Consider the following 72,089-nt stretch of genomic DNA (forward strand, 5'->3'; position numbering starts at 1 on the left):
CAGACACACACAGACGCACACACATACTCAGACACTCACACAGGGGTGTATTTTAATTTTGAGCTGCCCTAGGCATGACTATACCTGAGCACCCCCTAATCTATATTTACCACCCCTTCCTGTCAAGGGTGCACTGCTTCCTGATTAAGAACCCACCCCTTCCTCTTTAGACTCCAGCTTTTCCTGCTCCTTTTAAAGAAATACTATAGTGCCAGGCAAACAAAGCTGTTTTCCTGGTACTATAATTCCCTATAGTGCCCCCCTCCCTCATGTCCTCCCCTCCCCCACTCAACACTGATGGGGTTAAAATCCTATGGGTATTTAGCAGATGCTGGATGTCCTCATGCACAGGGTGAGGACGTCCAGCATCAGTTAGGCGACTTTTGGTCACCTAACCACCCGAAAGTCCCTCTAGTGGCTGTTTGGTAGACAGCCACTAGAGGTGGAGTTACCCCTCAAGGTAATTATTGCAGTTTCTGAGAAACAGCAATAATTACATTAGCAGGTTTAAGGGGACTGGGACACTGCACCCAGACCACTTCAATGAGCTGAAGTTGTCTGGGTGCCTATAGTGTCCCTTTAAGCACACTCTTTGACAGACACCCACACTGGCAGATACACACTGACAGTAACACACACACTCAGTGACAAACACACAGACGTCACTGATTTGACACACACACATTCACTGACACACACTCTTTCATTGAGAGACACACACAAACACACTGACAGACACACACTAATAGTCACACACACGTGCATACACTAACAGAAGCACATACACTCATACTCAGACACACGTGCATACACTAACAGAAGCACATACAAGCAAACATACACATGCATACACTAACAGAAGCACATGCACTTCTACACACACACATAAACTAACAGACATACACATACATAGACTAACAGACCTACACACACATACATACATAGACTAACAGACATACACACACACACACATACTAACAGACATACACACACATACATAGACTAACAGACATACACACACACACACACACACACACACACATACATACACATACACTAACAGACATACACACATACACTAACAGACATAAACTAACAGACATACACATACATAGACTAACAGACCTACACACACATACATACATAGACTAACAGACATACACACACACACATACTAACAGACATACACACACATACATAGACTAACAGACATACACACACACATACATACACATACACTAACAGACATACACACATACACTAACAGACATAAACTAACAGACATACACATACATAGACTAACAGACCTACACACACATACATACATAGACTAACAGACATACACACACACACACACACATACTAACAGACATACACACATACGTAGACTAACAGACATACACACACACACACACATCAATAAACATACACTAACAGACATACACACATACACTAACAGACATAAACTAACAGACATACACATACATAGACTAACAGACATACACACACACATACTAACAGACATACACACACATACATAGACTAACAGACATACACACACACACACACATACATACACTAACAAACATACACACATACACTAGCAGACATAAACACATACACTACAGACATACACATATACAAATTATTAATATTATTAAAATTAACATTGCCCACCCACCCAGCCTCCCTACCTTTTAGGAAAGCTGGCATGGATGGGTCCCTGGGGTCCAGTGGGGCTGCAGTGAGGCGGGCGGCTCTCTCTCCCTGTCACACGCGGCGAGGGAGCTGTGTCCTCTCTGCTCCCTCTCGTCGCGTGGGTTGTCTGCTGATGCAGGGAGCCGGAATATGACGTCATATTCCGGCTCCCTGCATCAGAAAACGGCGCGCGGCGAGAGGGAGCAGAGAGGACACAGCTCCCTCGCCGCGTGTGACAGGAAGAGAGAGACGCCCACCATGGCAGAGGGAACACAGGGCATTTGGGGGCAGCATTTTTTGCCGCCCCCTGAATGCCTGCAGGGGGAACGGCGTTCCTCCTGTGAAAAAAGTGCAGGAACGCCGTTCCCACGCGTTCCTGCAGGACTCGAGCCCTGGGTGATGGGGCAGGATGACTGTAGCAGATCAGAAACCTCTTTTGCCACAGTGGAACAGCAGAGGTTGGGGGAAAGATTGTAAGGGGAAGGAGAGAGATGAGAGATCTCTTCCCTGATTGTAGAGATCTTGTCAGTGAAGTAAGTTGCAAAGTTTGTGGCGGTTAAGTGGTAGGAGGAGGCGGAGCAACAGGGGGCGAAAAAGAGAGTTAAAAGTGTAAAATACTCATTTGGGTTGGCGGGAGAGTGTAGTTATGAGGGTATTGAAGTAATTTACTTTTGCAGAGGAAAGAGCCAAGCTGTAAGAGCGCAGCATACATTTATAGTGGAGAAAGTCAAATGCGGAGTGAGACTTTTTCCAGCAGCGTTCAGTAGTTCTGGAGCATTTTTGGATATTTTGTATATCTCTCTTTACTAACTCCTTGCATATCTCTCTTTACTAACTCCATACAGCAGTAAAGAAACACATAGAAAAAGAACCAATCACAGGAGAGCAGGATGTACACAAGGCAATGTGACCTTATCATTTCCTCTTTCTTTACTGCTCCATCAAGCAGACAGGTTTAGAGTATTACTCTTCTCCATTACTTTATGTTTCCATTGCCTCTTGGAGGTTGTTTCTGTATTATATTTTTTATATACTTTACTGTATGTTCTTGCTGTGCTTCTGTACTATGTGCAGCTGTGTTTTTTCTATGTTATTATGTAGATTTAACGTAATCCTTATTTCATAACCTTTAGTTGTGATTAATATCACTTGTAATTTATCAGTTTTATAGGCATTTCATCCTTTGTTTTGATAAGTATTATATGTACTTTATATGTATTTAATAGATGTTATATTTATTTTATAACATGGATTTATGTATAGTTATGGTAGATGTACTTTATACCATATGTATCATGACTTTTATGGCAATTTTCCTGGCCTTCTATACCTGGGGCATCTGGGGACCCTCTTTCCCCGCTTTCCTTCTTCCCCCCAGGGTCTCATGGGGATTCTGGGTCTGGCTGGGGCTTAACCCCTTCCCTCTCACGGCTCCCACCGGCTCCCGGGCATTAACCCCTTCTTCCGGCCTCTCCGTTCGGCCCCTTCCTCCTACAACCCTCAGGGGGACGGCCGGACTCACTGCCCTCGCTCTCTCAGGCTGCCCCATACCGTACACCCAGTAATGTGCTGGATGCTTTCCAACATCCACTATCTTGGTGCAGGGCAGTCTGTGGGGCAACCACGAGGTAGCCCGAGCATGACGCGGCTGGCCATCTTTGATCCCGCGTCTGCCGAGACTCCAGGGACCATGTTGCCCCATCCTTTACCCTCGGCGGCCATCTTTAATCTTGCGTCTCGTGAGATTATGGACGGCCGTTTTGCTACTCTCGCCCACCACAATTTCGGCACTCGAGAGTAACATATACCTGGGCTGTCAGTTAGCCTAGCTGCTCTTGGGCTCACGATTCTCTGACACAGACGTTGGACCCCAGGCTCCCAAGTTCGAATCCAGGCAAAGGTAAGTATTCTAACTGGCCTTTTATTTACAGATTTGAGTCGTACTCATGTATAGTGGTTCGAGGTACTGGAACCTTAAAGGGATATCACTCCCAAAATCCCTTAAAGGGATAGCACCCTCAAATTCCTTAAAGATACCATTCTTGGACCCTTAGAGGGAACTCCTTAATAGGATACCACTCTGGAACTACTTAAAAGGGATACCAAATCCTTAAAGGGATAGCACCCTTGGACACAGACTATCAAGATGGTATTGTATAAGTACATATCAGTGATGGGAGATTTGAAGGGATATCAACTGGATCAGGGTTCAGGAATCTACAGCAAGACTCTATGTCTGGTAATGGATGCTCAAAGAGATGACCCCTATCACAAAAGACTACCTGTCAGAACACGACAGACGACAGAGCTTAGAGCTAGTGCTATATCCTATTATCCCTCAGAGGTCAGTCATTTTTGTCTCATTCTGCCATATAAGGCACTAAAGGGCTTATTACCCTGTGCCTGCCTGGGGTGCTGCCCCTATTACTGTGCTGCTTTTTGGAGGTCGCCCTGTGGCCACCTCTGTGATCCTGGGTGAGGCCCAGTTATACAAATCCCAATATTGTAGTTTGCTCTGTTGGGACAACTTGACAACACTAAGTGACAGATACAGAATACTCTGCCGGGGTTATTACACATTACTGTCATTTATGCAGACCCTGCTGGGGTCCACTGGCATTATTTACACTACAACAGATACCCTGCTGGGGTACCCTATATCACACACCCTGCTTGGGTTATTTTGGTACTTTGAGACAATACATTGCACACAATAAGTGCACACTACTGCATTTCACACACCCTGCTGGGGTTGTTTTGATACTTTGAGACAATAAATTGCACACAATAAATGTCACACTACTACACCCTGCTGGGGTCTGCATGGTGCATTGCACACAATGAAATGGATTGTGCTCTCATCCAGTCTTTTTTATTTGGCCGCGACCCACACTTGACGGGTACATACCCTGCGCACCTGAGGTGATCTCTGACGAGGTATAAGCCAATCTATTCGGCAAAAAAGGGGACAGAGTCGCAAGCTTCAGTGCAGAATATCCCTCATGGCGGTGCATTAATTATTGATAGAGCTGTAGGACACTCTCTATCAGGCTGATGGTCAGCACTGATGGGTTCATACCCTGTGCAACTGGGGTGAGCCCCCTACAGCACTGCTGCTTCTACTCCTACCCCTCTCAACAGCGAGCTCGAGGATTAAAAATCCGAACTTCGAATCTGGGACCGGCACTTACAGGTTCAGACCCGGTGCTCTTGGGGTGAGACCCCTACGTTAGGCGAGTCACACTACCCGACCGAAGAAAGTCTTACAGCAACAGCCTCTACCTACAGCTAAAGGAATACCTCCATTGATAATGAATCATGATACGGTACGGGTTTATGCCCTGTACCTATTCTGCGGCCTGCAGTTAAAGGCCCACGCCCTATGCACCAGTCCCGGCTAGGCGTGCACTGCACTAAAATGCCGAACAGAGGCATGCGGTTACAACCGCTGAACAGGAGTTCCGAGCCGCCTACTTAACGATATATATTCCCCTTGAGGTGAATCTAATAATGGAAGAGGTGACTGACACTCTCTATCAGGGCGATGGCCAGCACTTAAGGGTTCATACACTGTGCACCCTGGGTGAGCCCCCACTATATTTATATATATATCACCAAAGGCAAAGACCATATTTTATGTAAGGCTGTAGAGGATATCCAAAATGTGAATAAAGAAAGTTTGTTGAAATATAGAGTCCAAAAAGAAAGTACTAAGCAAGAAGTGTGTATTCCATTCATTTGCCAATTCTCAGGGCCCCAAAATAATCAGGTCAGAAAGATAATTTCTGAACACTGGCACTGGTTATTAAAAGATCCAGTCTTGTCAAGATTCTTACCCTCTAATCCTAGAATAATACATAGAGGAGTTAAGAATATGAAAAGAATCCTAACAGATAACGTCCAAAACATGACCACAGTTAAACCTAATTTTCTAAATCAACCATGATATAATAATTCCATCATGCATCAAGGGGCTAATCTCCAATTGAATCATCAGCTGAAATGGACACATCAAACTCCCAAGGCACTTCAACTTTCTGAAATGCTTTATGTGTGAAGAGTCTGTCTGTCACGTATTTATCCGCACATAAAAATGTGGTTAATGGCATTTACCGTCCTGACAGGAAAAGTTGTGCCAATTAGCATTACCGTCCTGAAAGGAAAAGTTGTGCCGAGCAGCATTACCGTCCTAACAGGAAAATCATGCACATGGAAACCTGGTAATTGCTTTTGGGGTCAAAGGCCGGTTATGGCCCATCGGATTCACAGGAGGGGTATTTAAACCCAATTTTCCTTTTGCTCATTGCCCTGTGGTGGTTTCATCTTGACGGTAATCCAAGAGTGCATTCCTAATCTTGATTTTCTGGTATTTGACTTTGGCTTCGTTTTGACTTTCCTGAATTCTGGTATCCTTGACTTTTGGCTTTCCCTCATCGTTGTGTTTGATTCTGTGTTCCTGACCATGGCAAGTATTTTGACTATTCTTGGATACGTTAAGTCCGGTCATTCTAAGGTCCGGTTATACGTTATCCTTAGTCCTAGGTGTGACACAGTTCTGCGTGCTGGATTAACTGGTAATCCTGACACTGTCCTATGTTTTCATTTTACAAAAGGCACAGATTTCAATAGAAATTGGCACTATATTAAATTAACCTTGTTACAACCCCCTTCCTGTCAATCAGAAAACTGGTCTTGATACTTCCTGGTTTGGTTAGCTTATTGGAGCTAAACGTCTTGCAAAGACTTCTTATTGAGCTGCATTGGGTAGTCTGTGATTGGACAGCCACAAAAAGTCTGGGAGAGCTTGAAATCGCTTCAGACAAGGGACCTGTAGCTTTTGCAAACTTTTTTATATCTCTTCCCGAATAAAAAAAAAAGCATAATTATAGTTTTTAACTTGGGTAGTAAAATGTCCATTTTAAAATAACCAACACCCAATTCTGTAAGCAGAGGTTAGCAGCTAGGAATGCAGTTAGTTAAAAGGATTGGAACAGAAATAATAAATAAATAGCAGAATGAAGATTGTCAGTGAGAGGTGATGATGCAGAAAACAAGTTGACATTCCGCCTTATATGTACTCAAGATGAAAAAAGCTTGAGTACATATAGGGTGGAACACTCTCTCTCTCTCTCTCTCTCTCTCTCTCTCTCTCTCTCTCTCTCTCCATTGGATTCTAAATGCATAGACAGTAATTATATGTACTTGTCCCCCCTTTTGCAGCTATAACAATTCTTCCACTCTTCTGGGAAGGATTTCCACAAGATTGTTGAGAGTTTCAGGGGGACTTGTTGCCCAATCATCCAGTAGAGCATTTGTAAGGTCAGGCAATGTAGTTGGATGAGAAGGCCTGGCTTGCAATCTCCATTCCAGGTCATCCCAAAGATGTTCAATGGGGCACGGTCTCAGGGTAATATGTCAAACAGTTTTAGCACGGTTTGACAATGTATCTAGATCCTCAGGCACACTGCATTCGGACGTCTCTCCTGAACGAGAAGCAAGATGGCAATATTTATTCTAAGCACAGCTGATAGAGAACCTCTCTCAATGGTGAAGCTCTAAGCCAATGAGCAGAGTCCTTCATGGCTTTGCTTATGGAGGTCCAAATTCTCCTGCAAAGATAATTCACATACAGGGGCTGTAGCTGTGGCCACCCAGCAAGACCAGTTTTCAAAATGCAGACTGAAGCATTCAAGTTTGCACACAAGTCCCAGCAAGAAAGTTTTTTTAATAATATCTGTCTTTACGAATAAATAAAAAATTTGTTAGGAGCATGTTAACTACACTCTTCTGAGTATGTGTTCATACAATATTATGCATTCTGAACACTTATTCTATATGAGGAGAATTAGATTGAATACTGGGATGTAAGTGTTGGGCAAACAGGTGGGAGGGAGAGGGAGTTTGGGGGCTGCAAAAAGCTTGATCTACAGTAAAAATAAAAAGTAATTATGAAAGAAAAATGTAGAAACCTAAAAAATATGTATTTTTCCCAACTGCATAAAAACACACAGGAACAGAGAGGTTGAGGGCCCCTGCTTATATGCTAGAGGGAGTGGGGTAAAGTGACACAAAAGGTAAGGATAGTATTAGGCTTATGACAGTTGCAAGAGAGGAATCAGCCATGAGCTATTAACAGTTTAATTGATACGCTTTTATGAAGAAGTGCGTTCTTAATGATTTTTTGAAGGAGTGGAGACTGGGTCAGCATCTAACAGAGGAGGGAAGTGAGTTCCACTGGAACGGTGCAGCCCTGGAGAAATTTTGAAGGCGAGCATCAGAGGTGGGAGCATGGACAGGAGATAGAGGTAAGTCTTTAGCAGAGCATAAGGGCCTAGACAGGACATGTTTATTAGTGAGGATAGATAGGTGGGAGCAGCATTATGTAGAGATTTGAAAGCAAGAACCAGAATTTTAAATTGAGCCCTATATCTTTCAGGAAGCCAATGTAGGGACTGACAGAAAGGTGAGGCGTGGGAGATGCAGGCAGACAGGAAGATGAGCCTCACCGCCACATTCATTATGGACTGTAACGGCGCAAGTTGGGAGCACACAAGACCACTGAGAAGTGGATTACAGTAGTCAAGGCGAGAAAGGACAGTGGAATGGACCAGCACCTTAGTTGCATCTGGCGTTAAGTAGGGTCAGATGCGAGCAATGTTTTTGAGGTGGAAACAATAGGATTTGGCGATAGACTGAACATGACGTGTGAAGGAGAGGTCGGAGTCAAAGAGAACACCTAGGCAGCGAGCCTGCGTGGTGGAGCTGATGGTAGCACTGTTGACTTGGAGGGAGACGGACACAGGAGTAACAACACTTGAGGGAGGAAATACCAGAATTTTAGTTTTGGTCAAGTTTAGTATAAGGAAGTGGGCAGCCATCCAGTTAGAAATAGCAGAGAGGCAGTCAGAGACACTAGTCAAGAGGGATGGGTAGATATCAGGAGAGGACAGGTAGATTTGCATGTCATCCGCATAGAAATGATATTGGAAGCCAAAGGAGCTACATATATCGTTTTGTTTTTATGTTCCTACTAGAGTAGTAATTACATTGAAGAAGTAAAACAAAAAACACAAACAAAAAAAACAAAAAAAAAACAAACATCCAACCTATAAATTCTAAAATTTAAATACTTAGATTTTATGGTGACACTGAACACAGGAAATAACATTTTAATTGCTGAAATTGGATTTAACATTTTAGTTTGCTTAACATATAGTCAGAATCAAGATTCAGTGGATGCTTTTTGTGTCATTATTTTTAACATCATTGAAAAGGGACTTGACAACTGTTTTTTGGGGTTTTTTTTTGTAAGTATATTTTTATTGAAGTGTATCATTATGTTAGGTGGTTCAATCAGTATGAGACTCGCAGGTCTCTCAAATCTCTGGAAAATATATGGATGCGCAGATCCAACTGGTGATTTGTACATAAGCAGGTAAACAATAATAAATAAGCCGGGTGGCTCTAAACCAGTGTATAACATGGGATATATATACCCCCACCATAGTTATCAATAGGATGTTGAATAGAGGTTAGTCATATCCCGTCTGAGTCTACCAGGTGCGTTCCACGTTGTATCAATCACTCAGGTCGGGCTCGCAGGCCCACGATGTTGACGGACTCGCAGGTCCCCAGTAACTGGTGTCATATACTTTACACAATGCAAGTTTGTGTGTATGCTGTATGCGTGTTATGTCATATACACGGTACTTGGTTATGTTCTAGGCTAGTCTGTGTTTTATATGGTGCTGGTGGTTTTCGTTGTACTAGAGGTTCGTATCGTGTGTGTGTTGGAGTATGTAAGCCTCTCTTTCATCCTTGGTCGTCGGGCTTCTCGAATAGCCTTTTGTCCTGAGTTTGTGCAGTATTGCTCTCGTCGGGTTTATGTGTTCCCCGTTGTTGCTTTTAGTGTGATTGGTGCTTGCGTAGGGGTGCGTCCGAGTGGATGGTTGTGTCTCCAGTCGGGTTGCGCCCTAATTTGTCTGGGGAAGTTACGAATTGTCTGCTCGTGGGCCCTATGGGTGCGGTCCCTAATTGTTTGGGGACGTTTGCGTGGTTCTATGAATGTCTTCGTTCAGGGTTCGACTTGCCTACGTTAGGTGGGTGCGGTCGGGTGGGTTCAGGAGATTGTGTCCCGCGAGTAGTTAGGTAAGGAAAGGAAGGGGGTTGTCAGGTTGGTCGTCTGTCCGTCGTCCTCCGTTGTCTAAGGTGTCTAGTCTCTGTGTCTTGTCCATTTGTACATCCTCTGTACGTCAGTTTCGGTTCTGAGTTCTAGTTGGAACCTTTCCTTTGCTGTCTCTAGGATCCAGTGCATCCATATGTCTGTGTAGGTCGTAGGGGCAGTGTTGGCTGTCATGGTTAGCTCCTCTATTGTCCTTAGTTCTTCCATTTGGTTAAACCAGGACAATAGCGGTAGTGTCACAGGTTGTTTCCAGAATTGGGGGAGTACTCGTTTGGCCACATTAAGTATTCTAATAGTCATGGATTTTTTTGTACTTAGAGTGGGGAACTAGTGTGTGGTGCAGGAGCATCGCCGCCGGTTCCAGGGGGGGTGGCACATCCACGAACTTCTCTAGCATCTTATGTATCCCCTTCCAGTATGGTGTGATCAGCGCGCAGTCCCACCAAATATGTTTCAGTGTGCCTTCCTCTTGTTCGCATCTTCAGCACAGTCCGGAGAGGTCCGGGTTTACTTGGTGGAGGAGATGTGGTGTCCTATACCAATGCATTAGCAGCTTGTAGGCGGTTTCCTGTGTTTTACTATGTGTGGAGCAGTGGTGTGTAAGGTAACATATGGATTCCCATTCCGCTTCTGTGAACGAGTTGCCTAAGGCTGCCTCCCATTTTCCAATGAAACGGGGTGTCTCAGTTGGGATTTCTGATTGTAGCATGGAGTATAAGAAGGACACTCCATGCGGTAGTGGGTCTGGGTGTGTGCTGACCGTCTCTATTGTGGTGTGGTCTCTGGTGAGTGCTGGTCCCTGTGGTAGAGTGTGGACGAAGACAACTGTTTTTTAAACCAGCAAACACGTTTAAACAATTATACAGACCAAAATAAAGCAAGAAAAAACTTTGAAAAGTATGTAATACACATTTATAAAGTTACTATCAACTTTGTCAGACTGCATCACGGGGCACACCTCTCAAATAAGGTAGTTTCTTCAGCCTTCTCTCCCCTCTATTTTACTTACCCATCTCAGTTTCAGGCCAGTCAACTAATGACAGTTACAGGGAATCATTGTGCAGCAGCAGGAGATAGAACCCCAACACCATAGGCTGCCCTGCATCTTCATACAGATTAGACTCTCTTTCTTCTCCCCATATCAGGATGCTGCAAAAAGAAGAGATCTTCCAGCTACAATCTGTCAGATATGCACTTTCCAGCATTCCTGGGGATAGGACACCGATTGGTTCGATCAGTGTCCCTCCTGGAGTGGGGGTGGAAAGCATAAGAAAGAAGTAGTTAAATATGAAGAAAAAAAAACGTATCTACATGCTTTTTTCATCCTGGGCAGTAAGCAAACTGTCTCATTCAAAGCTGAAGCTTTTAAATAAGACAGTTTTCTCAAAGGGATGCATGTCCCTTTAACCCCTTAAGGACCAAACTTCTGGAATAAAATGGAATCATGACATGTCACACATGTCATGTGTCCTTAAGGGGTTAAGGCACTGTAATCCCAGCATTAACAATTTATCGCTACTGTATTGCATATCTAATATTCCATAGTCTATAAGAACACTTTTAGTATGGTCATGTGGTTTTATCATCATTAATAATCAAAATCTGTTTTAACTTAACAAGAACTGGTATCATGCAGGTTTTGCGCTCACTCAATGTGAAGACGAGCTCTGAAGTTTATGCTCTCGTGCTTTCACTTTAAAAATGAAAAGGAAGAAAGACTGGTGTGAGAAAGGGCAGATTTGCCTATTTCTCTGGTATTTTTTGTGTTTTTGTACGGTTTACAGGAAGGTATTGGAACAGAGAGAAGTCCTCTCTGTAAACATCTATGAGATCTTCAAAGACCTTTGGGGGTAAGCTATTGAAATACTTCATGCTTATCTCTTCATTAGTCCGGGACTCATTTGGATAATGTTTAATATTGGGGTATTGAAAGTGATTTGGGGCTTTTATAGTCTTTAGAACAAAATCTGAATCCTCTTTCATGGTTTCAAACTTGCCCACAATATCATATTGAATGTTACAAGGGTCACAGAGTGCATGCATTGGTTTCCAATGGATATCTCTGTACCGTTCATTTTCCTGAATGATGAAGCGAGCAAATTCTTCAAAAGTGACCTTTTGTGAGGAATTTTTATTTTTTCTGATTTTTGCCTTGATTCGATCTGCAAAGGTTTTACTGTAGTATATATTTTCTTCGTGGAGAAACTTGTCTCTGTAGGCTGAAACCAACCTGTGCAAAGGGTCTCGAACAAACATCACCTTAGTGTAATTCTGAAGCATCTCCATTTGTTGAGAATAGTTATAGGAACTAAGTCGGACCAACAAAGAATTTGTGTGAACTTCAAAGTGCTCGAGATCCTCATGTGAAACAGCAAAAGTCTTGTTTAAGAGAAGAATTATTCTCTTCCAATTAGTGCAACCCACTTTAGGTACTTCACAATAGATGAACTTATAACTGTGCTCCACATACAACTGCCTGGAAACAAAGGATGGAATTCTGTATGATGAGTTAAAGGTGCGGTTATTTTGTTGACAAACCAGTTTCATTATATTTTTTCGATGAGTCTGAGTGACTGAGTTTTGATTATGAACTACAAGAGAATGACAAATATTAACATTAGCATAATTATAATTAAACTTTTACAGATGCAAAAGAAATACATACGCCATGTTATAGCAACATATGTTGTCGGGAAAAAAGTTTAATTTTGTATAAATCACATTTCTAAGTATAAAAACATGCAGCACAAGAAAAAGCCATGACACAACATTTAGATATGTGGGTGGTAAAACATGCCACCCCTGCCTGGCACATACACACAATGACAATATTCATAGTGTCGTCTAGACTAGGGGTAAGCAACCCTCGTCACTCCAGATGTTGTGGACTACATGTCTTATTGTGTTTTTACAGCTACAATGATCAGGGCCGGTGCAAGGATTTTTGGCTACACAGGCGAAGATGAATTTTGCCGCTGCCCCCCCCCTCCCACACACGAATAAGATGTATCTTTAGCGGTGTCTCCTATCCAGCCTTTTGAAATCCCCATGTAGTGTATTGTACCCCCCTTTAGTGTGTCTAACACCCCCTTGTATGTCTCTTACAACCCCCATGTGTATCTCCTTTTCCCCCCAGCCCCTTTGTGTGTCTTTTTTTCCCACAGCCCTTTTCTGTGGGTCTCTCCCCTCAGCCTGTTTTTTTGTGTGTCCCTCTTCCCCTCAGGCTCCTTTGTGTAACTTTTCCCTCCCAAGCCATATAGACATAGATATATAGCTACACACACATACAGGCACATAGTCACAGAAATATGCAGGCACACAATCAAACAAACACAGCCATACAGGCACACAGTCATACAATAAACACATATAGGTACACAGACATACAGTCATACAGACACACACACAGAGACATGCAGACACTGGCATATAGATAAATAAAGACACAGTTATACAAACACAGACATACAGAGACATGAAGATGCAGGCATACAGAGACATACAGAACAAGGCATACAGATACATACAGGCATGCAGAGACATACTTACACAGGCATGCAGGGACATATATACACAGACAGTCACACAAAGATATACAGAACAAGGCATACAGAGACATATGGATACGGTCATACAGAGACATACAGACACAGGCATACAGTGACATTCAGAAACACACGGACACAGTCATATAGAGACATACAGACACAGACATACATACACTTTCATACACAGACATACATAGTCATCCAGAGACATGCAGACAGGTATACAGAGCAGGGGCAGATCCAGAACCTAATCTTGGGGGGGTGGGGTGGTAGTGAGTTTTAGTGGGGTAATAGGGGCACTAATTGAGGAGTTAGGGGCTGTAGTAGGGGGACAGGGGCTGTAATTGGGGGCTTAGGAAATGTAGTGGGGAATTGGGGCTGTAGTAGGGGGTTAGGGACTGAAGTAGGTTGATGGCTGCAAGTGGGAACAGGGGCTGTAGTGTGGGGGATATGGGCAGCAATTGGGGGAGAGGGGCTGTAGGGGGGGGGGAAGGACTGTAGTAAGGGAATAGGGGCTGTACTGGAGTTATGGGGTGTAAAAGGGAGTGGAAGGGATGTGAAGTAAGGGAGTTAGAGGCTGTAGAAGGGAGTATAGGGGCTGTGGTGGGAGCAAAGGGGCAATGTGGTTGGAAACGGGCAGTATGGTGGGGACAGGGGCTGTAGAGGGGGCGCATGGGCAGTATGGTGGGGCAGAGGCTTTAGAGGGAAAGAGGGGCTGTAGACAGGGCAGGGGCTGTAGAGGGAAATATAGGAGCTGTAGAGGGGCAGTATGGTGGGGCAGGGGTTATGGAGGTGCTGTAGAGGGGCACATGGGGCAGGATGGTGGGGCAGGGGCTATAGAGGGACGTAGAGGGGACATGGGCAGTATGGTGGGGGCAGGGTCTATAGAGGGAAATAGAAGTGCTGGAGAGGGGCACATGGGGCAGTAGAGTGGGGACAGAGGCTATAGAGGGGCTGTTAAGGGGCAGGGGTAGTATGGTGGGGCAGGGGCTATAGAGGGGCTGTTAAGGGGCAGGGGTAGTATGGTGGGGCAGTTTGGTGGGGCAGAGGCTGTAGAGGGGCTGTAGAGGGGGCAGGGGATATGGAGGGGGCAGGGGCAGTATAGTGGGGGCAGGGGCATAGAGGGGCTGTAGAGGGGGCAGGGGCAAGGGCTATAGAGGGACATAGAGGGGTGGGGGCTATAGATGGCTGTAAAGGGGGCAGTATGGTGGGGCAGGGGCTAAAGAGGGAAATAGAAGTGCTGTAGAGGGGCACATGGGGCAGTAGAGGGGGCAGGGGCTATTGAGGGGCTGTAAAGGGGGCAGGGGTAGTATGGTGGGGCAGTTTGGAGGGGCAGGGGCTGTAGAGGGGGCAGGGGCAGTATGGTGGGGGCAGGGGCTATAGAGGTGGCAGGGGCTATAGAGGTGGCAGGGGAGTATGGTGGGGCAGGGGCAGTATGGTGGGGGCTGGGGCAGTATGGTGGGGGCAGGGGCAGTATGGTGGGGGCAGGGGCAGTATGGTGGGGGCAGGGGGAGTATGGTGGGGGCAGGGGGAGTATGGTGGGGCAGGGGGAGTATAGTGGGGTCAGGGGTAGTATAGTGGAGGCAGGGGCAGTATAGTGGGGGCAGGGGCTGTAAAGGGGGCAGTATGGTGGGGGCAGGGGCTATAGAGGGAAATAGAAGTGCTGTAGAGGGGCACATGGGGCAGTAGAGGGGGCAGGGGCACTATGGTGGGGCAGGGGCTGTGAAGGGGGCAGGGTAGTATGGTGGGGCAGTTTTGAGGGGGCAGGGGCTATAGAGGTGGCAGGGGTAGTATGGTGGGGGCAGGGGCTATAGAGGTGGCAGGGGGAGTATAGTGGGGGCAGGGGGAGTATAGTGGGGGCAGGGGGAGTATGGTGGGGGCAGGGGGAGTATGGTGGGGGCAGGGGCTGTATAGTGGGGGCAGGGATAGTATAGTGGGGGCAGGGGGAGTATAGTGGGGGCAGGGGGAGTATGGTGGAGGCAGGGGGAGTATGGTGGGGCAGGGGCTGTAGAAAGGGGCTGGAACAAAAAAAAGTTTTGATTTAAAAAAAAAAAAAAAAAGCTGAAAGTTCTTCCCCCACCCCCTTCCCCTCCCAGAAGCTTACCTTGGGCCAGGGAGGGAGAACCTTACAACTGGTGGTCGGCTGGGAGGGGCTGCACTGGAGGCTGGAGCTGCAGTCAGGACCGCTGGGGAGTCTGGGAGCAGTAGAAGTCCCGCCCCCTTCTGACATCATCAGAGGAGGACGGCTGACTTCACTGCCCTGCTCCTGCTGTGTGCTGGCTGCAGGGAGAGAGGTGAGTTTACAAATCCGAGTCTCCAGCCAGAGGCAGGGGATTCTGATTTTTGCGCCCCCCCTCCTCTGGCGCCCTAAGGCGGCCGCCTGTGCCGCCTTATGGACGCGCCGGCCCTGACAATGATGGTAAAGCATCAGGGCACAATATCTGAAGTGCAGAAGGTTGCCTATCCCTGATCCAGATTTATTTAACCAATCATTGTTAACAGGAGTAGTCCCAGAAGATTGGAAGTTGGCGAATGTTGTGCCCATTCACAAGAAAGGTAATAGGGAGGAGTCTGGCAACTATAGGCTAGTAAGCCTTACTTCAGTAGTGGGGAAAGTGATGGAGACCATGTTAAAGAATAGGATTGTAGAACATCTAAAAACACATGGATTTCAAGATCAGAGACAACATGGGTTTACTTCAGGGAGATCATGCCAAACTAAGCTTATTGATTTTTTTTGATTGGGTAACTAAAATTATAGATCAGGGTGGTGCAGTAGACATTGCTTACCTAGATTTCAGTAAGGCTTTTGACACTGTTGCACATAGAAGGCTTATCAATAAACTGCAATCTTTAAGTTTGGATTCCAATATTGTTGAATGGGTAAGGCAGTGGCTGAGTGACAGGCAACAGAGGGTTGTAGTCAATGGAGTATATTCGAAGCTTGGGCTTGTCACCAGTAGGAAACCTCAGGGATCTGTACTTGGACCCATTCTTTAATAGTTTTATTAGTGATATTGCAGAAGGTCTTGATGGTGAGGTGTGTCTTTTTGCGGATGATACTAAGATATGTAACAGGGTTGATGTTTTAGGAGGGATAAGCCAAATGGCAAGTGATTTAGGTAAACTAGAAAAATGGTCAGAGTTGTGGCAACTGACATTTAATGTGGATAAGTGCAAGATAATGCATCTTGGACGTAAAAACCCAAGGGCAGAGTACAGAATATTTGATAGAGTCCTAACCTCAACATTTGAGGAAAGGGATTTAGGGGTGATTATTTCTGATGACTTAAAGGTAGGCAGACAATGAAATAGAGCAGCAGGAAATGCTAGCAGAATGCTTGGTTGTATAGGGAGAGGTATTAGCAGTAGAAATAGTGAAGTGCTCATGCCATTGTACAGAACACTGGTGAGACCTCACTTGGAGTATTGTACGCAGTACTGGAGACCGTATCTTCAGAAGGATATTGATACCTTAGAGAGAGTTCACAGAAGGGCTACTAAACTGGTTCATGGATTGCAGGATAAAACTTACCAGGAAAGGTTAAAGGATCTTAACATGTATAGCTTGGAGGAAAGACGAGACAGGGGGGATATGATAGAAACATTTAAATACATAAAGGGAATCAACACAGTAAAGGAGGAGACTATATTTCAAAGAAGAAAAACTACCACAACAAGAGGACATAGTCTTAAATTAGAGGGACAACGGTTTTAAAATAATATCAGGAAGTATTACTTTACTGAGAGGGTAGTGGATGCATGGAATAGCCTTCCAGTTGGAGTGGTAGAGGTTAACACAGTAAAGGAGTTTTAGCATGCGTGGGATAGGCATAAGGCTATCCTAACTATAAGATAAGGCCAGGGACTAATGAAAGTATTTAGAAAATTGGGCAGACTAGATAGGGCCGAATGGTTCTTATCTGCCGTCACATTCTATGTTTCTATGATCCAGACGAACATTAGTCTAAATTAAATGCCAGCCAAAAAGCAAACCATTTGTAAATGTTAACTTGCAATTCATTTAATCTTGGTAGCTACTATATCTATTTGATGCGCTACAAAAAACATACGAGGACGGCAAAATAAAATTGATATTGAAGGGGGGCGGAGACTAACTGCAGTGCTTAGCAGGAGCACCTCGAAAGAGCTCTGGCTGACCCAAGATAATTTTGGCGTTTTTACCATCCAGGCTCTGTTTGCACCCAACCGAACCACATACAATAGGTCTGGGAACTCCAGCCTACCAGAGACCACCTTGATCTGCAACTGAGGTACAGGTTTGGGCACCTACAGACGCAGTCAGAGCTGCGGCCTACTACACTCAGGCAGAAGGGAGGCGGCCAATCCCTTTGCTCATGGGATTACTATCCTTTCAAAGATTTATGTTTTCTAAGTGTGGAACTCGGGCACTTAATAATGATATGAATAGATTGTATTGGCAATAGCAGCTGAAAAAGGGAATGCTCACAATTAAACAGCCTATTTGACGTTATGGCTCTGAACGTGCTGGCTTTCTGTGCCTTTATAATTTCCCATTTTATATAATTACCCATTTTTTTTAGATTACATTGTATATGGAAATTACAACCATACTACATTTTTTTCCCCTTTTGCAATTTATATTTAATCAGCTATTTTTCAGCATTTTATTAGAATTTTTGTATTTACTATTTTTTAATCTCCACCTTTTTACCCATTCAAATATCTCTTAGTTTGATAACAAATCTCTCATTAGATTGGTGACACTATTCAGCATATCGAAAATATGCTGCCATATGTTAAAATTCTAATTGCATTATCTAAATGTTTATTTTTATTTTTGGGCACAGCCTCATTTTATAATTTGTTGTTTTACAAACCTTCTCTTTTTTAATACTTATTTCCCTTTGTCTCTCCCCGTCCTATATATTTATTATTAGGACTTTTGAAATACGGCGCTATTGAGCGCAAGGACTTATGGACATTGTAGTTTTCACTTTCACCAAATGAATGAACCAAAGGTGATGTACGGGATTAGCCAGATACGTCATTTCCGCCATTCGTATAGAGAACTGGCATACGAACAACGTACAAAGTTAGCCCGATAAATCAGTTCCGCCATTCGTATGGACGAACAAACAAAGGATTAGTGAAAGCACCTGGTTCAACTGACGCCCCCGACCGAACATACATCCAAGCGGACGAAAGAACCACCGAACACCTCTTTATATGGAGGGATGTTAATGGAAGAATGCACCGATTAAAAAAGCCTGAATATCAGACGAAAAGCGTCTCGGAGATCTGGAGGACAATATATTTTATTCTTCATTTACTTTGTTTTTATCTCCCATGTGAAGTTTACTTTTGTTTGTAATTTAATAAAGTTTAAACAATTTTTAATCTTCACAATCCTCTGGGACCAGATTCTTTCCATCTACATCTCAAGGGGGTCCTTGCCACTCCAAATTGGCAAGTGTGTGTTAAAACTTGGAGCCAGTAACATATGGGCTCCAAACAGTGGTGTATTTACCGCGAGCCTGACAAGGCATTTGGCAAAAAAAAAAAAACAACGCCCTGGCAATTGCCTTGCCAGCCTCTTGTCCTGGCGGGCTCAGGAGCTGGCCGAGGCCACCTCTGGGCCCGCCTGAGGCTGGCATAGGCGGATGTGGGAGGGGGGCAGCGAGGCAGTACTCTGAGCTCTTCACTGCTCAGCACAGCAGTGACGCCAGAACTGGAATATGACGGGTGTTGGTTAAACAGTGTGTGACAATGACTGTGTATCTGTCAGTGAGTGTATGTCAGTGTATGCATCAGTGAAGACATTTGTCTGTTAGGCAAAGAGCGTGTTGTTTTTTTTTTATTCTTTATTTTTGTAGTGCCAGGGGAGTACAGGATCAGATACTTCACATTGACATGAGAAAGCGTTTACAAGATCACGGTCTGTACAATATTTTAGCAGCACTGTAATTTTTTTTTTTTTTTTATTATAAAACAAGTTAACTGACACGTAACAAAAACCTGGAGCTTAGGGTGTGTAATTCGTATGACTAGTATTCTAGATCAGGTTTGGGATGTGTGTTGTGCATGTTTAGGGTGTATGCATGATTGTTCCATGTGGAACTTTGTATATTCCGGTGGGAGGATGATAGACTATCGTAGTGTGTTGTCAGGTGAGTTGGCGAGCTAGTTGCTTGGGGTAGCATAGAGGTGCTGTTCCTGGAGGTCCCTGGCCCCCTTATGATCAGGTCCCATTGCCCTTATGTGTCGGGTTGCATAAGGCGATTTTCCAGGAGTGTGTGGAGAGTGTGTGACAGAAGAAGCCTGTTAGAGCTAAGCATAAACTGTTACTATATGCATATTTACTCGACAGTGTCAGCAGTTTTAGTCAAGTGTTAAGGGAGTCTGAGAGGAGCGTGTTGGTTTTTAACAGGAAGTGACATTTAGAGGGGGGGGGGGGCATGCCTGAGTTTTGCCATGCCTAGGGCAGGACCACTGGCTCTAAATCAAGGTGAGCAGTAACCTGTGGACACTAATATAAATATTGATTGTTCAAACACTCTGCACTATTTTTCTTTCACTTTGTCTCCTGTTATATATATATATATATATATATAAATAAATTATTTAAAAAAAATAAATATATATATATATATATATATATATTTTTTTTAAATGTATTAGAGATTTTTCCATTGTATCAAGAGAATTAATAGACATAACAATACAAAAATGTATTTGATTAATATAATAAAGACAAACATTTGATACCAAACATTTGCTAAAGAATCTTCCTATTTGTACAAAATAAATCGAATACATAGACAAAGACTAGAACAAGACAAAAAAGATATGCCACCACCTATACAGAGCAGAAAGGATTTCCCAATAATATATCAAAACCTAGTAGATACAAAGCTTATTACCATATAACAGTACAAAAATCACCCAGTTGAAACCATTATTATTGTTATGTGTTTGGAAACTTGTCTCCTGTTATATATATATAGTGACAAAAGTACTCCTTTCCCTTGGTACCTTGTCCTGGGATTGGGGTGTTACACACAGTCTTTTTAGGCTGCATGAGGTAAAAGGACTTGCTCTTTTTATTGTGGTTCCAAAATAAATGCACAGTAAAAAAGGTTGTAATCAAATATATTAAACAAAATCCTTGCTCTTCTAAACACTAACTAAACAAAATAATCAGTTAACTGTGAACGAATCGCTTTATCCAGGCTGTAAGTCCACGAATGAAATCTCTGGGCACGGAAGGCTGTTGTCACCCCCAGCCATCCCTATGAGGAAATGAGCGACGCTGGAGGTCCTCACACAGCGTGAGGACGTCCAGCGACGCTCTAGCACAGGCTTCCTGTGCTATGAGTCAGGAAGTGACCTCTAGTGGCTGTCTAGTAGACAGCCACTAGAGGTGGAGTTAACCCTGCAAGGTAATTATTGCAGTTTATAAAAAACTGCAATAATTACACTTGCAGGGTTAAGAGTAGTGGGAGTAGGCACCCAGACCACTCCAATGAGCAGAAGTGGTCTGGGTGCCTGGAGTGTCCCTTTAATGTTTTAGCCCATGAACATGCTAAATATTCGTAGCAAGCACTCTGCTATTTTATTCTTGATACTATTTGGAGAAATGTGAATGTGAATGTTGAGGTTTATAAAGTAAAATATTACTATTTGACACACCAGTTTACGCACTACGTACCTTTGAAAAAATCTTTTATCCATTGAGTATTGAAGAATAATCCATAGAGACGACAAAGAATAAGGAAACAGAATAGGTTGCGGTACATCCTCCACTTCATTTCCAGAAACTAGCAGTTATCAAGTAAAAAATTGTCATCCAAAATGGAATTCTGTGTTTTGAAAGTACAAAATATGATCAGTTATTAATGCATAATGATAGGCTTTTAATATAATCTTTGTATAAAAGATGTAACATGACAGACTACACAGCAACAAACAACTAATGGTTTTCTGGGCTTTGTCATTTCACCATAAAGAAAATCCACAACAATATTTTACAAGTTTATTTTAATACACCTGTCCAGTTCTTCCAAATTAATTAATTATTCACATCTTTTTTATGTTGGGACTAAAATCTTAAAGTGAAATTGTCACATGGGAAATGTTTTGCATTCTATACAAACAAGCTTCATTAGAACAATATGTTCTCTCATATTTGCATCCAGTGGTGTATTTAGGATTTGTGCACCCCCCCTTAATTTACATTTTCCCACCCCTTCCTGTCAAGGCCGCACTTTGACTGACAGACGCACACACTCACTGATAGATGCATACACTCATTGACAGACACACTCTCATTTACACTGACAAACAATGACAAACACACACACACTCACTGATTTGACACACACTATTACTCGGACACACACTGACAGACGCACACTCTCACTGACAGACGCACGCACTGACAGACGCACAAACTCACTGACACATACACACACATTCACTCACAGACACCACCACCAGCACTCACAAATTATTATTTTTTTATTATTATTTTAAATCCACCCAGCCTCCCTTGGAGAGCTGGAGTGGATTACTTACCTGTCCAGTAGGGCTGTGGGCAGGCAGGCAGGGGGCAGACAGGCAGTATAGGCGGCTAGGGAGCTCTGATTTTCCTGCTCAGCTCCCTCGCGCGCCACTTAGTGATGCTGGGAGCCGGTCTGACGTCATATTCCGGCTCCATTAAGTGGCGCAGAGGGACCTGAGCAGGAGGAGCTCAGGTGAGTATGCTCCCTCGCTGCCCGCTGCCAACCTCCAGCCTCGGGGGGGCTCAAAGGTGGCCAGCTCTTGAGCCCCCCAGGACACAAGGCAAGCAAGGGATCTGCCTGGGTGTTTGGGGGCGGCTTTTTTTGCCGCCCCCTGCAAAGTGCCGCCCAAGGCAGATGCCTTGTTTGCCTCGTTGAAGATGCGTCCCTGTTTGCATCCACACAAGCAACTTCCTTTTGCACACAACACCACATGTAGCTTACCCCCCACAACCTCATAAGCAGTCTATAAATGTATAAAACACCCCAAAACCCCTGCACACAACACCCTCCCTTGATCATGTACCACTTTTTCCCTCTGGATGTCCATTTGGAAAATGGGGACACTAGAGACAAATCACAAGAAAACGCAGGACAAACATTTTATAACATTAGCTTGTGCTGTGCTAACAAACACAGGCATTTTTCCTAATGCAAGAGGTCTTCAGCAGGACTCGTGCCCTATATGGCTCCACCCATCCTATTGGGCTAGTATGCCTTCAAATGTCCAGGCAACATTTTTGTCCCAGTCCGACCCTGCTAGGGACAGAATAATATCCCTTACTAGGTGCCTTTGGCGGAGCTAATGTAGAGAGGGCCCTGGTGCAATAAAGCATTTTGGGTGTCCCTCTAGTGCTAGAGTGGTCAAAACGTAGATCCCCATCTGTCGTTCAACTCTCATCATGCTATGCCAGCATTATTGCAGGGTTGTATTTGTGAGCAATGTTTGTGCATTTGAATGTATGCATGTTTGTGTATTGAGTACATGTGTGCACGCAGGAGTGTATTTGTATGTGCCGTTGCCATTTATTGCAGTGGTGTACTTATCTTTAATGCTTGCGTTTGAACACAGGGGTGTGTTTGTATGTAATATTAGCTTTTAAATGCAGGTGTGCTTTTGTGGGTAGTGTTGGTGTCTGATTGAAGGGGTTCTTGTATAGCATTTTAATGTTGTTATACAGGGGTGTGTATTGTGTATTGGGTGTGTATGCACCCGGAAGGCTTCCTAAGCAATATCTTCCTGGTCAAGAAAAAGACAGGAGACTACAGACCAGTTATCAACCTATGTCAATTGAATTCCTACGTAGTATACAGACACTTCAAAATGGAAGGAATCCACCTTCTACAAGACCTCCTCATAGAGAACGACTGGTTTACACGTCAGGACCTCAAAGACGCATACCTGTCGGAACCCGTTGCCTTAGACTGCCGGCGTTTCCTCAGTTTCCGATGGAGAGGACAGACATGCCAGTTTACATGTCTGCCATTCAGCCTCAGTTCGACTCCGTAGTACTTCACAAAGCTGCTGAGACCAGTGATGGCACACATCCGAACCTTGGGCGTGCGATGTCTCGTATCCCTGGACAACTTGCTAATCTTTTGCGAATCCGCTTCCAGGCTACGATTGCAGACGAGATTTGTTGTCCACTTTTTGGAATCTTTGGGTTTCGTAGTGAACAGACAAAAATCGTCTCTCTCTCCCTCCCAGTCGGTCCAGTTCATCGGCTTTCTATTCAAAACACTGCTTTCTGCGTCTACCTGCTGCAAAGCTAGCCTCCATACGGAAGGAAATCAGACGCATCCTAAGGATGGATACTCCTCCATACAAGCGATATTCCCGGGTCCACTACACTACAGGGCCATGCAACGGCTGAAAGCGAGATACCTAAGCACCGGTCACTTATACGATCACTGGATTCCACTGTCAACAGAAGTGCGGACGGAACTTTGATGGTGGTTACTTCACATACAAGCTTGGAATGGCAAAGCGATCTTTGTCTCTTACTCGGATTTCATCGTGGAGTCGGACGCCAGCCTATGGGGCTGGGGCGCCCACTGCGCGGTCGCCTCCACAGGGGGTCCATGGCAGGGCGAGGAGACCGACCTACACATCAACTGCCTGGAACTGATCGCTGGATCCTTCGCCATCCGCAGCCTGGCCAAGAACATGTCAAACTACTGCATCCTGCTCCGCATGGACAATGTTTCGGCGGTACAGTATATCAACCGCCTGGGCGGAGTCAGGTCACGGGCTCTCACAGAAGCAACAAAAGACATTTACAAATTTTGCCTATTGCAGAACATCACGCTACGGGCGGAATACCTACTAGGGGTAGCTGTATGTCTCTCCTGCCTGCAGTCTCCAGCATCATGCCCATACCAACCACATTCCTACAAGCACTCCGATTGGCTACAAACTGCAAAGACATTCCCTGATGACATCAGAGGCCAAGTCCTAGTCTGAAGCTCATCCAGTGCTCATTCAGGAGGAGAGGGAGGAGCCAGCTGCATAATAGATAGGTTAGCCATTACTTTGGGCTTTATTTGCTGTGTGACTATGATGTCTGACAATGGGCACCGAATTGAGGACTGAATTATACAAAGAGTGGATAACAATTGGAGATAAAACAAAATGTGTAAAAAAAAAAAATAATATATATATATATATATATATATATATATATATATATATCAGATTTTTAAAATTTGTATTTTAGTCAGGTTTATTTTTATTAGAAATGTGGTGGAGGAACAATCTGTCTAAAGATAGTTTTCTATTTAAGACATTATAGCCTGAAGGTTATTCAGCAGGAAATAAGGTTTAGTTATGTTACATTAGAATTAGGCTATGTGTACAGTATTACTGCATACAATATTTACATTTTTGGGAAGACTAGAAGGGCTAACTTTCTGTTTTCAAACCCTGTTCGACCCAGGCCAAATCCAAAAAGCCCTGAAAAGTCCCCCAAAGCCACTCCATATCCAATGCCTAATTTACCACTCAGTCCACTATTACTCACAACCCCCACAAACCTTCATATCCACTGCCACATGTCCCCCACACACCTTCATATCCACTGCCACATGTCCCCCACACACCTTCATATCCACTGCCACATGTCCCCCACACACCTTTATATCCACTGCCACATGTCCCTCACACACCTTCATATCCACTGTCACATCACCTTCTTTATCCAGTACTATATGTCTCTAACGTCCCCCTATATCCAATGCCACATATCCCCCACTGCCCAATATACCCACTGCCACACATCCCCCACATCCCTCCGCTACTCATATCCCACCACAGCCCCCAATATCCAATACCACATATCCCCCACTGCCCCCTATATCGAATGCTACATATCCCCACATTCGCCAATATCTCATATTGTGTCTGCAGAGATAACATACACTTTTTCAAAGTAAGAATGTTATAAAATAAACAAAGTTCAGGGAAGATCCTAATCCTACTGTCATTCTGCAAGTCTATGTACACACACTGAACATCTCCAATTTAAAATATTCTCCGTATATAGGGGCTTAACCTATTTAACTGGAGCAATAACCTTGCAATAATCTCATCGTTATCTATGTGTTTAGAAATATATATATATATATATATATATATATATATATATATATATATATATACACACACGTTTAAGCTAAATTGGAAACGTTATAATTCTAAATATGAAATCTTTATCTCGTTATCAAAGATAACAACCAGCAAGAATGAGCCTTTAAGTTTAAATGTGAGCCTTTAAGTTTAAATGTTATGATTTAAATGATAACTGCCACTTCAAAACCATTTTTGATAACATAACCTTTTCAACAAGTATTGAAAAGAAATGGGATTCTTCGTTTAACCTCTTAAGGACACAGCTTCAGAAGCTTGTCTTACGCTTAATGACACAAGCAATTTTTGCATTTTCTTGCTGTATGCGTTCAACTTCAATTTGCATCTCTCTCGTTTATTGCACCGATGCATATTATATACTGTTTTTTAGAGGACAGAAAGGGCTTTAATTTGATGTAACATATATATATATATATATATATATATATATATATATATATATATATTTATTATACTTATTTATTATTAAAAAAATACAGAAAAATGCAAAAAAAATAAAAAAATTGTGTTTTTTGTACAGTTTTTGCAATAATAATGTGTGCCTAATTAGTGCAGGTTAAAGAAAGTAATTAAAAATAAATTCATTTAGTTTTTCTGATTTACAGAATATATAATGTGTCTGGGATTCAGGTTTTTTTTGGTAGTTACAGGTCACAAAGCACAAGGAGTAAAATAAACTTTTAATATGGAGCGATTTTAGAATTTGGTATGTCTTGTAAGCTTAATACCCATAAAAGAAAACAAAATTGCCACACAAAAGTATATATTTATATAACGTAGACATCACAGGCTATTGTCCTAAGGTTGTTTTGACACTTTCTAAGAAGCCATTTCACTGCCAATCTCTGCTAAATATTGGAGTAAAATTTAGTATTTTGGGGTTTTTGGCACACAAACTTATAACAAAGAACTTCTCATGTGTATTTTGTAAAGTTGGTGTGTGCTATTCCTGCACAAGGTTTTATTATGTGTTCAGTTACTTCTGCTAAGTACAATGGTACCCCCATTGTATGTCTTTGGCACTATTTCGTGAAGCTACAGTGCCATATAGGAGACCTAGAATTTTGAGAGGCGGATTTAATGGGCCTATGCTTCAATTTGGCGTATTATAGCAGTTTCACTGTTAAAAAAAACCTCACAAAGGCCTACCATTTGTAAAAGAAGACACCTCAGGGTATCTCATATGGTGCATATTGTGCTTTAACATGCCCCCATTTTTTCACCAATATATGCCAAAGTATGTGGTAAAATATAATTTTGGGCATTTTTTACATATGGATTACATTTTTGCTGGGCATTTTGTACATTTCATATGTGCCACTAAGTTCAAACCCCCCAAATTATGCTCAGCTAAGCCTTCTGAGTAAAACAATATGCCCAATGTATGACCTAGACACTATTTTGCGAAGTTACACTGCTGTAAAAGAGACATAACAAGTTATTTTTTATTTTTTTTAAATTCTTTATTTTTGCGTGCAGTTCTTAACAGTGCATCTTGCGTGGCCACAACAGCCAGGTCAAGTACATTGATTACAAAGGCATATAGCATGATAACATAAGCACATTTGTTATGGTTTAACAAGCTGTGTCAGGTGTACTATTGTACAGTGTTGTGTGGAGGCAGTCTGTCTAGGTACTAGGAGAGGGTGGTATTGGTGTGTTGATCTCTAGACAGGAGACTGATAATGAGTGCATTAATGCTTGGGTGTCTCACGAGGGTGGGATGGGCAGTTGGGGGCTGCGTGCCTGAGAGTTGCGTTTTATGATTTATTCCCCTGATCTGCCGACACTCGTGTGCGTGGGTTTGGTAAGATATAAATGGTTCTGAGTTATCTCAAGTTTGGTGAGCGTTTGCGTATTGTGCGAGATCTGGGCCTGTGAGCCCGGTACGTGTTTTGTGTGGTCTAGTGGATGCAAGCGGGTTTGAAGCCCCTGACCAGGGAGGCTACGGGGAATGTCCTATCTGAATGTCCTATCTGAGCTCTTCATTCGGGGTGTCAGTCTCTCGTTGGTTCGCTGCTCTGGGGACGAACAGTTGTATGGAGGCCGGGTCCCATCTTGCCGCTGTTGTTCCCTCAGTAGCGGGTGTATCCGTGGATGTTAGTCCCAGGGTTTCCAGGAGGGTTGCCGCCTCTGACATGGACGGTAACGTGTGTATCGTTCCGCCTCGTGACACTGATAGAGAGCCGTTCCATCCCCAACGATAGGTCAGGCCTGCGGTTTGCAGCAGTGTCGTGACCGGTTTAAACGATTTGCGGAGCATGAGCGTGGATCTTGTCAGGTCTTGGAAGAAGGCAAGGTTCGAGTTTTCGAAGGTGAATGGCGTTTTGCCTTTTAGCGCTGCCAGTATTTGGAGTTTGTCAGGTAGGGAGGTGCAGCGGAGGATAACGTCTCGCCCCGTGGTAGACCGTAGGTGGGGGGGATTCGGGAGGCGGTATACGCTGTCAATTGCTATTTTCTTGGCCGTTGCGTGTGGCAGAATCGTGGCCAGCAGTCTCCTAATGTAATGAGGCAGTTCCTCTGCCGTTATCGTTGCGGGAATGCCCCTTATCTTGATGTGAGTGCGTCTTTGGCGGTCCTCCAGGGTGGCAAGCTTAAGAGACGTAGATTGTTGCTGTTTTTGTAGTGTTTTTATGGAGTCTGCCATCTCCGTGAGCTGGGTCTGTACCTCCGTTAAGGTGGCTTAATTAGTTCGGACTCTTTCCGACACTGCTCTTACTTCTTTTTTGAGAATGGCCGAGTCGGCCGCCAGCATTTTGTGGATTTCAGCTAGCATTAATTTTAGATCCTTCTTGGTAGTCGGTGCAGAGTCGTCGGATGGTTCCGGAGGTCCAGCCGGAGGTGTTGGTGAGTGTCGCGGCCTGTGTTGTGGCGCCGGGCTCTGGTCTTTGTCGGGGTTTCCGTTTGCGACAGAGGGCCTAGGCTGCAACGGCCTCTGGAGCATAGCTCCAATGTCTCTGCCCTCCGCCGGGGTGTGCGACTTTTGGGAGCGCCGGCCCATGCCCGACATGTTGGTCGGTGAGGCAGACCAGGTTGAGGTGTGGGGTGTTTCAGCGCTGGTTGTTCTGATGCCGCCCAGGAGGCTCTCGAGGCCTAACAGCGTGGGGTAGGCCCCGGTTCTGTGCTTCCGTCGTGCCGACTTTGGTGGCTGAAAAAAAGGCATCGATCGATGCTCCTTGTCTTCCTGATTCCAATGGTGGTATTGTGGGGTTCAGTTTGGGCTTGGTTCCGCCGCTATCCTCAGGATTAGGTTTTTATGTTAGGGAGCTTTGGGAAATGGCGTCTGGTCAGGATGCCCCGCCCCAAGTTAAGTTTTTTAAGTGTGAATTTTCATGGAGGGTTTTGATGAGTCCGTGTCCCACTTTGGGGCACTTGAGCAGGCTACATATTACAACTACACTATAAAGGCATACCATTTCTTAAAGAAGACATCCCAGGGCAATTCAAAAGGCATTTTTTGAACCTTAGCGTGGGATCATTTTTCCGCTAGCTTGTACCGAGTGTAGTGGTAATACGCATTTTTTCTGCCTTTTTGACACACAAAGTGAGTTTGCGCAGTATATTTTTCAAACCTTATGTGTACTACGACTGTATAATACTTCATATGTTGCTCAACTATATCGGCTGAGTACAGCAATACCCCCGTATGTACCTTTGCCAGGTATATGGGGACATTGAAGGGGCACATTTGAGACACAGACATTCCAGTTTTTTTCAAACTTTGAATTTTTACGCTGTGTCCATGTCCCATTTTAGAGTATTTTACAAGGCTATATAATCCAATTACCCCATAAAGGCATACCATTTCTTAAAGAAGACATCCCAGGGCAATTCAAAAGGCATATTTTGAAACTTAGCGTGGGATAATGTTTCCGCTAGCTAGTACCAAGTGTAGTGGTAAAACGCATTTTTTCTGCCTTTTTGACACACAAAGTGAGTTTTGCGCAGTATATTTTTCAAACCTTATGTGTACTACGACTGTATAATACTTCATATGTTGCTCAACTATGTCGGCTGAGTACAGCAATACCCCCGTATGTACCTTTGCCAGGTATATGTGGACATTGAAGGGGCACATTTGAGACACAGCCATTCCAGTTTTTCTTCAAACTTTGAATTTTTACGCTGTGTCCATGTCCCATTTTAGAGTATTTGACAAGGCTATATAATCCAATTACCCCATAAAGGCATACCATTTATTAAAGAAGACATCCCAGGGCAATTCAAAAGGCATATTTTGAACCTTAGCGTGGGATATTTTTTCCGCTAGCTTGTACCAAGTGTAGTGGTAAAAAGCATTTTTTCTGCCTTTTTTATTTTTTTATTTTTTTATTTTTTTTTTATTCTTGATTTTTGATGTACTTTTGAAAGAATACAGGTATGCTCACAATGTCACAACAATATTAGGAAGCCTTCAGTGTGAAATACGGTAACAAGCATTGGTATGACATTTGCAGAAGACAGCACATTTTTTTTTTTGAGAGTTGAAAACACGCTAGGTTTAAGCTAGGCAGTCATGTCAAAGTTGGTACATATCAGCATTATTGTCTAGAAGAACATAGCAGGACATTACAACAAGTGCTGTTAGGAGTGCACATATGAGGTATGGGAGTCTACTAAATAGTAAGCTTGAGTGGCTTGGCAGGCTAGGCATGTTAAGATTAGAGTCGCCAAGGCTGGCAGCGTAAGGTGTTAGGTTGTGTATGCTGTGCTAGCTGATAAACGCTGACATGCTATACAATTTTATGCTAACTCTGTGCAGGTCTAAGTTGCAGTGTCGAGTAATGAGACATTTACAATATACAATGGTGAGTGCTGTATATGTTACTGTGTGAATTCAGCTGAGAGCACAGATTTTCTTTACCAAGACATGAAAGATGCCCATTGATATGCTGGGATGCCCGCTCTAACAACTACAAAACATACGGTAAACACAGGAATTTCAAATTGCAGGAAAATGTCGATTAGTAGGCTTGCTACATACTTTATGGTAGATTGTTAACTCAAACATGTGTAGAAGCCTAAGCCTGTTTTAAGTAGTAGAGTAATGTAGGAGTAGCAACTAGGTTAGATAGGTACTTAGTGAGTATGCCTCTGGGGACCCGCTACACAGGGAGACAAAGGTTAATGCTAAAGGCACATCTTCATATTAGCTTATCTGGGTCACCCCTCTGCTCCCTCCATCGGCTTGGCTAAGGGTGATAGGTAAAGCGTCCCAGTATAGTGGTATACCCTGCTAGTTTGGCTCTGCAGGTTGCAGCACAAGTTCGTTTCTGGCATCCTCCGATCGAGCTCTATCTGGAGTCGGCATCAGAGTCCGCAGGCGTGTCCACCCAGATGTCTGGCAACGACGTGAGGCTTTTCTCTCCTCGAGGCTCTCGGTTTAGGTGAGTGGTCGTTGGAGAGTCTGTGCTGGGGTGCGAGTGGGTGCTGCCAATCAGCTGCAGGTCTTTCTGCTCCTCGGAGACCGTGAGTGCAAGACCTGTAGTAGTAGATTTCCACAGCCTCTGTAGGGATTCCTCTTGCAGGCCGCTCAGAGCTGGCTTTCCCGTGGTGACATAGGTGGCGGCCATTTTAGCTTCAGAGTGCGGGAGATTAAGTTGTAGTGTTCCTTTCCCCGCTGCCGCGTGCCCTCCAGTGGGGACCAGGATAACCCCCACCGGTCCAAGGGGGGGGGGGAACGGGACCAGGACCACATCAGAGAGCCGGTGTGTGATAGCCGGGGAAGAAAGCAGGATGGCGGCCGTCCACCCCGCCTCTTCCTCGATTAGGCCGCAGACACCAAAGTCTTTATTTCGCCCTCCCGGGCTCCAAAAACTCCCGATCTCGGGGTCTGCTGCATCACTGACAGCCAAGCAGTGTTGTCGTTATTCATTTTAAGCTTAGTCGCCGCATTTTTCAGCGTATGGGGCTGATTCCCTCAGGAGCCTCTCCAGCATGCGACCGGTCAGCATGGCGGTCCGGCCCCGCCCCTTTTCTGCCTTTTTGACACACAAAGTGAGTTTGCGCAGTATATTTTGCAAACCTTATGTGTACTACGACTGTATAATACTTCATATGTTGCTCAGCTATGTTGGCTGAGTACAGCAATACCCCCGTATGTACCTTTGCCAGGTATATGTGGACATTGAAGGGGCACATTTGAGACACAGCCATTCCAGTTTTTTTCAAACTTTGAATTTTTACGCTGTGTCCATGTCCCATTTTAGAGTATATTACAAGGCTATATAATCCAATTACTCCATAAAGGCATACCATTTCTTAAAGAAGACATCCCAGGGTAATTCAAAAGGCATATTTGAACCTTAGCGTGGGATCATTTTTCCGCTAGCTTGTACCAAGTGTAGTGGTAATGAGCATTTTTTAATGTATTTTTTTACTTTGTAAATCTTTTTTTACTTTGTAAAACCCGGTTTTAAACTTTTTTTTTTACTTATTAAATGTTTTACATTTTCTTAACTTTTTTTTACACTTTTACATTTTTTTATCAACTTTTCTTTTACCGTTAACCCCTAACTAGCAGTAAGCAGCACTTACAGTAAATTCCCCATTTTCCCATAACTCCCACCCACCCCAGCTAGCAAAATATATAATTATAAAATATTTAAATGAATTAATTAAATAAATTGAACCCCTGAGGGTTAAAAAAAATAAATAAAAGTTAATCCTCGGGGGTTAAAAAAAATTAGATCGCGGGGGGGCGGAGCCTAGCACCCTGAGTGAACGGACGTGCCGAGATCAAGCTCCCGCAACAAACCACAACTTGGAGGGTGAAAACCCCCAAAAACGACGCGCCCACACCTCGGAGGGCTACATTAATGCTGGGGAAACCCGGGTGTACTCATAGACACCAAAACCAGCCTTCTACCCACCCGGGAACCCGAAATCGCATGTTGAGGCCTGCTGAAGATCGAGCTGAGGTGAGACGGCCGCTCGCCTCGCTCTTTAATTGTCACGGAAATACCTCGACCCTCCTATCCTCCCCCCCCCCTTGGGACCGGTGGGGGATATCCCGGTCCCCGCTGGAAGTCCGGAGTAACCTTTACTTAGACCGGACCCCAAGCGCTACACACGCATCAGCGGCATCGCCACACGAGGAGCACAAAAGATGGCGGCGGCACACTCTCCACTTAAGCCAACCCAGCTCTCAAGTCACAGGACCTGCTATAACGGAGCAGCCGATATTGAGCAGCGATTGGACAAACTATTCAGAGACTTTTGGGAGAGACTTCAAAGTCGCATGCAGTCAGCACAGCTACAGCAGCCAGACCCCCTGGAAAAGGGTAAGAAGGGTCACGGGCAGCGGGGGGCGAGGGGGTCACCCTCGGGCAAAGCACTAGACCACCCACTGTTTACTCGTCCTAGTCCACCCAGGCTGAAGGCTAAGAGGGTCCTGACCCAGCAGCATCGCCCACACCGGCGGCGGCCCATACGCCGCAAACGGCAGCCCACCATCAGGCCTCCCACCGCTCCCATGAGAGGAGGAAACTCATGCTCGGAAAGCAGAAGAGTTTGTGGCCACAAGATGCAGACCTATAAATCAGCCTGGGGCTGGAGGGTCACCTACACTCGCACCCATGCAGCAACTGACCCCCACGATCCACCAAAGGGATACAGATGCCTCCCGCCAGAAGGAATCGGATGAGGGAGACAACTTCTAATTACCACTCTCATGTCCCGAACACTCTCTCCACCGTGTTCCTGCGCATGACAGCCTAATACGATGCCGCATACTGCCATGATTGCTGAACTTGGGATCCAATATATCCTTCTTTCTGCCTCAATACCCGGACACTAGTGTCTTATAATCTTTAGGATATCTAAGATTTACCTTTGAACAGCATACAGCCTGTACTATTATTGCCTACCTTGGTAGGAATGTAAACCTTATGTGACATATTGCAGTTTTAAAATGTGCAGCTCAAGTACATGATCACAGGCTACCACTATAAGGATGCTCTTACATTGCTAATCATTTTTGTTGCCTAGTGCCACTGCGGTGAGGCTTATCGCTGGCCCTGCACCCAGGGATGCACTAATGGTGAGCTAACTTGCATGGCTATTTACAGTATAATAGCTGTAACCTAGTAATAATACACTCGACATAACCTGTTCCCTAGCACTGAGCACTCACGAGAGCACAACGCACAAGGTATAAGAAAGAATACTAATTTTGTTTGTTATATATAGCTACTAGCATCCCCCTGTTTACCTCTAGAACATAAGCAGCCTACTATAATCTGTGAATATCTGCAACGCTACTTTGGTTGTATTTTGTTGTGTTCTGTTCGGTTGTTTTCTACGAAATTGAATTGCATACTGTTTCTCCTTTGACAGCCTAACTAGACAGACATTGCTCTTGATTCTACTATGTTTTTGCTAAACGACAAGATAAAAAAGAAAAATGAGGCATCGCCATTCCGGAAATGTAATATTTCAAAGCTGACAATGTCTTAACCCCCAACTGTAAACCACTTATACGTTTCCCTCCTTTTCTTCTGTACCCTATCTTATATGCTTCAATAAAAGAAAGATTGACAAAAAAAAAATAAAAAATTAGATCACAGTATAATACTGCGATCTGTATGTTGATCACTGTAGGCAGTGATCAACTGGCAGGGAAGGGGTTAATTTTTATTTAGACTGGGTAAAGGGGGGTGGTATTTTTTTTTTTTTACTTAAACGTTACTAAAACAGTTAAAAATTTTTTTTTTTTTACCTTTTTAACCCCTTAAGGACACATTACATGTGTGACATGTCATGATTCCCTTTTATTCCAGAAGTTTGGTCCTTAAGAGGTTAAAGCTTATTTTTAAAAAAAATGTAACGTTAACCCCTAGTTAGCCTAACACCAAATTCCCCAATTCCCCACTAACTTCCACCCATTCCAGCTAGCTAAATATATAATTTTTAAATATTTAAATGAATTAATACAATAAATTTAACCCCTGAGGGTTAAAAAAAATAATTAACCCTCAGGGGTTAAAAAAAAAATCAGATGACATTAAAATGTATACCCGGCCAATTGATCACTGTAGTTATCACTGGGGTTAATTTTATTAAAACAGGGGAAACGGGGGTGGGATTTAACTTTAATTTTTGTTTTTTCCACCAGGGGGCAGGATCAGTGAAGATCCGTCTCCCTGCACTTCACACAGAACCCGGAAGTGCAGGGAGGCGGAAGGTAAGTACATTGAGCACATGTGCTCGCTCTGACATGCTGTCAGAGTGGGCACATGAGCTGGGGCAGCCCGATCGGGTGCTCCCGGTCTGCCTCTAATACAGAGGCAGACCAGAGCACCGTTAACCCTGCGATCGCCGCGATCTGGGGTTAACTTTAGTAAATGACGGAAATTTTCCGTCAACGGTCCTTAACTGAAGGACAAGGTTGACGGAAAATTTCCGTCACCAGTCGGGAAGGGGTTAAATGGAGTGCATGATCCACAGGCCCCTAACACCTGTAGGCTATGCATGAGAAACCTTAGGGTACCACAAATTTCAATGGCAAAAATAAAAATAGATGATATAGTTAAGGGTCTAAGGGACATAGAAATACGGTTCAGCTATGTGGTTTATGATCGGATGTACCAATAATGTTACACTCAGATGTATGTTGCATTCACTATGGACCATTGTACAAACAAGAGAGTGGCGCTCCCCACCGTTTATTCCTGTTTAGATCAAACAAAAAAAACTGAAATAAAGAATGTAAAAAAAAATTAAATTGTGTTGTACTTTAAAGTACACTCAACTGCCCAATTTTTAAAAAAACGTAAAAACATTTTTAAAATGTTTACTAGTAGTGATGTCCCGAACAGTTCGCCGGGAACTGTTCACCGGCGAACATAGCGTGTTCGGTCCGCCCCCTATTCGTCATGGAGGTGGAAGGGTCTGGGAGGGAGGGTCTGCTGCTGATTGGCTGGAATGTGTCTGCTGACTGTGAGGTACAAGGTCAAAGTTTACTCAATGATGACGAATAGGGGGCGGACCGAACATTGCGCGTGTTCGCGACCGCGAACACACTATGTTTGCCAGCGAACTGTTCGGGACATCACTATTTACTAGATACATCCCCAGTATCAGTGTGAGCAAACTGGGAACAGTGATAAATTTTACCAGGAGTGACTACCAACATTCCTTCAAGAACAAAGTAACACAGAAATTCACAGAAAACAATCCTGGACAATATCTCTAAATAGCTTATTTGCATTGTGGCATATGGCCAATCTGCATCAGACAGATTCCAGAACTCTTTGTGTTAACAGGACTTGTAATTTCTATGGAAAGCTAAATCTTGCAGAGGCCATATAAGAATACTGAAAAAAACACCATCTAACAGGATATTTCTATTCAATAAATAAGCTGAACCTATTTAATTACTAACTGGACAGTTACAATGCAAACTTCAAAAATGAAGACTACATTTCGATCTAGTAAGAACCCTCATTAACAGATCAATATAAATGTTACTCTTTATCCAGATAATGATCGATTTCAAACTAGTACAAAAAGGTAGGCAGACACCCAAATGGGGGACAGTGCAGACAATAAAACCCTGATTGAGGTGTGCACACCCTTGGGCCCGTGCTTATATGATCAGTAAAATAATAAATAAATAAATAAATAAAAAGTAGAAGCCATTCATTATGGGATAGGGCAGACTAACCTCATCCGCCTTTCTTTGAAGAGAAAGTAGACTGCACTTCAGGGTGTGGTGTTTATTTAACCTTCTTTTGGATCAACATCAGCCACAGGGAGCAGGGTCTCCTGTGTTAAACATAATGGCACAGACTATAATGACAATACTGCACAACTAGGGAGGGAGCTAGGGAGCTGTCAGAAATCACTGTTTAGTAGATACTCCTCGGCGAAAACATCCATGTATTCATTGGGGGGGGGTATATGTGAAAATAGTTTAGAAAAGCTGCAGTTTCATGTGCAGCTAGAGTATGAAGACCAACTGTAAAATTGTTTTAATAAAAAAATTTAAAAAATTTTTAATAAAATATATATATGTATAATCAGTGAAAATTCAATAACTAGCCATCTAAGTGGACGTGACTCACTTGTTCTGCTCTGCATCTATAAGATGTGTTTATTCTGCTAACTCTGATTTGGCTGCACCAAAACAGAGGCTCCAAAAGAGGACTCTTCTCCTACAGAGGATCCATCCCTAGACTCGCTGGATTATTTCCCCGGCATTGGGGGACTTCACCACACCTCATCGGATGAGGAAGCCAACTATGTTCCTAACACTATACTGTTCCTCTGGCGGCAAATAAAGGTTTAAAAAACATTTTTACATTTACTTGATACCAGTGCTGAGGTCCCTTCGCTTTGTGGGGGGACCTAAAGTGCAAGACATGATATCTGCAGGTTTGCAAGTTGTTTTTATATATACACTCTATGAAAAAATTGCATAAATAAATGCATGCATGGTTTCAATTTGGGTATATCCACTAAAGAGTGATTTTTACCTTTTGGCAGTGGAATATCCCTTTAACCCCTTAAGGACCAAACTTCTGGAATAAAATGTGTCCTTAAGGGGTTAATCTGTGAACATAGTATGTTTACTGGAAAAATATAAATACAAGTTACTCAAAACACCTGTGTGGTAACCTCTCTAACCACACAAAAGCAAAAAACATTTACATACACAGTAGGTGGAGTATTGTTGGTTCTTGGGTAAGTACCCAAGTATGTTTTACTGTTTCAGTGGCACTTAAAACAATTGTTACAATATGGAAATGCAACATACATTTATTCAAACCATAAATATATTTACTACATCTGCAGTCTATATAAACTCTTCCTGCAATGATTTTTGTTTATGTATATATTTATACACACCCAAGGGATGAGGTCAGGTGGCTCAAATAAGTGATTAGAAATATAAACACCTGATTTTGTTAAATATCCCAAAAACCTCTCTGTAAAAAAACAACTAACAAAAATTACTGCAGCACTTAACTGGATTTCAAATGTACTCGCAACCACCTTATAGTTAGTGTATCATCGCTCTCTTTTATATATATATATATATATATATATATATATATACACACACATATATACACACACAAACAACACACACACTAATATTTACGCATACACAGAACTAGAAACAAATAGATATTGAAAGGTTTGTTAAACTGAAATTGCATATCACAGCCAATAAGTACTTTAACTAAATCCTATGTTTATGCTTCAGTTTGATCAAATAATAGTGTTTGCGAAAAGAAAATCTTATCTTCATCAATCTGTATCCTAATATCAATTTAATAACAATGCTATATAATGTATTGCTTTGATTTGCTTACCTTATATAGCTTTATAAATCCACTTCTTGCTTACTTGTGTAAACCTTTTTTTATTCTGCTACTGTTCAGGCTGGTTCCAATGATTTCCAAACCAACACCCACTTACAATGAAATGAACACTCCTCCAGGCTACCCATATATTGGATAAATTATTTCCTTAGCACAGTTTTTTGCATTGACAGATCTGGCTTTGCCTAAAGAAGGAGAAAGAGATGTTTGTCAAGAAACCAAAAAATAGAACAAATTTAATGTAAGCAACTTTTTAAATAAACATTTAATATTACATTGACAAGATGTATTTGCTATAATTTAAATATTCCATAACATGAAGACAGTATGATGTTATGTCAAATATAACAGATAGGACTAGTATCTAGAAAGATGCAAGTCAATTATTGATCTTGAATCCTCTTTGAATACAATTTTGGGACTACAAAAATATGACACAATCTCAACTAAAAACGATGAAAAAGATTAGTGCAATAAACACGAAATTGTAGAGAATGTAAAACTGAAATGCAATACTTTGAACCAAAATGACTAAATTGGAAAACTGTTGCAGAACACTTGCTGTGATAGTTTGGCTGTTTTGTTATTTTGTATTTATGTTTTACACCCACCACAGTTCAGTGCTATGTGTAGCAAGCGCGGTGAGTTCACCGTAGTTGCCGAATGAAGAGATACAATGAAGATTTGTCTTTGTTCATGAATGGCATACTCTGCCAATTTCATTAGGGTTCTTACCAGGAAATTCTTGCTTCCCATGTTTGTTTTTTAATGTTATGTCAAGTGAATATTTATTAAAATGTTGAGTGGATGTTTGGTGAGGGTGTGCATCTGTGTAGATGTAGTGTCAAAGAAGAAAAACACAGGCAGCACTTCAGGATATAGAAGGTGAATTTATTCGTGGGTTCACCACCTCACTAAAATAAGTGCGACGTGTTGGCTCCTAAGAGCCTTAATCATGCACAAGGGATACAGCATAACAGCAGTGTTTAAATAACCCCAAAACCAAGTAAGTTAATTAAAGATTACAATCACATGTTAAAACATATGTATCCGTGACATTTAGAAACAAGACATGGAATCTACTCAAGTATAGGATCAGATAAAGATGCAGTGATATATTATTCAATCACATAGTAATACACTCATCTCTAGTTGATATTCCATAGCATAAAAGGGTTAAATATCCTGTCTAGTACAGCAAGCTAAACTGCATACATATACCCATGCAATAGGTTAAATAACAATAATTAACCCTTTAAGACCGGAGGGCGTACTATTACGCCCTATTTTAAGCGGCTCTAAACGCCGCCGGGCGTAATAGTACGCCCTCCATTTTATTTTTACATACCCGGTAGCCGGCGATCCCACGCCAGCGATCCCAAGCCGGCGATCGCGGTTGGGGGGACTCCCAGGGAGCCCCCCGCGGCACATCCGTCCTCTTCCGACCCTCCCCGGCCATGTGAGAGTGAGGTCATAGCGAGGACCTCACAATCACATGGCCGGGTTAGCTGGCTCAGGCATTGCCAGCAGGGGGACTAACTGTAATGACAGTTACACGTAGAACGAAATAATATATATATCTATATACATAAATATATACGTATATATCACTATATATATATACCTATATATATAAATAAAAATCTTTTTAAAAATTATATATATATACATATATATATACACAAATGTATATATACACATATATTTATGTAATATTTTTACATAATTAGGTACCTTAATTAATTACAATTAGTGGGACCTGCCTGACAACCCATGCCGAAAGTAAAGGGAATTTAATTTGCTAGCACTATATTTAACCCTATAACTTTCCAAGACACCATATAACCTGTACATGTGGGGTACTGTTCTACTCAGGAGACTTCGCTGAACACAAATATTAGTGTTTCAAAACAGTAAAATGTATTACAACGATGATATCGCCAGTAAAAGTGAAGTTTTTTGCATTTTTCACGCACAAACAACACTTACACGGACGATTATTGCTGCAATACTTTTTACTGTTTTGAAACACAAATATTTGTGTTCAGCGAAGTCTCCCGAGTACAACAGTACCCCTCATGTACAGGTTTTATGGTGTTTTTCAAAGTTACAGCGTCAAATATAAGGCTTGTGTTTCATTTTTTTCACATTAAAATTCGCCAGATTGGTTACGTTGCCTTTGAGACCCTATGGTAGCCCAAGAATGAAAATTACCCCTATGATGGCATACCATTTGCAATAGTAGACAACCCAAGGTATTGCAAATGGGGTATGTCCAGTCTTTTTTAGTAGCCATTTGGTCACAAACACTGGCCAAAATTGGCGGTTTTTGCATTTTTCACACACAATCAAATACTAACGCTAACTTTGGCCAGTGTTTGTGACCAAATGGCTACTAAAAAAGACTGGACATACCCCATTTGCAATACCTTGGGTTGTCTACTATTGCAAATGGTATGCCATTATGGGTGTAAATTTAATTCCTGGGCTACTATACAGTCCCAAAGGCAACGTAACCAATCTGGCGAATTTCAATTACAAATGTAACGTGCTATATTTGACCCAGTAACTTCCCAAAACACCATAAAACCTGTACATAGGGGGTACTGTTTTACACGTGAGACTTTGCTGAATACAAATATGTGTATTTTATTGCAGTAAAAGCAAACAGTATTATGACATTGACAGTTAAAATGTCATGTAGAACTAAAAAATAAAAGTATTTTATTTTCTCCCATTTTTTTCATATTAAATTATGTTTCATAGCTAAATATTTGATATTAAATGAAAGTCCTGTTTCCCCTGAATAAAATGATAAATTATAAGGGGGGGTGCATTTAATATGAAAGAGGTGAATTACAGTTGGACAGACATATAGCGCAAATGCCAGGTTTTGTTTACGTTTTACTTTGTTCACAACATGTACATTTGGCTCAGTCCTTAACCCCTTAAGGACGGAGGACGGTTCAGGACCGTCATCGGCATTTCTGCGTTGCCGACCGATGACGGTCCTGAACCGTGCTAACTTTAAGATGTACTTACCCGATCGCCGTCGTTCCCCCGGCGGCGATCGGCGGTGCTCCCGGTGTGGGGAGACTGCCTGCAGCCCAGACAGTCTCCCCATGGCGAATTAGGACCCCTGTGGCCATGTGATCGCTCAACAGGGCGACCACATGATCACAATAGGTGTCCATGTGTCTGCCTGCAGGGGGACTGTCTGTGCTGACAGGCAGTCTCCCTGCAACTGTAAAATCATAAAAAAAAATTGCAAAAGAAGAAAACCCAAGGTATTGCAAATGGGGTATGTCCAGTCTTTTTTAGTAACCACTTAGTCACATACACTGGCCAAAATTAGCGTTCAATTTAGTTTTTAACTTTTTTCACACACAAACAAATATGAACGCTAACTTTGGCCAGTGTTTGTGACTAAGTGGCTACTAAAAAAGACTGGACATACCCCATTTGCAATACCTTGGGTTGTCTACTTTAAAAAAAATATGTACATGTGGGGTGGTATTCAGCGATTTATGACAGATAATAGTGTTACAATGTCACTATTGATACATTTTAAAAATGTATGTTTTGAAACAGCATTATCCTACTTGTACTTATAGCCCTATAACATGCAAAAAATAGCAAAAAGCATGTAAACACTGGGTATTTTTAAACTCAGGACACAATTTTGAATCTATTTAGCAGTTTTTTTCATTCGCTTTTGTAGATGAGTAAAAGATTTTTCACATAAAAGTAAAAAAACGTGTATTTTTCTCAATTTTTCATCATATTTTTTTAAAAATGAAATTATATGAGATTATATAAATAATGGTATATAAAGATATAAAGCCCCTTTTGTCCTGAAAAAAAAACCAATATATAATTTGTATGGGAACAGTAAATGAGAGAGCGGAAAATTACAGCTAAACACAAACACCACAAAAGTGTAAAAAGATGCCTGGTCGCAAATGTACAAAATCGCAAAAACAGTCCGGTCCTTAAGGGGTTAAGGGGTTAATTGGAAAGTACTATATAAACAAAGTCTGTTCGACTAAACAGTCACAGTCTTAAAGATACAGTGACCTATTATTTAATAGCATGGTAATGCGCTCATCTATGGTAAATAAATATTTCATAACATTAAAAAATCAGATATCATATCTAATGCAGTAAGTTAAATTAGCATGTTTTGAATCCACATAGCAGGCAAAAAAAACTTTTAGATATTAATTTAGAAAGTACAATACAAATGAAGTCTATTTAAATGAATGATCCAGATCTTAAAGGTACACTAACTTAATACGCAGTACCATAATAATATAATCCTCTTCAGTAAATATTCTATAATATGAAGAAAGTATGATGTCATGTCAATTATAACAGATAGGACTAGTATCTAGAAATATATATATATATATATATATATATATATATATATAAAGTTAGCAAAATATCAATGACTAATTAAAGAGTACTCTATAGGAAAGAGATAGAAATGAGAGAATAAAAAGTTTCTCTCTTTGTATAAACGGGGATACAAGGGGACCTCAAATAGAAAAAGACTTATAGTTATTCTAGCATTAAAAGAGTCCAGAAGCCTAAAATTAAATATGATATATATATATATATAGATGGCAAAAAGATCACAGATGTTATTCTGAACATTCCTAAAGTAACACCACCACATGTCGGGTGGGTCCAAGAGGGTATGATATAACTTCAAGAAGCACAGTGAGAACCGATGACCCAAGAACTTTAAGTATATCATGGTTAGTAAACACCCGAATCACAAAATGGAAGTAAAGGAAAACTCCCTATTAAGTCCCTTAGGCCAGAAGGTATCTAATGTATGAATCCAAAAGGATTCTCTCTTTTTAAGCAAGCCCTGCCGGTTACCACCTCTCCTCAATGGGGGCACATCAATAACTTGAAAACGTGATTGAGAAATATTGTGATTATGCTCCAAAAAATGAGCAGGTACAGGGAGTTCCCTCTGTTTCATTCTGATAGTAGATTTATGCTTATTAAGTCTCTCACGGACTTTCATCGTGGTCTCCCCTATGTAGAGAAGGCCACATGGGCATTTGAGGGCATAAACAACATACGTAGATTCACATGTAAAAAAATGTTTAATGTTATATGACTTGCCTGTTTGAGGATGAAAAAATTTATCCCCTTTAATAATAGAGTTACATGAATTACAGTTGTTGCATGGAAAAGTGCCATAAACCGTTCCGTGCAACAACTGTAATTCATGTAACTCTATTATTAAAGGGGATAAATTTTTTTTTTTTTTTTTTTTTTTTTTTTTTTTTAAATTCTTTATTTTAGTCACTCAGCAGATTATATAAGGCAATCGTTACAATACAAAATGCGGGCTAGTGCCCGTAACGTTCTTATGCATGTACACAAGCAGTGATATTAGGTTTGATGCAGTGATCTGCCGAGTGGGTTTTTTTTTTTTTTTTATACGAGATAACATGGTAAATGACATAATAAGCAAACAATAATACAAAGGAGACCTCTTGGCACATATATATAAACAATCGAGAAGCTTAAGGTGACTTCAGTTCAAACAAGTGAGGTGCATATTGCTAGTACTACGTTTGTTTAAGTGCACATATGAGATTAGTATGCCGCTAAGGTCTATGCTGTAAAAACATTTAAGGAGTGCAGTCGCTTATAGTGCTTAGCCTAATAATTTAAATAGTTTATACAAGCTGATAACATGCCGCAATATGAACCGCTAAAAAAAAAAAAAAAAAAAAGAAAAGCATCAGGAGTTGGCATAAAACATAGGTTGTGCTGATAATCAGACTGCTTAACTATGCGCACCTGGATAGGACATGAAAACATTGTTTAGCAATGAAAAGTTAGCCCCTATACTAGGTATGTAACTTAAGTTTAGTGTCTGGTCGGGCTGACATAACGTATGATTGTAAAGCGTGCGTGTATAGTAGGTAGGGCAGGCATTGCCAGTGTCTGTCACCTGAGCCCCTCTCAGGGAGAGTGCCAAACTCGGTGGAAAGAAAGAACTATTCTGGTGAGCAGGGGTAAGATTTTGTGGTCTGTGGGCGTTGGGGCGTCTACGCGTATGGCATAGGGGAGTCCTATATTGAGACCGCCGGTAGGCGATTTATGTTGGTCGATGTGACCGCGGTAGTCGCTATGAGTGGGTGATTTTGCGCCTGGCTAAGGAATTATGCACGGCGCGTCGGGCTGAGCTGGGATCAGGCGGGGGGAAGGTGATTGGCCGTGGTCTATGTACCTTCTATTGGTGTAGCAGGTCACTACCTGTAGCATGTGCTGGCATTCTGAGGTTGCACAAAGTAAATACATTCCCCACCATACAGGATAAGTAAAAATGAAAGTAAGAGTAAGAAAAAATCAACATGAAAAGTTTTGAGGCAGTCCGTCTTTCAGACTTTGGGGTATTCCGCCTAGTTACCAGCTGGCAACGGTTGTCAGTCTGCTTCAAGAGGTTCCCCTCGTGGTCGGGACTGCTTTGGGAGTGCGTGGGACGAAAGGAGTCACTCTTTCAGGGTTCCATTGATGAGAAGGCCCACCTGTGCCCGCCGTATCAGCCGTGTGTAAGGAGTCGTGCGATAGTCCTAAGATGGGCATCAGAGCTGTCGCTTCTTGTATGTCGTGAATCTCATGTTTGTCCGACCCATGTAGTATCTGTAGTTTTCTGGCCTGTAGCCATCTATATTTCAGTCCTTTCTTCTGTAAGAGCGTCGTGAGAGGCTTAAGTGATCTCCTCCAGGCTAAAGTGCCCCCTGTGATGTCGGCATAGAAAGTTAATTCCATCTTTTCGAATTTGTAGGGTGAGCAGTCCCTGGTCGCCGCTGCAACAGCTAGTTTGTCTGCGTGGTTCTGGAATTTGATTATTAGGTCGCGTGGCGCTGAGCTTGGCGCTTGGGCTGGTTTTGGAGCCCGAAAGAAGACGTCCAGTTGGACATTTCTGGCCTGTTTTGGCTGTAGCAGGGCCGCCAGGAGGCGTCTCAAAACATGTGGCAGTTCAGTAGGTGGAACATCTTCAGGGACACCTCGTACTTTCAGATTATTAGCCCGGCGTGCATCTTCCAAGGCCGCAAAGCGGCGTTCATTTGCCGCGTTCTGACTTTGTAGCTCTAGGACCTGTTGTTGGAGCGTTGTGATGTGGTCTGAGCTGGCTCTGGTAGTAATTTCTAGCGCGCTCATACGGCCAGTCAGGCCTTGTATGTCAGCCCGGAGTGATGCTACGTCTGACTGGAGCGTCTTTTGCAGGTCTGCGAGGAGCGATTTTAAAACCGCAGTGGTAACTGGAGAGTCGTCTCGTTTCTGGGCTATTGATGCCTGCTGCTGTGCTAGGTAGAGGTCGGCCACATCTCCCTCTGAGGAGAAATCATCCGATAATTCGGAGTATGTGTCCGGGTGAGCGGCCATTTTGGGCCCTGCGGCCTCGCGTGTCTGCCTGAGGAGGTCCGCTATATTCGGCCCTTGTCTCGGCATATCTGGTTTCAATTTTTTCGATTTTCGCCCCATCTTGGTCACTAGGCTCTGCTCGTTGTGGGTAGAGCCCCAAATCGTAATTCTGATGCCCGAAATAGGTATGCTTTTGGGTTAATTTGCAGGAGCTCTTGTGCCATGCGTCCACTCCGCTCGGTTGCTAAGCCACGCCCCCGATACATTTTTTCTGACCTTCTGATGTCCTTACCAACTTATTCAGCAGCTCTGTCTGGGCACACCCCATGCGCATGTTCTTCATATTGTTATTTGTAAGTGCACCTGTTTAATTATTGCCGACTGGAGGAAGCCTTACAGGCAGTACCTTACCACCAGAATTCGGTACCATGGTACAATGGAACCATGGCCAGGATGCCCGTTCCCAATGATCAAGCTAAGCTATCATTTCTTCAGGAGCTGACCAGGGTAAACATTGCAGCTATGACCATAACTGAAAGAAAGGACCAGAACAAGAAGCAGAGGAAAGCTTTTTTTTTTTACACATAACCCCAATGGAAAAAAATGCACAATTAAACGCACACATGGTTTCATTGGGGGTATATCTACTAAACAGTGATTTCAAATACATAAACAGTAAGCCAAGTAAGCCCCTTGTATCCCCATATGTGTACAGTCTATACTGAAATGACTGCTACCAGAGTTTCCATCGGTTATGTTTAGAATGATACAATGCAAGGATTTTCTTTTTTTCCAGTCGTATTTGTGTAGCTGTTAGCTCAGAAGGTGTGAACTTGATGAGCATTTCTATTCTTCCAAAGCAGCATTGTGGAGTCTAGACTACTTTATAAAAGGACTATGTGAAAGAGTAAATAAAGTAAGGGAAGTAGAAACAACAATGATGTTTATCGCTATGATCCTTTTTCTAAAAGGTTCCCATCAGTGTATAGTATGTATCATGGTTATTAGTACTGTTTGTTAGTTTGTTTCAGTAAATAGTTGGACTTTACAGTCACTGGTGGAGTTCTCTAGCGTTGGTGGGAATGTGAATGAGACTAATGAATGTACATAAAAATTGACAAATCAGGGTTCTGTAAAATATATGCATATATAAATATTATGTACATCTGTTATATTGATGTAGATTAATTTAGAAATAAACAAATATGTTTAAATGTCTATCTGTTCCTGTCCAAATCTGAGATGATGAAATTGCGTATACGCAGAAGTAAGTTCACACTGACACATGGAGTTCAGGTTAAAAGAACTTCGAGAAAATTTATTAGCATCTGATCAAAAGCGGGCTCGCAGACCCTTATAACAGCAAAATTACATCATCATTGAATATCAAGATATCAGTAAATAAACATCATTAATTGGATTAAATGTTAAGTGGCTATGTCAATGTCCACCCATCAATATTATTAATTGGCTCAAGAACTAAGTGGTTAGCTAGGTGTCCTCCCACCGGGAGGTGGTATTGTTCTGGACACGGGTGTGGACAGATGGCTCAAGCGCCATCTTACCCAGCACGAGGCTTACTCGGTGGGGAGGGGGGCTTGAGCGTCATTTTGGGTAGTTAGTGATGTCAGACTCGTGGTCAGGTGCAGGGTTCTTTTTATGAATAGAACATTTCATTAGGCCAGTTTCTCATGGCCTTGGCTATGGCCTTGGCTATACTTTGTTGCATGTTACAGGAGATTCAATAATTCCGGGGTTAGTCATGTCTTTATAGAAAATACAGTCTCTCTTCATTACGCTAAATGCTGTTAGGAAATTCTGTCATGTAATGTAGTTTAAAATGGAGGATCTGTCAGATAATGTGGGTTAAAATGGAGTTAGTGCAAAAATTCAACACAGGTTCAATACAGGTTTTAATAATTCTACATCAATAATATACTGATAGATGCATTTTCTTAATATTTGGTTCTCAGATCAGGTTAAAAAAAAAAACAGTGGGAAAAATAAATAAATGTATCTATATATATATTTTTACTGCTCCAACGTTTTGTTTATTTATTGGTCACTTCTCTTGACCTGTGACTATAATCAGCATTTAGTAATCTAGTGACAATCATCCTTTTCCCCATATTTCATAACCTTTTTTCACAAATAAAAACCAAATATAATCATATATTGCGTATTCAATTTGTTTTGTGAGGTGGCTACACTTTGGCTCAGTGCTTGTGAATTTAAATGATCAACGATCGGCCCAAAATGAAAAAAAAATGCCGTTCATAACAAAACGAATCTCCAAATCCAATATCTACGGCGCATGCTATAGCTATAATTATAACTATAACAGATTAATTCTTGAGAAACAAAAACAAAACAATATTGAGAATAATAAAATGCACAGATATTTATCTCAAACACTGTTTCCAAATATCAGTATACATCTTCGGTTCAATCTAACAGGGTAACTACTACCAACACACAACAGCAAGGAATAATTTGTCAACATTACCTGCCAGGGATTATGAAATACTACTATTTTTTATTTTATTTATTTTTTAAAAGGTGGACTTACATAAAGGAAAGGTAGAATGAGCTGATCGGATTACAATGTGTAATAACTGAAAAAAGATTGCAATCCGTTTAGTCTGGTGTCATTTTGCACACAATTGTTTTTTCCAAGCCTCTTATATTTCATTTAACCCCTTCAGGACGGAGTCAATAGTACACGTTCTGATCAAAACAAAATGTAAACAAAAACTGAAATTTGCGCTAAATGTCTGTTCACCCGTAATTCACCTCTTTCAAATTATATGCACTCACACTTATTATATATCATTTTGTTCAGGAGAAACAGGGCTTTCATTTCATATCAAATATTTATATATGAAACATAATTTATTATGAATAAAATAAAAAAAAACTGTTAGAAATGTTTTTAAAAAAATAAATATTGTAGTTCCGCCTCACATTTTAGCTGTAAGTGTCATAATACTGTTAGCTTTTACTGCAAAAAAGCACATATTTGGATTCAGCAAAGTCTCACAAGTACAACAGTAGCCCCCATTAACAGTTTTTACTGTATTTTGGAAAGTTAAAGGTTCAAAAATATAGCACATTCCATTTTTCAGTTTTTTCACATTAAAGCTTGCCAGATTAGTAATGTTACCATAGGCGTGCGCAGCCTGTTGCATTAGGGTGTGCACCCTAAAGCACAAACACACACGCCGCGTATATATGTATTTTTATATACACACACACACACACACATATATATATATATATATATATATATATATACACATACACACACACAAATACAAGTATACGTAGGTGCAGTGTATGTGTGATTGTGAGCTGAGCTGTGCAGTGTGTGTGATTGTGAGCGGTGCAGCGTGTAAGGGGTGCAGTGTGTGATTGCGAGGGGTACAGTGTGGTGTAATTGTGAAGGGTGCAGTGTGTGTGATTGTAAGGGGTACAGTTTGTGTAATTGTGAGGGATTAAGTGTGTGTGTTGGGTACAGTGTGTATGATTGTGAGGGGTGCACTGTGTGGGCGACAGGGGTTAGGAGGGTGGAGGGGCAGCAACAGGGGTTGAGGGGGTAGAGGGACAGGAGGTGGGGGGGTGGAGGGGTGGAGGGGCAGTGACAGGAGGTAGCGGGGGTAGACGGTTAGTGACAGGGGTTAGGGGGTAGTAACAGGGGTTAGGGGTGGTAGAGGGATAGTGACGGGTTAGGGGGATAGAGGGGTAATGACAGGGGTTGGGGATAGAGGGGTAATGACAGGGGTTGGGGTAGCGGGGCAGTGACAGGGGGTGGGGGAGTGGATGGGCAGTAACAGGGGTTAAGGGGGTTGGAGAGGCAGTGACATGGGTTAGGGGGGTAAAGGGGCAGTGACAGGGGTTAGGGGGTAGAGTGGTGTGACAGGGGTTGGGGGGTAGAGGGGTAGTGACAGGGGTTGGGGTAGTGACAGGGGTTAGGGGGTAGAGGGGCAGTGAACGGGGTTGGGGTAGAGGGGTAGTGACAAGGGTTGGGGGGGTAGAGACAGGAGTTAGGGGGATAGAGGGGCAGTGACAGGGGTTGGGGGTGGAGAGGCAGTGACATGGGTTAGGGGAGTAGAGGGAAAGTGACAGGGGTTAGGGGGTAGTGACAGGAGTTAGGGGGTAGTGACAGGAGTTAGGGGGGTAGTGACAGGAGTTAGGGGGGTAGTGACAGGGGTTAGGGGGGTAGAGGGGTAGTGACAGGGGTTGGGGGGGTAGTGACGGGGCTAGGGGGGTAATGACGGGGGTTAGGGGGGTAGAGGGGTAGTGACAGGGGTTAGGGGGTTAGAGGGGTAGTGACAGGGGTTAGGGGGGTAGTGACAGGGGTTAGAGGGGTAGTGAAAGGGGTTAGGGGTAGTGAAAGGGGTTAGGGGTAGTGGCAGGGGTTAGAGGGGTAGTGGCAGGGGTTGGGGGGGTAAAGGGGCAGTGACAGGGGTTGGGGGGTGGAGAGGCAGTGACATGGGTTAGGGGAGTAGAGGGAAAGTGACAGGGGTTAGGGGGTAGTGACAGGAGTTAGGGGGTAATGACAGGAGTTAGGGGGGTAGTGACAGGAGTTAGGGGGTAGTGACAGGGGTTAGGGGGGTAGAGGGGTAGTGACAGGGGTTGGGGGGGTAGTGACGGGGTTAGGGGGGTAGTGACGGGGGTTAGGGGGGTAGAGGGGTAGTGACAGGGGTTAGGGGGTTAGGGGGTAGTGACAGGGGTTAGGGGGGTAGTGACAGGGGTTAGAGGGGTAGTGAAAGGGGTTAGGGGTAGTGAAAGGGGTTAGAGGGGTAGTGACAGGGGTTAAGGGGGTAGTGACAGGGGTTAAGGGGGTAGTGACAGGGGTTAAGGGGGTAGTGACAGGGGTTAGGGGGTTAGAGGGGTAGTGACAGGGGTTGGGGGGTAGTGACAGGGGTTAGGGACAGGGGTTAGAGGGGTAGTGGCAGGGGTTAGAGGGGTAGTGACAGGGGTTAGAGGGGTAGGGACAGGGGTTAGGGGGGTGGGGGCAGTGAGTGACAGGGGTTAGGGGGTTAGAGGGCTAGGGACAGGGGTTAGGGGGGGTATGGGTGCAGAGGCAGGGTGGGGGGGCAGTGAGTGACAGGGGGCAGAGGGGGGTTTAAATACCTGCCCTGGTGGTCCAGTGGTCCTGGTGGTCTCTTCAGTCTGCAGCTCCGCCGGGAGTGAGCTGCAGACCACATGGTGAGTCTTGCGATCTCCAGGCAGAGCGTTGCCATGGCAACGCTCTGACAGGCTGGAGATCGCGAGATACTTCAGTCTGCAGCTCACTCCCAGCGGAGCTGCAGACTGAGGATCAGGGCAGACGGACAGGAGGGGCCTCTCACCCAGCGGCATTGTGTGCACGCCGCCGGCCCCCTCCTGTGTCGGGTCCTCGGTCATAGACCGAGGACCCGACATGTCAGTCTGCCCAGAGGCAGTGCAGCACGGAGGTGTGATTAGGGTGTGCCCAGGCACACCCGGCACACCCCGTGCGCACGCCTATGAATGTTACCTTTGAGACCGTGTGGTAGCCCAGGAATGAGATTTACCCCCATGATGGCATACCATTTGCAAAAGTAGACTACCCAAGGGATTGCAAGTGGGGTATGTCCAGTCTTTTGTAGTAGCCACAAACACTGGCCAAAGTTAGCGTTCATATTTGTTTTTGTGTGAAAAAAGCAAAAAACTTATATTTGGCCAGTGTTTGTAACTAAGTGGCTACTAAAAATGACTGGACATACCCCGTTTGCAATACCTTGGGCTGTCGACTTTTGCAAATGGTATGTCATCATGGAGATAATTCTTATTCCTTGGCTACCACACTGTGGGGATATTTATGGGATAATAATAGTAAACAGTTGAGAATTGCCCACTATTTCAATTCTCAGATCCCAAAGATCGTTATCGTGTAAGTGAAATGTATTCCATATAAATAAAATCACAATTTGTTATAAAAATAGATACAATTTATTGTGACAATTTAAATAATAATAATAAGTAACATGCATGACAATAATCAATGAATATTCAGTATAACATGGTATGCAATACAATGGCAATACATTTCACAGGCTAACACAGCCAATTGTCAAGAAGATTTATGACGGTAGTTCACAGAAAGAAAGTGAAAGTTTCACACAGAGAAAGCTTCCAGCGAATAGCCATAAAAACTTTAGCTGACAGTTAGAATAACCCTTTGAATGCTGGCTAGACCTCCTAAGTAATTAAGACCTATTCTCATGTAATTTTAAATAAAATAACATTTAAACCAGCTCATTAGTCATTTCCTGGAACCATCCAATAAGAGTAATCTACTATGTTCTATAAGCAGAATTTTAACTTGCCTAAACAGATATTTTATCTTATTTTAGAGCAAATCAATACACCTGGATAAATATCACGATATGCTAACATGTGATATGTCACATTAATACATATTATTATTCCTTTCTATCTGCAGAATAGAACGGTTATAACCATGTACTTCTTAGTTAACTAAGATTTCTAAATATCGAAATCTGATCGTGATTTATCCAGTCATATATCGTGCTATTAGAATTTTTTTTTATTAAATTAGATTAATTCAATGAAGCCAGTATATTTACCAGTTGAGTAGATATTTTCATCAGATTAGTAGGTATTCTCAGGAATTTGAATGTCATGGGTCTCTTTCTCTGTCTCCTGACTTAGCCTGCTTCCAACTCTTTGCCTTCTCTGCATACCTCTGCATTTCTCTCTCTTCCCTTTGTCTTAACTTTTAAAGGAAAAATTCACTAGGTGATAGACCAATAGAAACACTGGGGGTGTGGTTACCTTCCAGATAACAATTTAAGTATTTGGTCTATAAAGGGCAGTCTCGTCCCACTAAACATACCTATCCAGGAAAGAGTTAACTTTTCCTGGTGGCTATTTTGACGTCATTTACCTTATCTTTATAGTTGTCTATAATTTAAGTTTACTGTCAGATCAAAGAGTTTTTAAGTTTTGTCCAGACTATGTGTCTGGCAATTTCTGCTATAATTTCTAATATGACAGTTATAACTAAGTATGACCCCTAAACTTACCATGGGACGTTATACAATATCGAAAGTAAAATTAAATTATTTAATCTTCTCTGTCACAAATGTCTGGGTTTAGAATTGATTATATACCATTAGCATTTAGCTAACAGTCTGTCCATCCCCCGTTATCATCTCTTATCAACAGGTTTGTATATACTAAGCATTCCTTTAGCTCTGGCAAAGTGGTTAGTTTTACAGAAGGGATAGAAATCTTGTGTCTTTTGTTAACTTGAAAATAACAAAATGGAATCTACTCTGTTCAGAGTGACTGACAATGTACATTTTAATTTCTATCATAGCACAAAATGTCTGCCGATATAAATACCTTGACATGATCCATCACAGATCCGTTTAGCCGATGCCCCTGGGTGGTAGGCAAGTGTCCCTTAGTTGTTGCATGAGGTGGCTTAAGAGCCCAAGAGGAGGTTGATGAAGCAGCAGGCTGAAGTGTGGAGATGTGCCGTGTTGCAGCGTTGGTGATCCCCCTGACTTCACAGCCTCTCGGGAAAGTACAGGATATGGCTTCTGCTTATGCACTCCCGATGGTAAGATGCGGTCGGCACGAGAGATTAGGAGTTGTTGCGGATGTCTCCGACATTTTTGGGTGCGCCGTGGGCCTGGAGCTGTCTTTCTTTGCCAGGGTAGTGGCGTAAGCCTCTTAGGTAGGTGAGTGGGTAGTTCTTGTGAGACATGTTGGTGTGTGTGAGAGGTTTTGCCCGGAGGTATGCCACTCACCCCCCGACCGCTGCCCTTCTGGGCCTCCTTTGTTGGCAGAGGAAGTGGTAAAGGCAAGCGGGTCGCAAGGGTTGCCAGAAGCATTCAAAAATATCCTCCAGCCGCTGTAGCAACTGCTCCACAGAGTAACGCCGCTTTAGTGCAGGCTGTGTTTGCTGGAGCCCATGAGGTGATTGCTCCTCCGCCATCTTGGGAGAGGGAATTGCAGGCACAGCTGACTCCGGTACAAGTTGGATCTGCACAGGTGTTTGTGCAGGTCAGTGGGATCAGGATGACCCCCGCCGGTCCTAAGAGGGGGGGGAGGAGTTCGGTCAAGAAGATGAGGTCTCTTAGGGCGGAGGGCTCAATGTTGCAGAGCAGGAGAGCAGCCACCTCCCACGTCCGACCGATTGGTAGGCCTCAACGAGATCCACCGGGCAGATAAGCTTTGGGCGCTCTATGGAAGGGGAAGCCGACAGTAAACTCCCTGGGTTGTTTGGGGGATAAACAATCCCCAGATTAGGCAGATTGGGGTGTTGGGAGTTAGTCCGCTCAAGAAACTCCCATGTCGGGCTAGGACCTCAGGCGATGTGCGTCCTGCGGCCATGGTGGTCAGGCCCTGCCCCCTGAGTTTTCTTTTTTTATCCACAAGAACCAACTATAATGAGAGAACAGTACTAACACTTGCAAGCCATTTTAAAGTTTTAAAATATATAAGAAAAGTAACTAAATAATAAAAATAAAACCTCAGAGAGCACAATAAATGTATGCCTCATAGGCTTCTCAAGTGAACCAAGATGTTTCCAAAGATGGGAGCATAGAATAGAGAAGCACTGTGAACATATTCATAAGATGGTTATCCACTATTTTGACTTTAACATCTGGAATGGTAAGTACTGTGGATTGTTACCATTTAGATGTCAATGCCCTTCATGCTTCCATGCTTCTCTTATTATTAAAGAAGGCTATCAACTGGTCTAGACAGCAAAAAGGAACCAAGGTCTAAGGGTCTATGAAATACTCGGGGCAACAAAATGTTGGATGCTTTGCCATAAAAGGAATCATCACAGGACATTCCCACCACAGGTGATGGAACATTACACATAATTCGGATCTACCCATATGAAAGACTCTTATGGGGGTTGTGCACCATCTCATCATTATTTTAACCCCTTAAGGACCAAACTTCTGGAATAAAAGGGAATCATGACATGTCACACATGTCATGTGTCCTTAAGGGGTTAAGGGGTTAAACATCCTGCAAATGAACACTAATAAAGATACCTCTGGCTGCTTCCCAAATATCTTCCCACATGCCACCCACCAAGGTTTCATTCAAATCTTGCTCTCAATTTCAGAAATATGTTAACTCCCAGTATATATGGATGTTTGGGCAAAGTGCATTACATAATATAGTAATTAACCCATTCTGACCAGTACAACAATTGCAAAGAAACTCAAAAATGGTAAAATCTGACATAGCAGCCCACCATACCCACTCCTAACTTAATAAAAGGACAGAGCGTAAGCCGGACCTTAGAATGGCCGGACTAATACGCTAGAGATAGAGAATGGTCAAAGGGAAAGCCGAGGTCAAGAAAGCCAGAAATACTCAGATACTGTATAAACAAGCCAAGTCAGGGGAACCAGAATTCAGAATAACCAGGGAAAAGCCAAGATCAGTATACCAGGAAATCAGATTCACAAGGATAAACGCACTCTCGGGAACCAGGAACAGGAAACCACGACAGGGCAAGGAACTGGAGTTAATTAGGGATTTAAATACCCCTCTCTGGGCTCTGATTGGTCAGAGGGTGGCCTCTGACCCCAGAACGTGCGCATGCGTTGATGTCGTGATGTCACGCGCACGTCCGTATAAATTTGAGGGGCGGAGCTTGTGATGTGTGCCACCACGTGGTCAGCGCCATCTTTGATTTGTGGGCAACGCACAGAAGACGCGGAGGAGCGGTTCCCGGCTAGCCGACGAGCAGGTAAGCTCGCAATATCAGCGAGGCCGTGCCGGTTGGGCACGGCTCCGCCATGCGGCAGGCCTGGAGCCGCAACACTGTTAGTAAGTGCTTATATATCAGAGAGTGTGTGTGTGTCTGTCACTGAAAGTGTATATGTTTTTGTCAGTGAGTGTGCACGTTTGTTTGTCAGTGTGTCTCTGTCAATTAGTATATGTGTGAGTCAGTGTGTGTATATGACACTGAGTAAGTATGCGTCTCTCAGTGAGTGGGTATGCATTTATGTCAGTGTGTGTGTCTTGTCAGTATGTGCGTGCCTGTCAGTGAATGTATGTCCGTCAGTGTGCATGTGTGTCTGTCGATGTGTATGTCTGTGAATGAGTATGTCTCAGTGAGTGTTGGTTAAACAGTGATACAATAACCTTGTATCTGTCAGTGAGTGTATGTCAGTGCGTGCATCCAGGGCCGGCCTTAGGGGTGTGCGAGCTGTGCGGCCGCACAGGGCGCCATGGAGCAGGGGGCGCCCTGACAGCCGACACAGCCCGCACATGGCCGGTGTCAGGGTCTATTTAAAAAAAAAAAAAAAAAAAAAAAATCGCGGCAGAGGGGGCGGGGCTTACCGAGCTGCGGGGGCGGGGCTTATCGTGAGGCAGAGGCGGGGCTAATACCTCCCGAAGCCCCTGCTGCACAGGAAGAGGGAAGGAGTCCCTGCTTCCCCATCAGCCAGCTGCATCCACTGGATAGAGGTAAGTGTGACTGTTTGCCTGTTAGCCCTCTTTTCCAGCCCTCTATGTGTCCCACTATTCCCCCCTCCCAGCCCTTCATATGCTCCTATACCCCCCCTCCAGCCCTTCATGTGTCCCTATAGCCCCCCCAGCCCTCCATGTGTCCCTGTACCCCCTCCCAGCCCTTCATATGTCCTTATAGCCCCATGTGTAGCCCCCTCCCCAGCCCCATGTGTCTCATTATAGCCCCCATGTGTCCCTATAGCCCCCCCACATGTCCCATGTGGCTGTGTGACTGTGTGTGTGTGTGTGTGTGACTGCCTGTCTGTGTGTGTGTGTTACTTACTGCCTGTCTGTGTGTGTGACTGCCTGTGTGTGTGTGTGTGTGTGTGACTGTCTGTCTGTGTGACTGCCTGTGTGTGACTGTCTGTCTGTGTGTGACTACCTGTCTGTGTGTGTGTGTGTGTGTGACTGCCTGTCTGTGTGTGACTACCTGTCTGTGTGTGTGTGTGTGTGACTACCTGTCTGTGTGTGTGTGTGTGACTGCCTGTCTGTGTGTGTGACTGCCTGTGTGTGTGTGTGTGTGACTGTCTGTCTGTGTGACTGCCTGTGTGTGTGACTGCCTGTGTGTGTGTGACTGCCTGTGTGTGTGTGTGTGTGTGTGTGACTGCCTGTGTGTGACTGCCTGCCTGTGTGTGTGACTGTCTGCCTGCCTGTGTGTGTCTGTCTGTTTGTAACTGTCTGTCTGTCTGTAACTGTCTGTGTGTGATTGCCTGCCTGTGTGTGTGTGACTGCCTGTGTGTGTGTGTGACTGCCTGTGTGTGTATATAACTGTCTGTCTGTGTGTGTGACTGGCTGTGTGTGTGTGTGACTGTCTGTGTGTGACTCTAATTGTGTGTGTCGCTGTAGCTGTGCCATTGTGTGTGCCTGTGCCTGTATGTGTGACTGCCTTTAACTGAGTGTGTGTGTGTGTGTGTGTACATGCCTGTAACCAAGTTTAAATTTCCCCCACCCCTTCCTGTCAAGGCCGCACTTTGACTGACAGACGCTCACTCACTGACAGACGCACACTCACTGACAGACACACACTCTCATATACACTGACAAACAATGACATACACACACACACTATTACTTGGACACACACTGACAGATGCACACTCTCACTGACAGACGCATGCACTCACTGAAAGACGCACGCCCCCACTGACCGACACATACACACTCACTCACTGACACATACACACTCACTGACTGACACACACATTCACTCACAGACACACACACACACACTTACAGACACCTACAGACACACACACACACATTCACTCACAGACACACACACACATTCACTTAGACATACACACTCACAGACACACACACAGACATTTCCACTAACAGTCACAAACTAATATTTTTTTAATTTTATTTTAAATCCACCCAGCCTCCATGGGAGAGCTGGAGTGGATTTCTTGCCTGCAGTCCAGTGTGGCTGCTGGGCGGGCAGGCAGGTGGCGCACAGACTGAGTAGGCGGCTCTTAGTGATGCCAGGAGCCGGACTGACGTCATATTCCGGATCCCGGCTTCATTAAGCGGCGCAGAGGGAGCTGAGCAGGAAGAGCTCAGGTGAGTATGCTCCTTCGCTGCCCGCTGACAGCCTCGGGGGGGAGGGGGGAGGGGGGGGCTCAAACATTGCCAGCCGGCCAGCTCTTGAGCCCCCCAGGACGTGAGGCAAGCAAGGGATCTGGGGGTTTGGGGGCGGCTTTTTTTGCCACCCCCTGCAAAGTGCCACCTAAGGCAGATGCCTTGTTTGCCTCACGATATACACGTCCCTGGTGCCTGTGTGTGTTACTGTATTCAGGCAACTTGGTGGGTGGTGGGGGGGCGCCATGAAGACTTTCCGCACAGGGCGCCTATTTGCCTAAGGCCGGCCCTGCGTGCATCAGTGAGGGAATGCGTCTGTCAGTAAGAGAAATTTGGAAGGGGGGGTGGGTGTCCGGGATTTGTCATGTCTAGGGCAGCACTAAACCAGAATACACCACTGGGTTACTGAAAATAAAACTGTATAATGGACAAATCAAGTATAACTTTAACATCTCTACTGAAACTACAGGTACAAAACGATTTCATTTATCAATCCATCAGCAAATGCATGAGTTTGGGGAGTTCAGTCTAATAAAACAAGTTACTCACAAATCCAAAATAAATAAACTTACATTCTGTAGCATATTAGATAATGCAATTCAAGCAGCTTACCAAGGTGAAATCGAAGATCCATTGAGAGTCATCGAATTCCCAGCCAGGTAAGATTATAATAATTATGTCACGGTTGGTACAAGTGATCAAATGTTGCTGTAGCATGCCAAAAAACTAAACAAACACACTTATAGTTGCTTCATGAAATTACAAGACAATATAGTAGAAGTAGAGGCAGAGACTGCAATAAAAATAAAATGAAGACAAAACGATTTCAAATACTTAAAGGGACACTATAGTCACCAGAACAACTACAGCTTATTGAAAAAACAGTCGGCCACTAGAGGTGCTTACACAGTCTGCATGCAGATGCTGAACTTTCCCCATAGAGATGCACTAATTCAATGCATCGGAAAGGCCGGCCCTACCCCCGAACTGCCTCCTTGACAATCTCAGCTAATCCAGTGCTTTTCCTATGGGAAAGCATTGGATTGGCTGAGATCATCAATTCCGATGATGTCAGCCAAGGAGGCAGATCAGGGACAAAGCCAGATTCAGCGGACCGGTGTGGCACTGGAAATAAAGTATGTTTTCACCCTATAAGAGGAGGACAGAGTGTTAAATAGTGATTTTAACACTATAGGGTCAGGAATACATGTTTTCCTTTAATCTCAAAAACTGTAATTCTTTTGGTAGTGGATCATTTTCTGTAATGTCTACTGACAAGACTAAGCTACCACCTGTGGTGAAATGCATGAGAGGGCTAATTCACATGAATTTATCTTATACAGACTATGGAATTCTTATAGAAGTTATGGCCTACATTAATTATATTGGAAATAACACAAACATAATCTTAAGATTGCACTTGGTTCCACTAAATAGGGCTAAAATTCACGTAGTGTCCCGGACAGTGGTGCAGGTGGTTCAACAGTGACAATACATTGACAGATATATTGTTTTATCATGGAGCCTGTGTGAGTCAAAGCCAGGGGAGATGTGACTAGGGCTACATAAACAAAGTGATTAAACTCGTAAGTGGTAGAGTATTTGGGGGGGGGAGGGGTGAGACTGCAGGACATGACCTATAAACCAAAAACATTTAATTATGCTAAAGTCCCTCTCCGATTCAGGACAAGTATCCTCTGCTCTTAATGATAAAGGGTTTTTAACCATTTATTAACCACGGTGGGGGGTGCGAGGAAGTGGGGAGGCAGAGGGAGCTTTAGTGCCAGGAATACAGCTTTGTTTTCCTGGCACTTATAGTATCCCTTTAACCAAATTGGTTCTAATTGTCAGCATAAAGGATTTTCTTGGATATCAAAATCACCCTATGTATGTAGCAAAGTAGATATGAAAATTAAGACTAGAACAAATTAATTATTTCAATAATTATTATCTCATTCTTGGCACATACTGTATTTTGATTTAGCAAAATTTGACTGGCTCATCTTCATGGTCTACTAAGGTTTCTTGTTGGCAAAAAAGTGTTAACCGATCTTCAATGGTGTCTAGTTTGAGTTGGAACACAGAGTTGGTGGATTGTTGTATTTGGCACAGGGGGTCTCCCATATTTTTTACTTCTTGGTGTATGTCCAATATGTCCTCCTCTGTGGCCTGGACTCGTAGTTGTACTGCCTGTATCTCCATCAGAGCCAGGTTCATGTCGGTATCGAACATTTGTTTAATCTCCTGCATCAGTTGTCGAATTATGCGTTTCATGATGGGGCCAAGTCATTTCCTTTGACTTGCAGTGTAGGAGGTGGCTGAGACTGGACAGAGTCTCCCTGTTCCCCTGCTCAGCTCTGAGCCGATAGAGCTGGAATCCAGATCTGGCTCATCTGCCATGTTGTGGCTTGCGGGGCGCTGTAGTAGGGCCCCAATATCCCTGGTGTCTTTGTATGCCCCAGCTTTGGAGTTTTGAGATTCTCTCCCTATGTTGGTACTGGCGAGTAGGAGTCACTCAGTAGATGGATGGGAGAAGTACGTGAGTTCTGGGCACTGCTCTAAGCGTAGTTGTGAGGCCTCCTTTGGCAGGAGTACAAGGTAGGCCTGAGTCTTTGGGTAAATAAAAAGGGCATCAGCGGATAGCCCTCTGTGCCAAGATGGTAGGACACCTTATTGTATTAGCCCTTGTCCCAGTGGGTCTCTGGATGGCAGCAGATTATTTGCCAACTCTTGGGAGCACTGGAGAATGGTGTCCATTTGGTTCAGCAGTAAAGCCCAGCCCCCTTCCCCTTGCGTTTTATTCTTTTTATTTACTTACTTTTTTTTTTTTGTTATACATAGAAAAATTTAAGGAACTAAATTTTATATGGAAAGCCTAATTATTATTTTTTTGCAAACTTTGGCAATACGCATATGCTAAATGCCATTTTATTTGCTAAGCTAATTTACCCACAATCTATCAGTCAAAATAATCCAACAAAAGGGCAAAATACAAACACCATGGACATAGGAGAACAAAATCGAAGAAAAGATAATACATATAAATATAACAAGAGGCAAGAGGAGGAATACAGTCATTAACATACAGGGGATAAGAAGAGGAAAATTGAGAAAAAATAAAACAAAAAAACAGTGCAGCTTGAAATAACTTTTCACCTATACACTTTGGAAGGCACAAAAATAGAGAAACTATACATCAGCAGTGTGACTACAGAATATTACCAAAATAACAGCACGTGTCCTGTAGAAAGAATAGATATCTACATTATCACAATAATAATAAAAGAAGTCAAGTCAGGGAGTCATAGATGAATGGAGACTTTATCTAAATCAAAATCGTACGCTGTTTTTAAAATGTCAATTATTTTAGAGGGTTTTATATATATATATATAAAAACAAAGATAAGTTGACTGAAGTTAAGCTAATAATGCACAGCAGAGTTGAACTTTCTAACTAACTAACTCATAGCAAGGTTTAACAGATGAGTTGTACTATGATAATATGACTCAGTAAGTCCTTCTCTTGACATTGTAAATGGCTGACTGAGCGGGGCTAATAGAGATGATGTAAGGATAGCTTAGCATCATGGTAAATGTAAAAAGTCAAAAACAATTAGTGCATCTGAGCGCTTATTTAGTTCAAGTGTTACCGAAATATATGTAAAGATGTATTAACTCTTAGCCGCTACCACACTGTGATGTGTAATTCTCGCAAAAAACACACAGAAGCAGGAATATTTTTGCCAAATACAGTGGAGCGCATAAATAGTGAAAATAGATGACTTAAACACCTAGTGCAGGGGCGGGGCCTGACCGCAATGGAGGATAGACGTGTTGTGGACGAGCTCCTCCACACTCTCGCTAAAAACGGCCTTTTCACAGCCCTATTGCCCTAGACAGGGGCAACATCAAGCGAGGTTTAGGCTGCCTGACCCACCTGAGAAGTGGCGAGGTGGTCGGCGGCTCTCTGAACAACTGCAAGCCCCGTCGAGGCAGAAGCGGCCTACTACAGGCCGGACGGAGACAGCGCCCAAAATGCTGAACCGGCGCTGCAAGCGAAGTCACCCATCTATGCGGGTGCCCCGTTACCCCCCCCCAGGACCGGCGGGGGTGATCCCGGTCCATTAACGAAGGACACTCCAAACCGGGCAGGTCAGCGAGCTGAAACCGCAAACTCGCGACAGGTCGACCGAGGCCTAGCCAAAATGGCGACGGCCACATGGCCCCCGAGCCCCGACGCTGATGACATCCTCACCCGGCTGGATCAGCACTTTCAAGATTTCTGGACGAAACTTGAACGTTTAATGCACCAACAGACCCCACCACAGCCCTGTACTCACCCACACAGTGGCCTGCGACAGTCTGCAACTACGGAGGCTCCCACAGGGCGACAGACCATGGGGCGCACCTCCCCAAAGCGTAGAAAAGCGAGACCACAACCACGGAGGCGCTTAACCTGCCGACCCCACCGGGAAACCACGAGAAAGCATCCACGAGGACGAATGACACCCAGGAGACAGAACACCTTAGCAGCGACGGGCCCCCATGCAAAGCCCAGGCCCTCAAGACGGAACAGAGCGCATCAGCAACCACCAACTGCATGGTATCAGACGCAGGACAAGCAGCTGGAAGTCCAGCATGAACTTTCCCCACATGGCAGCCCACAGCCCAGCAGGGGTATAGGATGAATGGCCGCCTGACTATGCTGACACCCAAGGCTGACTCCCAGGACAGACCACCCCATCATTACCAATGATATATGGCTGAGTTGCATATTATTTTTAGTCCTATCCACGGAAGCTTACATGCTTCTGCTAGTTCAAATATGTGCTTTTGTGCTATAGTGAGATTATGTGGTGAGAGGGGAGCACTGTAAATCTGCAGTACCTATCAGCCACGCAGTGATTTCATGTGTATGCTCTAGCGGTCATTATTTAGTTTGCCTATATATTCATAAGCCTTAAAAATGTTCCTAGCTTGTTTTATCTTTTTCAAAAAACTATTAACTAACTGTTTCACGCTTTAGACACCCTTATCATGCTTGTTTAACTGTCTGGAAACTATGCTGACTCTACGAAATATAGTGCTGTTAGCTGGTGCCACTCAAATGCTTGATATGTAACACTAGCCTGTATTTCCAACAGTGGCTACACAAGCATGTTTAAAACTCGCAGACACAATCTTGTACTTTATCTAAACTTAAAACTACTCAGCATCACTCTAACGTTTACACAAAAATATGCCGGCAATCTTTCTGTTCATGTTAAAAAAAAAAAAAAAAATGTGCTGTACCATCAAGCCACTCATTGCAATGCTATGAATATGCCTGCAGTTGCTGTCGTGGCCCTGCACGCTTGTCTGTAACTTATATGCACATGCAAAAATAAAGAATTTAAAAAAAAAAAAAAAAACACCTAGTGCAAGCCGAATAAAACCTCTTTTTATACCATTTACTTTTTGAACTCTCTCAAAGTGGTCCGAGGCCTCTAAAATAAATACAAATACCGGTAACAAAAAATAGTGTAGTACCCTTGAGTGCACAAGTGTAATATAAAAAATAATGGGGCACTCACATGTTCTAGAGCTATATCCAAGCTCTGGGAATGTAGGCCGGTAGGTCCATTTAGGTGATGTTCCCCTTTTTCTTAGGTGAGTGGATGTGATGTCCTATGTAGAAATGGGAAATGTAGTTTACAAACATTGCAGTGTTAATAAGTTTGCAACTTCTGGTTGATAACCTATACACAATTACAATTATCGAACAGTTCTTTGCACACATTGTACAATAAAACCACAGAGTACAGATACATATAGATTACAGTGAGAATTATAATATATTGTCACTTCATTGACTTAATACAAAACTACCTGAACAAAGAGTTAAGTAATCCATCAGATAATATTTCCCCAGGTGTAATGTGCATATTACAATTATCCTGGATATTCATTTATATGAATTCCAATTAAATGTTTTGGTTACAGCATGAATAGAAGATGTAATTGTTAACAATTGGTTCTGTGAAAAGGCTGGCAGATAGCATCTCTTGGCTGTATTTTATGACAATCATCTAGGTGTGGTAATCATTGTAAATATTTTGGCTTACATCAGGAAAGATAATATGTTCATAATGTTCATGAATACAAACTAGTGTGCAGCTGAAAATAAAATCAGACAAGTGAAACGTGCTGGGTAACGTTTGCAAGGTATGTAAGACATTGCGTTTCACAAAGTACGTTAGACCGATGGACGGATAATTACAAATTAATACAGACAGATACTTTGTGAAATTATTTTTCTTTATTTTCCCCTGTGAATTGTATGATCAAGATTAGGATTACATAAACCAAGAGCTCAATGAAAACACTAGAAATTGCCTTCTCTGTCTCTGTTTTTCTGTTTATTACAGCAGCAGCAATTTGTTAAACAATTTTGCAGTTCTAAGTTCTAAGTTCACCAGATATCCTGTATCTACATATTTTGTTATGTCATTGATTTCCTATGTTATAGTGTATTTATAGTACTTGTATGTCCTTTCGTCGGTTTACATGTTTAACAAGGAATTGTTCACGTTGTTTGCACGCATCATGAAGCCTAGGGAGTTGTCTGTGGTGTTCCTTGTGTTCATAACCATACACTAAGATCTTGGGGTACTTGGTAATTTTTTTGAAAAATTTTTTCTGTGACTTTTCGAGTTCTTTCTGGTATTGCCCGATGGGTCTGCTAAAGTGTTGAGAACTATTCTTTAGAAGGATTGTTATTGCTTAAAGAGACACTTTAGCATTAGGAATACAAACATGAATAGTTTTAATCTACAATTTGATGTCATCACTTACCATCCAGGTTGAGTTTTACTTAACCTTTAGTCCCTCGCAGATTCAGGAAATGAATCAGACAAACCAAAAGGGAGCAAAAATGATTGAATGAGTGTACTGCAAAATATATGCATAATATAAATATAGACTTGATGGTATAAAGAGAAGAATTTATGTAATGATCCAGAGTGTTGGTATCGCATTGGAATACACAGATAAAAGTGTCATATTGTGCATCAGGCCAGGGCCGGTGCAAGGATTTTTGCCGCCCTAGGCAAAAGTAAAGTTTGCCGCCCCCCATCCCCCCCTGATATGACATCACAATGCCCCATGTTAACTAACGCAAGTGCTGCAGTGCCACCGTGTTTACATTAAAAGGCCTGCAGGGACAGGCTATAGACACCAGAACCACTACATTAAGCTGCAGTGGTTCTGGGGACTAAAGTGTCCCTTTAATGTGAGGTAAATTAGAGATTAGTGCCACGAATAATATACTAGATTGCCTACTTACAATCAGATGAGGATGGTGATGGGCTCTACCTGCAGTCTGGCTCCACTGGTCTGGTGTAGAACAGGCTCTCTGGAGGCTGTTTGTGTTCTGGGAGAACAGGAAGAAGGCTCCATTTTTTTTAAGGCCCTTTGCACAGCTCAAGGTCTGGGCCCCAGGGTCCACCTTCATGTTCCACCAATTAGTTTGTTCACAGGAGTAGGGGATGTCCTGATATGTGTGTAAGGAATGCATTGTGTGAATCTGTGTTTGTATGTGTAAGGGCTGCAATGAGTGTTTCTGTGTATGTACGGGATGCAGTGTGTGCGTCTGTAAGGGGTGCATTGAGTGTGTGTAAGGAATGCATTGTGTGTTTCTGTGTGTGTAAGGGATGCATTGTGTGTAAGGGTTGAATTGCTTGTGTGTGTGTGTCTGTGTGTAATGCATTGTGTGTTTTTCTGTGTGCAAGGGGTGCATTGTGTGTGTGTGATGGATGTCAATCTCTCCCCCCTCCCTTGTCACTCTCTTCTCCCCCTCTCCCTCCCTCGTCACTCTCTTCTCAACCCCCCTTGTCCCTCTCTTCTCCCCCCTCTTGTCCCTCTCTTCTCCCCCCTCCTCCCTTGTCACTCTCTTCTCCCCTGCGTGTCCCTCTCTTCTCCCCCTCCCTTGTCACTCTCGTCTCCCCCGTTGTCACTCTCTTCTCCCCTCCCCACTCTCATTCCCCCTCCTAATCCCGTCAATTCCCCTCCCTGTCAATTTATTCCCCCCACCCTGCCTGTCCATTTATTCCCCCACCCTGCCTGTCCATTTCCCCCCCCCTCCCTGTCCATTTATCCCCCCCCTCCCTGTCCATTTATTCCCTCCCCCTCCTGTCCATTTATTCCCTCCCCCTCCCTGTCCATTTATTTACCCCCTCCCTGTCCATTTATTTCCCCCCCTCCCTGTCCATTTATTTCCCCCCCTGTCCATTTATCCCCCCCCTGTCCATTTATTCCCCCTTCCCTGTCTGTCCATTTATTCCCCCCTCCCTGTCTGTCCATTTATTCCCCCCACCCTGCCTGTCCATTTATTCCCCCCTCCCTGTCCTCCCCCCTCCCTGTCCATTTATTTCCCCCCCTCCCTGTCCATTTATTTCCCCCCCTCCCTGTCCATTTATCCCCCCCTCCCTGTCCATTTATTTCTCCCCCCTCCCTGTCCATTTATTTCTCCCCCCCCCCTCATTGATTTCTCCTCCTCCCCTCCCTCTCCATTTATTTCTCCTCCCCCCCCTCTCCATTTATTTCTCCCCCCCCCTCCCTCTTCATTGATTTCTCCTCCTCCCCTCCCTCTCCATGTATTTATCTCCCCCCCCCTCTCTATTTATTCCCCCACCCTCCCCTACCTCTATAGTAGCGTGGCCGAGCTCTGTATCATGGTCCGCGGGTACAGGGAGCTTTTGTTTCCTGTACCCGGCGGACTAACAGGAAGTGAACACCAGTGTTCACTTCCTGTTAGTCCGTCCGAGTACAGGAGACAGATGCTCCCTGTACCGGCGGACTATACTGCGCTCGGTCACGCTACAGAGAGGGAGTGACAGGAGGGAGCGCTGAGCTCTTCCCTCCTGTCAGCCCCCTCCCTCTCCTCATGCTGTGCCCGGGCGGTGCGCCCTCATGGACGCACCAGCCCGGGTAAAGCTGCAGCCGCCTGAGGCTCTCTACAGAGCGCTCGGGCGGCTGCAGCATTAGGGGGGCCGGCGCTCCTGGCGGCGCCCCTTCCCAAGGGGCGCCCTAGGCGGCTGCCTAGTCCGCCTTACAGGTAGCGCCGGCCCTGCATCAGGCAAGTAAAAGTTTTGGAAATCAGAGTGCAGGGCAATTCTTTGAAGATTTGAAATATAAACATTATGTATATATTTTGCATTACACTGATAGGAGCATTTTACCACCATTTGTTTCCCAAATCAAGTGAGAAAAGGTAACCAACAGAGGGGGGGGGGGGGGGGGAAGGAGGAACATTAAAAAAAATAGATATATTTTATTTACTGCTCCTAAATTATTTCCTCTATTGCTCACTTCTGACTTGATCTGTTGACTAAAATCAACATTTAGTGACTGTCCCTAAGTTATCAATTATATTTTTTCCAATCAGTCATCTCTTTTGGTACTATAGGCGGAATTCAGAATCACAAATTAAAACAAACACGCTCGGATATTGCTCAGCTAGGTTTATCACATTATCTACATTTTTACTGACCAATGTAAAGATTTTCATTCAATAAGTTATAGCGATACCCTCTTTAAAGGGACACTCCAGGCACCCAGACCACTTCTGCCCATTAGAGTGGTCTGGGTGCCAACTCCCACTATTCTTAGCCCTGCAAGTGTAATTATTGCTTTTATTATTATTGTTTTTTTTATAAACTGCTCCACCTCTAGTGGCTGTCTACTAGACAGATACTAGAGGGAACTTCCTGATTTAAAGCAAAGATTTTCTTTGCTAGAGCATTGCTGGACGTCCTCACGCTGTGTGAAGACCTCCAGCGTCGCTCATTTCCCCATAGGAAAGCATTGAAAATCTTTTTCAATGCTTTCCTATGGGGAACGCTAATGCGCATGCGCAGCATTGCCGCGCATGCGCATTAGGTCTACTCGGCCGGTGGGCGGGATCAGTCTCGCCCAGCGGCCAACGGAGTCAGAAGGAGGAGCGGCGCGGAGGAGGAGACAGCGACGTGGGACATCGTCGCTGCCTCAGGTAAGTGACTGAAGGGGTTTTCTCCTTTCCTATGGGGAACGCTAATGCGCATGTGCGGCATTGCCGCACATGCGCATTAGGTCTCCTTGGCCGGTGGGCGGGATCAGTCTCGCCCAGCGGCCGACGGAGTGAGAAGGAGGGACATCGTCGCTGCCTCAGGTAAGTGACTAAAGGGGTTTTCACCCCTTCAGCAACTGGGGATTGGGGTGTGGGAGGGAGAGGGAATCTCCAGTGCCAGGAAAACTGATTGTTTTCCTGGCACTGGAGTTTTCCTTTAAACATGATCGCCATGACATCAATTTACTTATTTAATAGAACTGATATCACCAAGAGATCAGCCTTCTCTCTCTCTCTCTATATATATATATATATGTGTGTAAAAATATATCTCTGCTCCCTTTTTAATCTCGATAAATCTAAGATATAGCCTATCTTGCAGCCGAGCTTTGGCTTTATTTTAGCATAGAATGGACACAGTAGCTATCAGAAGCCTTCATAGGTTAGAATTACATCTACGCTCTATATATCAGAGCAGTAATAGATTTACAGCATCAAGGCATATTGTTAGTTAACAAGCAGCCAGACAGCAAAATCTTCATAAGCAGTTGTAACCCACACTAACTGAACCTAATATCATAACTAAGATAAAAAAACTATAAGGTATTTCAGAAAGAATATGATTACACCAGTGCACTGCTTTGCCTGGGGGCCCATAATGCTGTTAAGACAGCACTGCACGTGTTCCGGATCGCCCGGGACAGTCCCGCATTGTGAGAGTCTATCCCGGGTCCCTGGCACCCTCATTCTGGGACAATGTAGTGTCCCGGAATGAGCTGAGCCGCACCTCCACCGCCGCTGCAGTGGCGGATCCTGGAGGGGGTGAGGGGAACTACCTCATCAGGGGCCCGGTCGGGTGCTGCCGTGCTTTGGCAGACCGTACTCCTTTAATGTTGCAGAGAGTGCTGGGAGGAAGTGACTGTTACTTCCTCCCAGCATACAGAACGCACGGGCTGTAAGGACACTGAAGAAGCAACTGAGAGCGGAGGAGGAGGCAGGAGAGAGAGCTCTGCAGCTTCTCCTTCAGACTCCCATCATCATCAACCAGCCCCAGGAATTAACCTCTCTGCAAACAAAAGGTAGGGGAGCAAAGGATGATTAACAAATGTAAATTGCAGTTTGTGTGTTTGCTCATGTGTTTAGGTATGTGTGTGTCAGGGAGTATCTGTGAGTGTCAGTGTATATATGTGAGTGTATGTGTATCTGTGAGTGTCAGTGTATATATGTTAGTGTATGTGTATCTGTGAGTGTCTGTGTATCTGTGAGTATGAATCTGTGAGTGTCTGTGTATCTGTGAGTATGTGTGTGTCAGTGTTAGTGAAATCTGTGAGTGCCTGTGTATCTGTGAGTGCCTGTGTATCTTTGAGTGTCTGTGTGTATATGTAAGTGTGTATCTGTGAGTATGTGTGTGTCAGTGTGTGTGTATCTGTGAGTGTCTGTGTCTGTGTATCTGTGAGTATGTGTGTGTCAGTGTGTGTATCAGTGAGTGTCTGTGTATCTGTGAGTATGTGTGTGTCAGTGTTAGTGAAATCTGTGAGTGTCTGTGTGGTCACCCTTGTCGCTGGGGGGGCACCGCTGGCACAGGTCGGCAGCTTTAGGTTCCCCCCCCCCGGGGCAATGCAGAGTAGAAACCTGCTTGCCCAAAACGGCAGGCGCCTACTCTGCTTTTGTATCGTTGGTGGGTGAGTGGGATGGAGGGGAACTGTATGAGTTGTTTTTTCTAAACTTAAACCTCAGTATTCAGGTTTACTTGTCGTGTTGGCCCTTTGAGGAAAAAAGGTTGGTTTGTATTGCAGGTTTGGGCACTCGGGCTCAAAAATGTTCGGTATCACTGTTATAGACTGAGCTCATCCTAACTTGCGTCATTCTCACACAATATTAGAATTACAAAATTATTGCAGCATGAAAATGATGAGATAGAAAAACAATTGCCTCCTGGGTGTTGGATTGGATGTAAAAGGACATGCTGCTAATCCCACTATCCTGTGGTGGAATATTACGGATAGTGGTGGTGGAGGAGGCTGTGGCGGAAGTGTCCTCATGGCCAAGGTGTTCCAACTCCCAGAAGTCAAGTCACTACAGTTGATGGTGGATTGGGGAACAGAACCTCTTCTACTGCCCTCCCTCAAATTTTCAGCTTGGGAGTAGTACTTGACATAGATTATGGTTTTTTTTTTTTATTATTCTTTTTGCAAATTTTACATATGTAACATCACAGACAAGAGCAGTTCAGAATTAGACATATAGACTTTGATTAACAATAGAAGGATATATGAACTGTTGAGTAAACTTCACACACAAAAACACAAATATCACAATTTAAAAGGACTGAGCGGATTAGGTGGGCCTAAACTATAATAATTAAGTTACTTCATAACTTTCCTGAATACAGTACCATAGGGAAGAACTAGAGTGATCTTTATATATAAGGATATTCATAACAGAGAACGCCAAGGTGTACAGTTATATCAGATTATCTAGCCAAGGTGACAATTTCTCATCATATTTTAAGTGGCTATCATATTGAAAAGATATTCCCTTTTCCATATTGTGTTGGTATTTAAGCTGAGTTAGCACTTGTGTCCAGGATGGAGTCTTTTTCTGTAGCCAATATCTTGATATTTCTATTTCTATGGCCATCATAAATTGGGTTATTAGATATCTATTTTGAGTTGAGAATCTTCTTAAATTAAAATGGAAAAGAGCAACCAATAAGTCCAAATCTTCTCCCACTAAGTCTGATATAACTCTAAATGCTTTATTCCACATAGGTCTTAAAAGCTTACATCCCCACCAGATATGTTTAGAGCTACCTTCAGCACAAGTATATCTCCAACAAAGTTTGGAATTATCAGGGTTGATTATATTTAGAATTTTTGGTACCTTACGCCATTGATGAAGAACTTTATAATGAAGCTCTATGATATTTAAACAATGCAACGATTTTTTAACTTCTTGAATTGATCTATACCACTGCTCTAACTCGATCGAAGACCCACTTTCTTGTTCCCAATTTTTCCATGCTTTTGGTTTAGACTCTTTTTCTTCCTCTCTCAATAATTCATACCAACTAGATATCGATTTACAATTAGTATTATTTTTAAATAGATCATTTAATTTTTTATTTATCCTAGTGTTGTCTTAAAGCAAATGGTTGTCCAAATAATTTTTGATTCTTAGGTATGTGAATACCGTAACTCTATTGAATTAAGGTCAAGACTTAACTGAAGATATAAAAAAGACCTTATTTTATTCAATTCTAATAAATCATCTATTTTAGTTGAACCAAATTTGATCCAATTACCTACATTTAGGTCATTAATATTATATTCCATTGTCTTAATTGGACTATACTTAGAAATTTTATTTAAAATGTGATTTCTTTTCCTGTATTTTACCCAAATGTCATAGATATCTTTTATGTATGAAGTTTCTATGTTGGAGATTAATTTTGCACTTGCCCCAACGTCAATCCATAACATATTAGAAAGATCTTTTGAATTACACAAAAAGGATTCAATTTTATACCAAGGCTCTTCTAATGAGGTTGGGCCCTGCCATCTCCACAGATGGTACAGCCTAGAGGCTTTGTAATATTTGATAAGATGTGGGACAGCCAGGCCAGTGGGACAGTTGGGTCCTTATCAGGTTTTAATATCGGTGAGATATTAGCCTGTAATAATTCTTTCAAAGGGAGACCCGATTCTCTAATCTCGTTAAATGTATCTACTAGATGTTGCAATAGCTCATTTTTTAATTTCTTAAAAAAACAATTAGTATACCCGTCAGGACCTGGGGCTTTATTCATCTTAAAGGACCACTCTAGGCACCCAGACCACTTAAGCTTAATGAAGTGGTCTGGGTGCCAGGTCCAGCTAGGGTTAACTAATTGTTTTATAAACATAGCAGTTTCAGAGAAACTGCTATGTTTATCAATTAGTTAAGCCTTCCCCCTAATCCTCTAGTGGCTGTCTCACTGACAGCCGCTAGAGGCGCTTGCGTGATTCTCACTGTGAAAATCACAGTGAGAGCACGCAAGCGTCCATAGGAAAGCATTATGAATGCTTTCCTATGTGACCGGCTGAATGCGCGCGCAGCTCTTGCCGCGCGTGCGCATTCAGCCGACGGGGAGGATCGGAGGCGGAGAGGAGGAGGAGAGCTCTCCGCCCAGCGCTGGAAAAAGGTAAGTTTAACCCCTTTTACCCTTTCCAGAGCCGGGCGGGAGGGGGTCCCTGAGGGTGGGGGCACCCTCAGGGCACTCTAGTGCCAGGAAAACGAGTATGCTTTCCTGGCACTAGAGTGGTCCTTTAAGCCTGTTAATCACCAGACTAACCTCAGATTCAGAGAAAGGTAGTTTAACTATTTCTGCTGGCCTTCGGTAAGAGTTGGCAATTTAATCCCATCCAGATACTCAGATATATCTAATTCCTGGGGACTGGAGGAGAGATTATAAAGTTGTGCATAACTTACATATTGATTTTGGGTCATTATAACTATGATCATCTACTATGATCTTTTCAACTCTCGATCTAGCTTTT

At 43.4% G+C, this 72,089-nt stretch overlaps 1 protein-coding gene across 1 annotated transcript; it reads right to left on the reverse strand.

Annotated features, from left to right (window-relative positions):
- Positions 1–11,470: 11,470 nt before the first annotated feature.
- LOC134582838 (carbohydrate sulfotransferase 8-like) lies at positions 11,471–38,018 on the reverse strand. The gene is made up of 3 exons (XM_063439503.1): positions 37,938–38,018; positions 21,122–21,272; positions 11,471–12,471 (listed from the first exon to the last, which is right to left on the reverse strand). The coding sequence occupies exons 2-3, from the start codon at positions 21,219–21,221 to the stop codon at positions 11,624–11,626; spliced, it is 948 nt and encodes a 315-aa protein (XP_063295573.1). The 5' UTR covers positions 21,222–21,272; positions 37,938–38,018; the 3' UTR covers positions 11,471–11,623.
- Between the last annotated feature and the right edge of the window lie 34,071 nt (positions 38,019–72,089).

Source organism: Pelobates fuscus, chromosome 13 (assembly GCF_036172605.1).
Source record: "Pelobates fuscus isolate aPelFus1 chromosome 13, aPelFus1.pri, whole genome shotgun sequence".
Lineage (NCBI taxonomy): Eukaryota > Metazoa > Chordata > Amphibia > Anura > Pelobatidae > Pelobates > Pelobates fuscus.

Coding starts and splice junctions, on each gene's coding strand:
- LOC134582838 (XM_063439503.1), bottom strand. CDS start 21,221: ATGAAGTGGAGGATGTACCGCAACCTATTCTGTTTCCTTATTCTTTGT. Junction 12,472..21,121: donor GATAAAAGATTTTTTCAAAG/GTACGTAGTGCG, acceptor ATTCTCTTGTAG/TTCATAATCAAAACTCAGTC.